This window comes from Nycticebus coucang, chromosome 11 (genome assembly GCF_027406575.1).
Source record: "Nycticebus coucang isolate mNycCou1 chromosome 11, mNycCou1.pri, whole genome shotgun sequence".
Classification (NCBI taxonomy): Eukaryota; Metazoa; Chordata; class Mammalia; order Primates; family Lorisidae; genus Nycticebus; species Nycticebus coucang.
This window is the reverse complement of record NC_069790.1, coordinates 545,418-617,506: the sequence shown is the minus strand read 5'-3', so window position 1 is coordinate 617,506 and position 72,089 is coordinate 545,418.

The following is a 72,089-nucleotide window of genomic DNA, read 5'->3' as shown; positions in this document are numbered from 1 at the left end:
GGACAGGTATTCTGGTGGCTGTCTTCCTGCAGCCCCAAAGAAGGAGAGCAATGCTCAAGAACTTGAAGGGAAACTGTCTCTAACAGAGGAAAATTTCAAAATATATATGTTAACTACATGTGTTCCATATACTTAAAAAGGAAAACAAAATTGAGAAGAGATTGTATGGGAACCAAAATCACAAGAGCCAAATTAAATTGTCTGTTTGGCAATGCAGACGGCCATATTGTTGATGTAAGGGAGAAATTTGAAAAATAACCCTGGAATACGGAATGAAAGAATGAGAATGGTGGCAGACGAAGATATTAGAGAAGGAATAGTGTACGCAGCCCAAATGGTCAAAAGGAGGAAGCAGATCCAAAGGCACAGAATAAATAATTCAAGGGAAATAAGGAAAATAAAATAAATATTAAAAGAGAATCTCTCTTGGTGGCGCCTGTGGCTCAAGGAGTAGGGCACTGGCCCCATATACCAGAAGTGGCGGGTTCAAACCTGGCCCCAGCCAAAAAATGCAAAATAATAATAATAATAATAAGAGAGAGCAAGACTCTCTCTTCAATATGAATAACAAATCTGAGCCTGGGCATTTAAAACCTTAATTTCTGTGTGATTCGTGAACGAGAGAAGACATAAACCTGGAAGGATTCTCTTTCCCACCCCTTGGGCCGCCTCCTCCTGCCACACCAGTATCACAAAACCTGGCTCAAAACCGCCTCCACCATGAAGCAGCTTCCAGATTTTCTTAACCAATTGTTTTCTCCCTCTTTTAAACTCCCACATTCTGGGAGTTTAATAACAAAAGCTCCTTGTATTACTCAGGTCATCTGAGACACAGATGCCAAGAAACTGGGGAAGGGGTTGGGGTGGGGGTGCAGGGAGTGTGGCCAGACTGAGATGCAAGTCTCGCCCCAAGTGAAGACAGGGAAAGCAGGAAGGAACATCCTTGAGGCCTGTGCAGCGCTTGGAAGTTTATGAGGCTGCTGGAGAGTCTGAGGGCCAGAGTGGGTTGGAGGGAGAGCCCTGTATCTGTCAGCAACAGTCCTTCCTTCTTGTGTATATAAAAACACTGCTGTCAGGGCCAGGGACTGGCCAGATTTCGGGCCTGGCTTAACTAGGTTCCGGACGCAGACTGCTAAGTTACCTTGCTCAGGTCTCTTAGGTGCCTGAGGGCTATCTACTTTAGCTGGAAAGAGAGAGAGAGTGTGTCTTAGAGAGAGTAAAGCAGTCTTCTTAGAAAGATAGAGCTTAGTCTTTAGCAGAGTTTAGTAATCTTCAGCAGAGATGCCATGCTGAGGTTCTGCAAGCAGGTGAGGAAACAGCCAGAGTAAGCCCGTCAGTGATAGAATGCCATGCTCCCGACCACAGGGGTAGAGACTGCCAATTCACCGCTGCTCTCATCTCGCGAGCTCTCATGCTTGTTAGGAGAGCTAAATCCCTCTCCATGCCCTTTTCACCAAGGTGTTCCATTATTGAGCTATACAGGTGTTTCTCATAACTCTCACTCCTCCTAGCCATATAGGCTGCTACACATGGCTATTAATCCAGTGCTGTCAGGTGGTTTTTAGGGGTCCCGTTGTGAGCCTGTCACTCCTGTATCTGGGTGTGCACTTTTACAGAGATGACTGAGGTGAGACGAAAGGAGGGATTTTCTGCTGGGGACCACAGCTTGGAGTCTTTGGCGTCATTCTTTACAAATGAGCCAGCCAGCCTAAGCAGACTCCATCGCAGGGGCCATCCAAAGTGGCCAGTTGATTTCCAGGTGAGCAGCGAGGCTCCCACAAAGCGAGGTTATTTCCCAGCATTTCTATTCCCTCTTCACAGACCAAGAATCAGACATCCACATTGATTCTTAGTTCATGGCTCCAGCCTTCCACAGGGCTTCCTTCCGCAACAGAGCAGATGAAGGATCAAGTGGTAAATTCTGAGATACATCTGAAGTCAAGTGTGCTGTTCATTTTGTTTCTTTTTTTTCTCATTCTTTTACTTCTCCAAGAAAATAGAATGACTCCCAAGACAGTTATTGAAATACCACTGATGAATAATTGAACTGAATATTATAAAAATAACGTATAAATTCACAGTATATATTAGCTTTTATAATAATCACACACAGTAATTTTGAAAACAAGAATCTTAAAGTTGTCTATGGAAATGCATTTACCTTCTGTGCCCTTTTTAACTAAATTGTTTCAAGAATGTGAATTATACACTTAAGTTGTCATTAAGCTTTTTTGTCAATGTCTTACTATGTTCTTAGTTTTCTGCTTTTCTTTGGCATATAGGACATAAAAGTTCTTTTCTAAGAAGAAAAGAACTGAAATGGGTGGCTGGAAATGCAATACCTTCTTCAAGTAACTCATCAAACATGAGTTAAGACTTTACTTCCCACTTGAGCCCAAGAGTTTGAGGTTGCTGTGAGCTATGACAGTACTGCACTCTACAGAGGGCCACAAAGTGAGACTCGGTCTCAAAAAAAAAAACTTTACTTCCAATTACAAGTTGGAATTTCTTCTCTTGCTTACTGACAACTTTAGTCATCTTTGGTTTCAGCATTCATTTGGGGTTATTTAAAAATAAGGTGGATTTCAAGGTCTACTGCAAATATTTTGAGGACAGCAAAGCTGTGACAGCAGGGAAGAGACTAAATTAGAAGCTGCAGGGACGTAAGTGCTCTACTGTTGACAAATGACTGGTTGATTCTGTACACACAGCTGCTAGAACCAAAGCACAGACGCAAGGCTGGCCGTGTTAACACAAACCACGTAGCATTAACATTACTGTGTGGTTTCCTTTAAATAATGAGGCTATTCCTGGATGACAGAGATATTCGTGAAATGCTTGTTGCAAGAGAAAAGAGAGAATGTTATCATACTGCTTTCTATTAAGGAAAACATTACAAGAAATAACAGTGCATCGGGATAATATGTACAGTGGATCCATAAGTTGATGAGTTTCAGCGCTGTAGATCCAGGCCCACTTATACACAGGTTTTTTTCAATGAAATGACACTCACAAATACAGCATCCACGGAATATAAGGCTAACCTTGGGGGAGTTAATAACCCACACAATTAGGTTACACTGGTTGTGTCTGTAAGACCAAGTCCAAAGTCCAATTGCAATAGAGTCCTCACCCAGGAGCTGTACCACATGCCCCTATATTGTGCCCGTTAGGTGGGGGCTTGCTGTGTCCCCTGTCCTCCCCCCTTGTTGTTTTAATTGTTTATCCCTTGTATAGGCCTAAGTAGGCCTATAGTTGTTCATCTACTGGTTTCAGCTGGGACTAAGTCCAGGGGATGCTTGCTTTTGTTTTCTTGGGATACGATGTATGCCATGGAATACTCTTCAGTCATAACAAGAGGGCTAACATTTCCAATAGACAAGTTCCATGGGGCCCACTTCAGGCCCTGAGCACACATGGGTTGGGTATCAGCAGGGTCCTGGGACCAGAGCCCTAAGTGGCTGAGAGAGGACTCCATTGTGCCCTTAGTTTATGTGCTAAAGCTCAACAACGTTATCAGCAAGCATATCGTTTTGATTTCATTTTAGTGTTGTTTGTGTTTTAAGTGTTTCTCGCGGTGTGGTAACATGATTCTTCTGAACGTTATTAGAACTCACCAGTGCCACCCATGGGCCACATGGCTGCCTATGGCTTGGGCAGAGAAATCGTGGTCTTGATCTCACATGCGTACACCCAGAAGGTCAGTCTCGAGGGCTCTGTGTAAGTGGCACGGGGGAGCCAGGACTCTGCCCCACCCCCTGGCCCTGAGGTGATGGGCCTCCCATTTGTGCATTCCTGCAGCACCTGCCCACAGTGACTCCAGAGACAAGATGTGCAGGAAGCAAGCCCCCTGGAGGAAAATGAGGAAAAAGGAGTCTTGATCTTGAAGAATCTTCCCTCATAGGCAGACAAGTGTTGAAGCAACTAGCTTGAAATCAGGGCATTACACTCTCTTCGTTCAAGTTCAGGGCTAGAGAGCAGGCTGAAAATTCCCAGCCCAAAAGCCATCAGGTAAGAAAAGTCTGCAAATCTGAAACCTGATATTAAAGAAGTGGCAAAATCTTTGTATCAACATTTTTATTATTTATAAAGTAATAAATAATAAGCATTAATAATAAATAAGCATTATGTGTAAAAATGAATAATTAGAAACAACTTAAATATTCAACCATATTGTTCATTAAAATAATATTTTAAGATGCTCTATAAGCTGTTGTTTTTAAATACAAAAAATAAAATAAAGAAATATTTATGTTGAACAAAGGAAAATATTTCAATGCAATACTTCATCTAACTAATGTTTCTAGTTACATAGCAGATTCAATACATCACACATTTTATATCGGGGATTAAGTGATGGTCATGTTCATGCTATATGTATGTATGCATATAAGTATGTAAAAATATTCCCAGGAGAAAATATCTAGACTTTCACATTATCTAGTTGCAAATTTATGGCCTATTTAAATTTGTTTCTCTACATAAAGTTCTAAAATTCAAGGCTGACTAAAATTGGCATGTATTACTTTTAGAACCAGGAGAAAAGATGTTTAAACAATAACTTAATTACATCCTTTGCTGCTGGAGGGGAATAGGGCAGGTGAGGTCCAGTAAATGGGTTTCTATGTTTAAGCAACATGCAGTTTTGCTGGAAAAGCCACGGTAAACCAGGTTCCATAAAACCTGGCCACTGCTCAATCCAATCATTACAACTAATAAACCAAAATAACATGTTTAATGAGCCTCAAAACTGGCTTATATAGGATTTTAGGCCCAGGTACAGGTATGAATGGAGACCCACATAACATGTGTCTAATACTTTACAGTTTCAAATCAAGCTAATTCTTAAATAAAATGTGCTTTATTCTTCTGCCAGCTTAATTCCTTCACCTGAAAGCCACCTCTACAATCTAGAGATTGAAGAGGCTTCAGAATTCTGGGGCCGCCTGGAAATTGGCAGCACAAAGCGGACCCTGGGCTGTGGCCAACTTCCCTCCTCTCCTGCTCCAGCCCACACACTCACAGTCAGGCCCAGAGGAGGCCACACAGCCTCCCATTCCGAGCTATGTTCCCAGCCCCTCCACAAACCCTAAAATGCTCACACTAGTGGGACAGGGGTTGTGATGGGTCTGTCCAGGCCCTGGACGCCCAGAGTGCCGTCCAGAATGAGGCCATGTTTCCTTCTCCTAGGCATAGAAATGCTGGGACGGGCCAGATCAAGGGCCAGTGTGGCCCAGCATTCCATCACCTACCATGAACACACGATCTATTATGGAGAAGGATGTTTCCTTATGTCGATTTGGTCAAATTGGTTCGTGGGTTTGTTCAAGTCTTTGCTGCCCTTCCTTGTATTTCTGTCTACTTGCTGTAGTGATTACCAAAAGAGGAGTCTCCAGAGATAATTATAGATTTTGTTATCTCTCCTTTCAGCTCCATCAGTTTTTGCTTTATATATTTTGTTGTTAGGAGGCTACATATTTAAGATTGATATATCTTCTTGGCGAATTAACCCTTTTATCATTATTATCCATCTTTATTCCCATTAAAGGCTTTGCTGTGAAATCCACTTTGTCTGACGTTTATCACGTGGGTAGTTTGCATTTCACCCTTTACTGTTACTCTAACTTCGCATTACATTTAGAATGGCTCTTGTATAGAGCATATAGTGGGGTCGAATTTTTTTTTTTTTTGCAGTTTTTTGGCCAGGGCTGGGTTTGAACCCGCCACCTCCGGCATATGGGGCCAGCACCCTACTCCTTTGAGCCACAGGCACCGCCCAGGTTGCATTTTTTTCAACCAAATCTGACAACATGATTTTAATGATTATGTTTATACTATGTAATTATTCATATGTTTGAATTTAAGTGTGGCATTTGTTTTTTCTATTTTTTGTCTTTTGCTTCTTTGTTCATTTTTCTCATTATTTAAATATTTATTATATTTCATTTTAATTTGTATATTGATTTGTGGCTATCTGTCATTATATTTTAGTTGTTCTAGGAATTATAATACAATTGTTCCATTCTACAGAGTGCTGGGCATGATGGTCTTGGCCTTCTTCTCCTGGCGGTTAGCTGGACTTCTTGAGCCTATAAATTTATGTATTTCCTTAATTTTCTGACGTTTTTATTCATACTCATTTAAATATTTTCTTGCAACAGTCTCTTTCTCCTGTTGTTTGGGACCTCAAAGATATAAATGTTAGGTTTTTTGCTATTTTAGGTAAAGTTCATTTTTAAATTCATTTAAAAAATATTTTCTCTCTGTATTCTTTGTATTGATCAAGCTCAGTGAATTTTTCTTTTTAAAATGCCATTCTTATGAAAGAACCCAGTCATTTTTTTACTTCAGATATTATATTTGTTTGCTTCAAAAATTTTCATTTTGTTGCTTTTCATAATTTTATTTCCTGTTCAAATACAAATATACTTTGTATCCTAAGCATATCCAATATTATGTTGTTTAGACTCTGGGTACTGTTAATATCCTCTGGAGAATATTGATTTGTTTTTACAGACCATTGACTAGGTCGTGTTCAGATGGAGAGCTCTCTTTCACCTCCCATGTGATCATTCCCATGTCAGTCCCATTTTCAAAGTCATTGCTACACTTCTTGGCTCTCTCTGGCACATGTAAGTTTGGGGTTAAGTCTGGGCTTTGCCCCATTCGATACCTGGAATTAGAGGATTCCTCTCCAGCTCTCCTGATCTGCGCACAAGGGTACCTCTTCTTCTGGTCCTCTACACAGAAAGCTGGGGTTCCCTCAGAGTTTTTGTTGCTAAACACAGTAGAGAAGGCGATGTAAAAGCAAGACCACAAATCACATTACAAAGCCCCCAGTAGGTAAGCTGCTGTGGTTTGAATGTGACTCCCTCAAAGCACATGCTGTAAATTAATCCCCAATGCCACAGTGTGAAGGGTGTTTACACAGAGGTGATGGGGCCATGAGGGCACCACTTCAAAGATGTATTAATGCCTCGTTATAAAGTGACATGTCTCGTCCCTTTGCTGCCACCTGCACATGGTCCCTTGTCCTTCCATCACAGGAGGGCGCAGTGAGAAGGCCTCACTCAATGCCCGCTCCCTGTTCTCCTACCTTCCAAAACCATGTGAAAAAAATTTCTCTGTATTATAATTACACTGTCTCAGGTATTCTGTTCTAGCAGCCCCAGAGGAACTAAGACATGGGTCTTAGAAAAAGTGCTTTCCTCTCCCTAATTCACAGAACTCTTCTTCCTGGACAAGACTGTCCAGTTGTTTAAATCTATTTTTCTTCCTCCTATAACCCAAATATTATCTTTTACTTCTGTTTTAGGCGCATCAAGTATAACCTTCCACAGAGTAATCATTTTCAGGACAAATCTCCTCTGGAGCATCTTCCCCAACCACCTGGTGTGATGCCTGGTGCCCTTACCAATGCCACACATTCCATTGTTTTGACTGAATCACAACCTCCTGGGGTTTCAATATGCTCCATTTGATGGCTTTATGGATATTTAAATCCAGTTTGAACTCAATTAACTCTCACAAAGTGGACCAGTGACCTATAAAAATTACTGAAAAGAAAATGAATATTGAAGAAAATACTAATAAAGAACACAGAGAGTAAGCACTATGGGTTATCAGAGCAGACAGAGGTGAGATGTGGAATGTAGAGATTGAGAAATAAGGTGATCGGGGATTCTGGGAAGATGGTCAACTAGTAGCTACCCTCTGCAGAGGCTCCTGACCAGAGGATTGGACAGAATCAGACTCTATGAAGCCAAAGGTAGGGAGCTGAACCAAGAAAGAAGTTCAGCAAGCTGCAACTACAAGGAAGAGCACACAAGAAAACAAAGTACAAAGTGTATTGATTAGAGGACAGGAGACCCCTCCCCCAAGCAGGGGGCCTGCTGCGGGCTGTCTGTGAATGAGCAGGGAACAAAAGACCTCTCTCTCACTTTACCTTGCTGGAGAGAGCCACTAAACACCAGGTCTCTCTCTCCAAAGAGGTCTCACTTATGACTTAGACACCACCCCACCAGGCATAAAATTGAACGAATATTTTCCCCTACAATTTCAAACTCCCAGTCCACCTTTCCCCCCTCATGTGGTGGTCTGAAGTTCTGCCCCCTGCAGAATGCAGACTGTTTGGTCTTTTCCTGAGAGACCTGAGAATAGTGTGCATCACAGACCATCAGGATGGAATCTGTGATTAGTGGGGAAGAAAGAGAGTGTGGAAAGAAAGGGACACTCAGCAGGAAGAGGAACAGTCCCCTGTTTATGACTTTGCCTGGCCAGTGGTGGTATTAACCCTTGGTTATGGCTGTGTCTGGAGGGAAGGGGTACAGACCCCCAGCTCTGATGGCACCCACAAGCAGGAGAGTCGTTGCCTAGTGTGGACTGAGCTCAACCAGCAGGGCTGGTCCCCAGCCACAGCTGGGCCTGCAAGCAAAGGCTTGCCAGGTGTGGACCCAGACCTGAAGGCAAAGTTGTGGTCCCTTGACTCCAAAAGAACCCTAGAGCAGAGGCTTGTTGGGTGTGGACTGAGACCTGAGGGAAAGGGTGTGGCCCCTGACTCCAACAAAGCTGGCAAGCCTCTGGGTGTGGACTGAGACCTGAGGGTGGAGCATGGTCCCCTTACTCCAACAGAGCCTGCAAACAGAGGCTTGCTGGGTGTGGACTGAGACTGGCAGGCAGGGATATGGTCCCCAGCTTCAACTGGGTCTGCAAGCAGACAAGTGGACACCAGTGGGTACTGAGTCTGGCAGGTGGGGACGTGGACCCCTGGCTCCAATTGTGTTGTTGGAGACCCTGGATCCCTCTCTGTTAAAAAGGGTTTGGACTGCCTGAGACAATTTGATTGGAACTTGTGTCTGGGGCTGTCCACCTACAGATACTCTGAGCTTGACCTTTGAACTTTTGTAGCAGAAAGGAACTGAAGCCTAAGGGCTTGGTACTGCAGCTGTCTGTATCTCTTCACAGCCAAGATTTAAACCTAAAACCATGGCTTCTTAGGATAGGGTAGAGGTTGGCTGATATCAAAACAGATCCAGCTTGTGCTATCTCACCCAGTAGGTCCTCAGAGTCTCTAGCCAAAACTCTGAAAGGGGCTTTTGGAAGATTGTAGGAGATAAGCCATAATTATAAAGCTTAGCACTTTGGTAAGAGGCTGATTATCTCTACTACCTGGAACCCCAATTCAATCTCACCTTACCAATTCTAATAAACAAATGGTGGAAAATAAACACATGCGAAACCAATGGAAGAACTCTGGCAACATGAATCACCAGAGTAGATCAACCCCCTTCCAAGGAATGACAAAGGAGGTACAAATGAAGATGCCATGCACAGACAAATGGCTGAAATGTCAGAAACGGAATTCAGAATATGATGGCAAATAAGATAAATAGAATGGAAGAAAATTTAGAAATTGAAATCCAAAGAGAGGTTCTAAAGTTGTCTCAAAAAATTAATGAATTCAAAGACAAAGTCACCAAAGATACAGACATGAGAAAAGAAATATCAGAGCTCAAGTAAATGAAAAAGATAGTCAAGGAGCTCTGAAATAGTAGAATCCCTCAGTAATAGAGTTGATCTCTGAAACTGAAGACAAAGCTTTTGAACATTCTCAAACACTCAAAGAGGCAGACAAATGGAAAGCAAAAATGGTCATTCCCTGAGAGAGTTGTGGGATCACTTCAAAAGATCAAACATTCATCTTATTAGAACTCCTGAAAGGGAAGAGGATGGTCATAAAGGTACTATGCTCTACTCCAAGAGATTATGGAGGAGAATTTCCCAAGCTTTGCAAGGGCTACAGAAATTCAGATAGTAGACATTTCAGAACCCCAACAAGACTCAATCTAAATAAAGTATCTCCTAGACACATTGTGATTAACTTTGCCAAAGTTAAAACGAAGAAGAAAATTTTGTAAGCAACCAGATGTAAGAAAAGCATCATCTACAAAGAGAAAAATATCAGAATGACTGCAGATCACTCAGCCAAAACTTTTCAAGCCAGAAAGGATAGTCATCAACCTTCAATGTACTACAACAAAACAATTTTTAGCCCAGGATCCTGTATCCAGCTAAACTGAGTTTCATTTGTGATGAAGAAATCAAATACTTTAATGACATAGACATGTTGAAGAAATTTGCCATAACTAAACCAGCTCTCCAGGATATTCTCAGACCCATTCTCCAAAACGACCAGCACAATGCCCTACCACAAAAATAAACTCACTCAGAAATTTTTGAACAAAACCCGACTTGCACAGTGGTGAAAGGATTAAAAATGTCCCCTGGACATCCAAAAAAAAAAACCATGACATCCAAAACACTACTAGGTTTAAGCTTATCAATTCTCTCAATTAATCTGAATGGTTTAAATTGTCCTCTAAAGAGGCAGACACTGGCTGACTAAATACATAAACTCAAACCAGATGTCTGCTGCATATAAGAATCTCATCTTACCTTAAAGGACAAAAATAGACTCAGGGTGAAGGGATGGACATCTATAATACAGACAAATGGAAATCAGAAAAAAAAAGCAGGGGTTGCAATTTTATTTGCAGATACAATTGACTTTAAAACAACAAAGCTAAAGCAAAATGAGGATGGTCACTAAATATTTGTCAAGGGAAATACCCAATATGAAGAAATTTCAATAATTAACATTTATGCACCCTACCAGAATGTTCCTCAATTTATAAAGCAGACCTTAATGGATACAAACAACTTGATATCTTCCTGCACTATAATAATTGGAGATTTTAACACTCCTTGATAGTTTTGGATAGATCCTCCAATAAGAAACCAAACAAAGAAATATTAGACTTAAACCTGACCCTAGAACAAATGGACTTAACAGACCTCTACAGAACATTTCATCCTAATAAAACTGAATACACATTCTTCTCATCAGCCCATGGATCATCCTCCAAAATTGATTATATCTTAGGACACAAGTCTAACCTCAACAAATTTAAAAGAATAGAAATTATTCCTTGTATCTTCTCAGACCACCATGGAAGTAAAGTTGAATTCAACAGCAACGGGAATCTTCATACTCAAACAAAGTCATGGAACCTAAATAATCTTAACCTGGGTTAAAGACAAGATTAAGAAGGAAATCACCAAATTTTGGGAACAAAATGATAATGAAGACACAAATTATCAAAACCTGGGGGATACTCCAAAGGCAGTCCTAAGAGGGAAATTTATATTATCAGAAGCCTTCATCAAGAAAACAGAAAGAGAGGAATCCAACAACTTAATAGATCTTCTCAAGCAACTGGAAAAGGAAGAACATTCCAACCTCAAACACAGCAGAAGAAAATGAATAACCAAAATTAGGGCAGGGCAGCACCTCTGGTTCAGTGAGTAGGGCACTTGGCCCCATATACCAAGGGTGGCAGGTTCAAACCCGGCTCCAGCCAAACTGCAACAGAAAGATAGCCAAGCCTTGTGGTGGGTGCCTGTAGTCCCAGCTACTCGGGAGGCTGAGGCAAGAGAATCACCTAAGCCCAAGAGCTGGAGGTTGCTGTGAGCTGTGACCTCTACCAAGGGTGACAAAATGAGACTCTGTCTCTAAAAAAAAAAAAATTAGGCAAAATTAAATGAAATTGAAAACAAAAGAATCATTGAGAAGATCAATGAAACAAAAAGTTGTGTTTTTTTTAAGATTAATAAAATTGATAAACTTTTGGGCAACCTAACCAGAAACAGAAAAGTAAAATCTCTAATATTGTCTATCAGAAGCGATAAAGGAGAAATAATGACAGACACCTCAGAAATTGAAACACTCCTCAATGATTACTTCAAAAAACTCTATTCCCATAAATATGAAAATCTGAAGGAAATAGACCAATACCTGGAAGCACGTCACCTTCCTGGACTCAACCAGAAAGAATTAGAAACCTTGAATAGACTTATATCAATCACTGAAATAGCAACAACAATACAAAATCTCCCAAAAAAGAAAAGTCCAGGTCCAGCTGGCTTCACACCCAAATTCTATCAAACCTTCCAAGAGAAACTAGTACCTATATTATACAAACTTTTCCAAAGCATATAAAAAGAAGGAATACTTCCCAACACATTCTATGAAGCAAATATCACCTTGATCCCCATACCAGGAAAGGATTTGACAAAGAAAGAAAATTATAGACCAATATCATTAATGAATACCTATGCAAAAATATTCAATAAGATCTTAGCAAACAGAATTCAACAACACATCAAAAAAATTATACAACACGATCAAGTTGGTTTTATTCCAGGGTTACAGGGATGGTTCAACATATGCAAATCTGTAAACATAATACACCGCATAAATAAAATAAAAAACAAAGACCATATGATTCTCTCAATTGACACAGAAAAAGCTTTTGATAATATCCAGCATCATTTCATGATAAAAACGCTGAAGAAAATTGGCATAGAAGGGACAGACATTTCTTAAACTGACAGAGGCCATCTACAGCAAACCCACGCCAATATCATATTGTTTGAAGTAAAACTGAAAACATTTCCACTCAGATCAGGAACTAGGCAAGGATGCCCATTGTCTCCACTGCTATTCAGCATAGTAATGGGAGTCCTAGCCATGGCAATCAAGCAAGAGAAGGCGATCAAAAGTATCCAATAGGGTCAGAGGAGATCAAACTCTCACTCTTTGCTGACGATATGATCCTATACCTGGAAAATCCCAGAGACTCAACTATAAAACTCTTAGAAGAGATTGAGAAATACAGCAGTGTCTCAGGATACAAAATCAATACTACAAGTCAGTAGCTTTTCTATATGCCAACAATAATCAAGCTGAAAATGTAGTCAAGGACTCTATTCCTTTTACAGTAGTGCCAAAGAAAATGAAATATCTGGGAATTTACCTAACAAAGAATGTGAAAGATCTCTATAAAGAGAAGTATGAAACTCTGAGAAAAGAAATAGCTGAAGATGTGAACAAATGGAAAAACTTGATGCTTGTGCCTGGGAATAATCAACATTGTTAAAATGTCCATACTCAAAGCAATTTACAGATTTAATGCAATTTCTATCAAAGCACCATCATACTTTAAAGAGCTTGAAAAAATAATGCTTTGTTTTATATTGAATCTCATATTAAAAACTTCATATAGCCAATACAGTACTCAGAAATAAAAACCAAGCAGGAGGTATCACATTACCAGACTTCAGGCTACTATAAATCTATAGTGATTAAAATAGCATAGTACTGGCACAAAAACAGAGCGGTAGATTTATGGAACAGAATAGATTTGAAAGAGATGAACCCAGCTACTTATTGTCATTTGATCTTTGATAAGTCTATCAAAAATATTCAATGAGGGAAAGACTCCTTATTTAACAAATGGTGCTGGGTGAACTGGCTGGTGACCTGTACAAAACTGAAATTGGACCCCCACCTTTCACCATTAACAAAAATTGATTCTCACTGGATTAAAGATTTAAACTTAAGACATGAAACTATAAAAATACTAGAGAGTGTAGGTAAAACACTTGAAGAAATTGACCTGGGACAATATTTTATGAGGAGGACCCTCTGGGCAATTGAAGCAACACCAAAAATATATTACTGGGATCTGATCAAACTAAAAAGCTTTTGCACAGCCAAGAGCACAGTAAGTAAAGCAAACAGACAACCTTCAGAATGGGAGATTTTTGCAGATTATGCTTCTGACTAAGGTCTGATACCTAGAATCCACAGAGAACTCAAACTAATCAATAAGAAAAGAACAAATAATCCCATTTCTATGTAGGTAAGAGACTTGAACAGAAAATTCTCTGACGAAGACAGGCGCCTGGCCTACAAACACATAAAAAAATGTTCATCATCCTTAATCATCAGAGAAATGTGAATCAAAACCACTCTGAGATATCATCTAACTCCAGTAAGATTAGCGCACTTCACAAAAATCCAAACCTATAGATGTTGGCGTGGATGCAGAGATAAGGGAACACTTCTGCATTGGGGCTGATGGGAATGCAAGCTAATACAACCTTTTTGGAAAGAAGTTTGGAGAATACTCAAGGAACTAAAAGTAGACCTACCCTTCAATCCTGCAATTCCTCTACTAGGAAGACAACAAAGGCATTTGCACCAGAATGTTTATTGCAGCCCAATTCATAATAGCCAAGACATGGAAACAGCCCAAGTGCCCATTGACCCATGAATGGATTAACAAATTGTGATATATGTACACCATGGAAAACTATGCAGCCATAAAAAAATGGAGATTTCCATCTTTTATGTTTACCTGGATGGAGTGGGAACATATTCTTCTTAGTAAAGTACCTCAAGAATGGGGGAAAATTATCCAATGTACTCAATACTACTATGAAATCAATATACAATCACCTACACATTTATAGGAATGGTAAAACATAACTATAGTCCAGAAAGTAGAAGGGAAGAGGAGAGAGAGGGTAGAGGAGGGAGGGTATTTGAGGGACCTCACCTAATAGGCACGATGCAACGGTACATTTCAAAACCACTAAGAAAAGAGCATAATTGTGATGGATGTGTTACTTAGTTCAATGTAAGCATTTCGTATTGTACATCAAATCAGTACACTGAATCCCATAAATGCATCAATGTACACAGTTATGATTTAATAAAAACAAACAAACAAAAAAATAAAGAACACAGATATCTGCAGAATGACAAGGCTGCTTTCCCAGGACAGACTGTGAGCAAGCACATTAACAGAACAACACACCCGCCAGGGTTCACCCTCAGTGATTCCAAGGTATTCCAAGACACTTTAAAAACAAGACATACAGAATGAAGATAAATTTCTTCTGTTTGTTTTCAACCAAGTTTAATTCAAAGGTATTTCCATCTAGTAGTTTGAAAACTTTTATTGAACTCTGATAATTCCTTAGAAGTCTTTTTAAGGTTTTTTTATTCAATAACGAAAGACAAAAATGCTACATATTTCTAGGTTAATATTTATTTTTGCTACTGCAATAAAAAGATCATTAATAAATGGCAGTAATTATTGCAAGGGTACATGTCAAATCTATTAAGAGTAGAGTATAAATGTCTTAACACAATAATTAGTAAGTGAGGTGAAGGCTATGTTAACCGGTTTGATGTAAGCATTCCAAATTGTATATAAAATCAGCACATTGTACCCTATAAATGCATTAATGTACACAGCTATGATTTAATAAAAAAAAGTGGTAAATAAAAAAATAAATTACTGAAAATACAATTAAGATATATTAATAAAACTAAGCGCCTCATTGCAGGTGCTTAAAGGCTCCATTGGCTAGCAGCTCCCATAACAAATAGCATATGTACATACAACGTCATCATCATAGTTTACACATATTAATAGTTTTTGTAGTTTTACAATCATTTTGAAGTTCGTATTTTTATTTGTTCAAAACTAGGATGGTTTGCTTTTGATATATCATGGGGTTTTTTGTTTGTTTGTTTTGTTTCGTTTGCAGTTTTGGCCGGGGCTGGGTTTGAACCCACCACCTCCGGCATATGGGGCCAGTACCCTACTCCTTTGAGTCAAAGGCGCCACCCAATATATCATGTTGTTAATAACAACATCCATCCTTTATTCTCCTTTACATACTATGAATCATAAAGTCCTTTGCGCCAACATGGCCATGGCCTTTCTAAATGACTGTCATTATACCTTGTATTAATGATGATTGTATAATCCTGTTGAAGACTTACTCTTGGGAATAAAATAACTTGAAAAATTAAAAACATAAAAAATGAAAAGTTAAGTGTGTTTTGGGCATTATATACATTATGCATGTAATAGTAATAATATGTTGTCAGATAAATGTACAACTAAAGTATTCTCCCACATCATGATTTGTCTTTTCATGATTTTAATAGTACATTTTAATAAGTAAAAATCATTAATCAAAAAAAATAAATGGCAGTAATAAAACAAGTAAAAATCTTACCTTTGTCAGCAAGTATATGTAAAAGACTGAAAATATGAAGTAACAAGAATTAGAACAAATGGATTGTGAGAGTTTGCTGTGCAACTAGATGACAGTGCCAATGTTTGAATTTTTATTTGATTATGGGGTTAGCTGGATTTTTAAAATATTACAATATATTACAAAGTATTTTTTGTGAGTCATAAAGAAAGATTACTAGAAAAAAGATATATTCCTAATAGTAATTATTTTTTTAATAAAAGCAATATTTCATGGAAAAGCTGGATAAAAACCATTATTAATGGATGATTTTACTAGAAACAAGTAAATATAATAGAATAAGTTTACCAAAACAATATCACTCATGAATTTCATTGATTACATGTCCTGGAAGGAAAGTATCACAGCCAAATATACTGAGTCCAGAAGTGCACAAAGTGTGCCGTGATGTCAACAAGGTAGTTTCTGCTACAAAAAGGTCCTTTAAGATATGGGAGAATCTTTAAAAGAATTTTAATGACATGAAGAGAGACAATAGAAATATTTATGTGGCACATGTAGGAGCTGTCCCACACGTATCTCATGTCAAAGTACTTTTAAAACTTCTAAAATTTGAGTGGTGCCTGTGGCTCAAAGGACTAGGGCACTGGCCCCATATGCCAGAGGTGGTGGGTTCAAACCCAGCCCTGGCCAAAAACTGCAAAAAAAAGAAAAAAAAATGTCTAAAATTCAATATCAGCTGTCCACTTGCTGACATTTAAAAATATAAGTTTCCAGAATAGCTTTTGGGGGGAAAATAAAAATAAAAAAATAAAGAAGTGCTTGTATCATGCTTTGAACCTGATAATTTAAAAAATACATATACATAACCAGCTCATTCAAAATGAAAGTGATATTGTCAATTGTTACAATGCCATGATTTTATAACATCATGTTTTAATTGTAATTCATTATTATAATTTTTCTGAAAACACACACTTTTAAAATAAATCATGCACACTTGTAACCTTTTTTTTTTTTTTTTTTGCAGTTTTTGGCTGGGGCTGGGTTTGAATCCACCACCTGTGGCATATGGGGCCGGCACCCTATTCCTTTGAGCCACAGGTGCCAACCAAAGTTGTAACCTTTTTAAAACCTAAAAGTATCAAAATCAAGAGATGCGGGCCACTACCTGGAAGGAGGAAGCATAGACTCTGGGACAAACTTAGCAGAGCCCGGGGAGAAGGGGAGGGTGTGTGAAGAGGCCAGGGTGTATTTGGCATCCGGGAGAAGGACCTCGAAATGTGTTCCTCATATACTTCTCGTTGATTATATATTTTTTTTCTTTTCCAATAACAGATTCTGGAAACACCCAGCGTGTCAGTTTTCAAGTTTCTGTCATCTCTTGTCAATAGCGTGAAGTGAGTGAAAGCTTTTTAGTTTAATCACTGAATTAAAATAGATGCATGGTTGTAGAGGCTATGACTCTGATTTTAGTGATGATCTGTGGGGAATCTAGCAAAAGGGAAAAAAGGACAAGTGAAGATGATTTATTGCTCAAAAAACCATTTCAGAGGGCAGCACTTGTAGCTCAGTGGGTAGGGCACTGGCCACGTACAGCGTGTTCGAATACAGCCTGGGCTTGCTAAACAACAATGACAACTGTGACAAAAAGCCTGGTGTTGTGATGGGCACCTGTAGTCCCAGGTACTCGGGAGGGTGAGGCAGAAGAATTGCTTAAGCCCAAGAGTTTGAGGTTGCTGTGAGCTGTGATGCCACAGCACTCTATCAAAGGCAACATAGTGAGACTCTTGTCTCAAAAAAAAAAAAAAAAGAGGTAATTTCAGGAAAAGGTCAGTTTTTCTGTGAAAATAAATGTGATGAAAAAGAGGACTCAAAGAGTTAATTTTGGAAGTTAATTTTGGTTATATTGAGCATGGCAAAAAGAGAAATGCACTTGTTAAATTAAGATTATGCCAGGAATGTTCTTTTAAATTAAATTTTCAGAGGAAAAGAAATCAAGTCAAAAAAAAAGAATGGACAAAAGCAAAAGAGATTGTGAAGAGTCATCCCATAAAAAATCTAGATTATCTTCTACAGAAGAGGCCGCCAAGAAAAAGGATAAAGAACATTCATCCTCAAAGAAATCAGAAAATTCTGATGAGGAAGAAAGTGCTTCTGAAGGGTCCACTGCTAGAGACAGATGAAGAAATCACAGGAAGAAGAATTTGAGGAGTATTTTCAGGATTCGTTCCTGTGAGATGGAAGACACATCAACATTCCTTAATGTGAAAGTACTTTTTTTGAAACTTTATTAAAGTTTTACCTATGAGGTGCAAAAAAAAGAGAGAGGGAGAGAAATGCCTGCGACAAGTGAATGACGTATGGTAGCCCATGTGAGATTCTGGAGCAGAAAGGGCATTAGATGAAAACTAAGTCATCTGACAACAGTGGGCTTTGTTTGATAACGATGTATCTATATCAGCTCATCCTCTGTAACAATATTCATATTCATATTCATATTAATAATAGGAAAACCGGATGAGGGAGATACGGGAACTCCACCATCTCCACAACTTTTCTGTAAATTTAAATTGTCTAAAAGTAAAGTTTGTTCAAAATTGCTTCTACATGAAAGTGTTAGTTATATGATCCAGGTATAGCACATATCCATTGCATCTGAGTCCTCCCTCATCCCTTCTGGGCCCTCAATCCTCAGCCCTGGAACAAATGATTTGATTTCTGTCCCTGCCTCCTTCAGAATGTCATATGAACCTCATGACACAGGACGAGCCACAGAATATGCAGGCTTTATGTCGGTCGTCTTTTCATCCACATGATGTTTATGAAATGTTCCAGGAGTTCCTTCTTTTTTTGTTTGTTTGTTTGTTTTGTTGTTGTTGTTGTTGCATTTATGGCTGTGGCCGGGTTTGAACCCACCACCCTCAGTATATGGGACGGGCCTCCTACTCGCTGAGCCACAGGCACCGCCCAGTTCCTTCATTTTCATTACCGAGCGTGTTGTGGCTGTAACTCACATCAGGTGCACATCTCCGCTTGACAGACGTTGGGGCTGCTCCCATTTGGGAGTATCATGACTAAAGCTAAAGCGAGCATGTGTGCATATGGATTTGTGTAGACATATGTTTTCATTTTTCTTGAGTAAATATCTAGAATAGAGATTGGTGGATCACGTGTTAACTACATGTGTAACTTTATAAGAAAATGCCCAATTGTTTTCCAAACGTACTATCTTCTTTTGACTCCCAAAAAACAATATGGAAGAGTTCCAGTACCCCACATTCTTGTCAGCAAATAGTATTAAAAATATTTTTCATTTTGGCCAAACTAACAGGTTCGTGGTAGATGTGACTTGACTTGTCTTTCCCATATGACAAGTGATGTGAGCCCCTTTCTGGATGTTTACTTGCTTTCATGACACGTGTCCCTTTGTGAAGGGCTCCAGTCTTTTACCCGTTTTTTAGGTTGGGATTGCTTGTCTTTTACTATTGGGTTATAAATATTCTCTATATATCATAGCTTTAATTCCTTTACCATATATGTGAATTAAAAAAACCTTCCAGTCTGTGGCTTGTATTATAATTTTATTAACAATTTAAAAAATCGGACGGCACCTGTGGCTCAGTCAGTAGGGCGCCGGCCCCATATACCAAGGGTGGCGGGTTCAAACCTGGCCCTGGCCAAAACTGCAACCAAAAAATAGCCGGGCACTGTGGCGGGTGCCTGTAGTCCCAGCTGCTCGGGAGGCTGAGGCAGGAGAATCGCTTAAGCCCAGGAGTTGGAGGTTGCTGTGAGCTGTGTGAGGCCACGGCACTCTACGGAGGGCCATAAAGTTAGACTCTGTCTCTACAAAAAAAAAAAAAAAAAATTTAAAAAATCATAAGTTAAATTTTGTTGACCTCTGATTTATTGTTGTTTTTCTTTTTACAATTTGTGCTTATGCTCTAAGAAATATTTGCCTAAAATTCCAATATTTTCTCATATATTTAATTCTTGAAGTTTTAAGATTTTAGCTTTTACATTTAGGTTTATGATTTATTTGGCAGTTAATCTTTTTTTTGAGACAGAGTCTCACTCTGTCACCCTGTGAAGAGTGCTGTGGTATCACAGCTCACAGCAACCTAAGACTCATTGAGACAATCCTCTTGCCTCAGCCTCAGAAGTAGCTGAGACTATAGGTGCCTGTCACAACACGCAGCTAATTTTTCTATTTTTAGTAGAGAGTGTCTTGCTCTTGCTCAGGCTGGTCTTGAACTTCTGAGCTCAAGAGATCCACCCACCTCGGCTTCCCAGAGTTCTAGGTGAGGGTTAATTTTTTTTTGTGGAACAAGGTTTTTGGGCGGCACCTGTGGCTCAGTGAGTAGGGCGCCGGCCCCATATACCGAGGGTGGTGGGTTCAAACCCAGCCCCGGCTGAAGTGCAACAAAAAAAAATAGCTGGGCGTTGTGGCGGGCGCCTGTAGTCCCAGCTGCTCGGGAGGCTGAGGCAAGAGAATCACATAAGCCCAAGAGCTGGAGGTTGCTGTGAGCCGTGTGACGCCACGGCACTCTACTGAGGGCAGTAAAGTGAGACTCTGTCTCTACAAAAAAAAAAAAAAGAATAACATTTTTTCTTTCTCCTGTTTTCTTTTTTTTTATTTTTGTAAATTGATGTGTAATTACTCCAATGCCTTTTTTTTTTTTTTTTTTTGCAGTTTTTGGCTGGGGCCGGGTTTGAACCTGCCACCTCCAGTATATGGGGCCTGCGCCCTACTCCTTGAGCCACAGGTGCTGCCCTACTCCAATGCCATTTTTAATGATATAGTTTTCCCATTGTTTTACACCTTATAGAAGGTTAAATATCATAGGTATATGGGTAGAGTGGCTTAAAGAATAGGTAGGCACATTTGAGGAGGAAATACTATTTATTTTTGTGTTTACTGTCCTACATACAATCTTATACCTCCACTCAAAAATTATGAGGAACATGGCTCGGCACCTGTAGCTCAGCGCACCAACCCCATACACCAGAGCTGACAGGTTCAAACCCAGCCTGAGCCTGCCAAACAATGACAACTACTACCAAAAAAATAGCCAAGCATTGTGGTGGGAGCCTGTAGTCCCAGCTACTTGGGAGGCTGAGGCAAGAGAATCACGTAAGCCCAAGTGTTTGAGGTTGCTATGAGCTGCGATGTCACAGCACTCTCCTGAGGGTGACATAGTGATACTTTGCCTCAAAAAAAAAAAAAAATCACAGATGTGATAGTTGTGCCTTTTTTAGAATTCGTATCATCTAAATTACCTAATTCTTTTTGTTTCCATAGAGCTTGTAGCAATGTCCCCTTTCTTATTCCTAATTTTTGTAAATTGAATCTTCACTCTTGTTTGTTTTTTTTTGTGTGTGTGGCCATTATAAACTAAAGGTTTGTCAATATTTTTGATCTTATCAATGAACTTATTTTGGTTTTATTGATTTCCTCAGTTGTTTATCTAGTCTCTAATTAATTTCAGCCTTAATCTTTGCTCTTTTCTTTCCTTCTGCTTGCCTTGGCTTTAAATTGCTCTTTCTTTTCCAGTATCTAAGGTAGAAATTAAGTCACTGAATTAAGATACTTCTTTTTAATATATGCATTTACAGCCATGAACTTTGCTTTACATACTGCCATAGCTACATCCCATAATTTAGGTATGTTATGTCTTCACTTTCAATCATTTCAAAGTATTTTTTAATTAACTTTGTACATTTTTGTCTAATTGATTATTTAGGGCTATGTTGTTTGATGTGCACATATTTGTAAAACTTTCCAAATTTCTTTCTGTTTGTGGTTTCTAATTTCGTTTCTTTGTTGTCAGAAAATATACTTTGATTTACTTCAGTTTTTTTTAACTTTACTAAAGCTTGTTTTAAGGCCTAACACGTGCTCTATTCTGAATACACTTGAAAAAAGAGTGTATTCTGCTATGAATACCTATCTGCTCAGCTTAGTTCACTAGACTAGAAGTCTTCTATGTCCTTGTCAATCTTTTGTTTACTCCATTTGTTAACTATTAAAAGTGGGTGTAAAGATCTCCAAGTACTGTTCTTTGATTTATTCCTCCTATCAATTTTGTCATTTTGTTGTATATATTTCGGGACTCTACTGTTAGGTGCGTGTGTATTTATAATGCTGTGTCTATCTCTTGACTCAGCTCTTTTCTCACCATGAAATGGCCCTTCTATCTCCAGTAATGCTTTTTTGTTTTAAGGCAGTCTTCCTGATGTTAGTACAGCAGCTCCAATTTTCTCATGGCTGCTTTTTCTGTCTTATGTCTTTTCTGATTCTTTTACTTTCAAACTAGTTGCATCTTTGAATCTAAAGTGTGATTCCTATGAGGAGCATAAAGTCAGATTTTGCTATGATCTGCATGTTGTGTTGTGTGTCCCCAAAATTCATTTGCTGAAATCCTACCCCCAAGGTGATAGTATTAGAAGGTGGGGCCTTCAGGCAGTGATTATGTAGGTGGAGCCCTCATAAATGGGATTAGTGCCCTTAGAAGAGAAACCCAACAGAGAGCCTTCATGTCTTCTGCCATGTAAAGTCATGATGAGAAGATGCCTGTCCATGAAGAAGCTCTCACCAGAAACCGAATCTGATGGCGCCTTGATCCTGAACTTTCAAGCAACCAAAACTACAATAAATTTTTGTTGTTTATAATCCTCCAAATCTACAGAATTGTGTTATAGCATCCCAAATAGACTACTACAGATCTGCTTCCTTTATCAGACTGTCAGTCTCGGATTTTTGATTAGATTGATTAATCATTAATATTTAATATTATTATTGATATAGTTGCATTATATCTGACTTTTTCCTTGCTTTCTATATATCTCTTTTTGTTCTGTTTTCCCCAATTTATTGATTTTTTGCATTAAGTAAATGTTTTCTAGTGTAACTTTTAATTTCTTTACTGAACCATTGCATCTTTTATTTTATTTATTTATTTATTTATTTTTATTTTTTTTTTTTTTGAGACAGAGCCTCAAGCTGTCCCCCTGGGTAGAGTGCTGTGGCATCACAGCTCACAGCAACCTCCAACTCCTGGGCTTAAATGATTCTCCTATCTCCACCTCCCAAGTAGATGGGATTACAGGTGCCCGGCACAACACCCGGCTATTTTTTGGTTGCAGCCATCATTGTTGTTTGGCGGGGCCTGGGCTGGATTCAAACCCACCAGCTCAGGTGTATATGGCTGGCACCTTAGCCACTTGAGCCACAGGCACCAAGCCATTGCATCTTTTATTAATAGTTTCTTTTTATTATACATTTAGTTATTTATGTATGCTGAGCTTACCACATACATACTAACTCATCACAATGCCTTTGGATTTAAACTACATTTATTCTAGTGAGATATAGAAATGCTATTTCTATATACCTCTTTCTCTCTTCTCTTTTTTTTGGCCATTATGTTACTAATTTTACCTTCATATATACTAGAAATTGTGCAATATATTATTATGGTCATTCATTTATATAATTGTTATCTTTTTTTTTTTTTTGCAGTTTTTGTCTGGGGCTGGGCTTGAACCCGCCACCTCTGGCATATGGGGCCAGTGCCCCACTCCATTGAGCCACAGGCGCTGTCCCAATGATTGTTATCTTTTAAGAAAATTTATAATAAAGGGGAAGGAAATATGTGTGTCCAGAGTTTGTCATAGCCACCTTCTTGCTCACCATTTCTGGTTAGTCGTTTCTAGGATGGAGCTTCCCTCTGGCGTCCTTCCTTCCTCCAGCGCAGCTTTGCTAACACCCTTCTCTTCTGCGCTGGTTTTGTCCAACACATGACACATCTGTACATTACAGGTCTGATTATACCTATGCATATTGTTTTATACAGTTGATCTTTATATCAGTTAAGAAAAGAAAGGGGAAGAAACAAGCATTTATACTGTTTTTCATTATAGTCTGGTTGCATTAGGGTCCTTTGCTTCTTTGGCTGGGTTTTGAGTTTCTCTCTGGGTTCACTTGGTTTAGGTGTGAAGAACTTCATTATACCTTCCTTTACCTTTTTAAACATTTACTTTAGTTCTTCAAATATATTTACAATGCCTTCTTTGAACTTTTTATCTGCTAAATTTGAAAATAAAACTCTTTCAAAGGCAATTTACATTCCCTGCTTTGTTTTTCCTTATGTGTGGGTCATGTTTTTCTTTTTCTTTGTTTTTTGTTTGTTTGTTTGTTTGTTTATTAAGTCTTTTGCACATAGTTCATAAATACATTTATGCCAATTTCAGTGTGTTGATTATGTGCACAAATTGGAGTGTTTACATCATACTAATCAATATAGCTTTCACCTCATTTACCCAATTATAATATAACATTCCCCAATTATAACATAACATGTTATTAGGACATGTGTGCTCTACCCATGATAGATCCAACTTGTACTTGCAATGTACTCCATAGTTGTGGTCCCCCTACTATCCCTTGAAGCAACATCAAAAATACATTACTGGGATCTGATCAAATTAAAAAGCTTCTGCACTGCCAAGAACACACTAAGTAAAGCAAGTAGACAGTCCTCAAAATGGGAGAGGATTTTTGCAAGTTATACTATCCACAAAGATCTAATAACCAGAATCCACAGAGAACTCAAACTTATTACTAAGCAAAAAACGAGTGATCCCATTTCATTGTGGGCAAGAGACTTGAAGAGAAACTTCTCTGAAGAAGATAGGCACACGGCCTACAGACCCATGAAAAAATGCTCATCATCTTTAATCATCAAAGAAATGCAAACCCAAACTACTCTGAGATACCATCTAACTCCAGTAAGAGTAGCCCACATCCCAAATCCCACAAATACAGATGTTGGTGTGGATGTGGAAAAAAGGGAACACTTCTGCACTGATGGTGGGAATGCAAGTTAGTACGTTTCTTTACTTTTTCTTTGAAAATCATATTTTTTGTTATTGTTGTTGTTAAAAACTAGTTATTCTATTGCTATTGATAGTGTCCTTGAGCATAAATTGTTCCTTAATCCAGTTCAAATCTTTGAGACCACTCGGAGGTTGCTCTGACCACAGGAGGTTTTTTCAGCTGTTCCTGCCCATGGCCCTCTCTGAAGGGCTTCCACCCTGCTTGGAGTGTGGCTGGCTCCTCTCTAATTATCTATCTTTGCTCACCTTCATTGTTTTCCAGAGCACCCTTAGCATTGAATTTCTGCATGCTCTGTTCCAAATAAAATGCAACCACGATTGCATTAATGTACACAGCTATGATTTAATAATAAAAAATCGGTTCCCTTAGAGCTTTAAAGCTCTCTGTTCTTATGACCTATGTGTTCTGCTGGGCACAATAGCTGTGTGCCTGCTGTGGAGCTGGGATCAGGACAGGCGCCAACTCAGAGTGACACTTTGGCTTCAAAAGCAGACCTGGGCCAGGGCAGCACCCTCTGGTCTTCTCAGCTTGCCTCCCTTAGTGCACAACTGTTGACCTATAAGCTAAAGGTGAAGGGAGTTGGGGCTCCAGTATTCCTGCCCTGCCATAGTGGGGTATGAGAAGTTGGGTGGAGAAAGAAAGCCACAAACTTGTCATCATTCTTGTCTCAAATAGAGTCTGCAGCACTGAGCTGGTGGCTTGCCCATCTCAGAGAGATGCCACAGCCCTTGACTGACAGCTGACAGAAAGGGTCCCCAATGTTCTTAGCTGCATCTATGCAAAGGAACAATTTTGTTTTGCTGAGCTCAAATGAGGAAAGAAACAATAGGAAATAATTCAAATGCCAGAGGCTGTCACTGTTCTTACCAAGATTTAGTAGATTTTCTTAAATAAATACTTCTTACTATGCTATATTCCCTTAGAACAAGTTCCAAAATTTAAAATTTGGGGCTCCTTTTCTCATTTTCACTAATTAGGCCATTTCCGTGAGGAGAGGGTCCATGTAGGTTGTTGGGTCACCATTCTGGAAATTGTCTTCAAGTATTATACAATTTTAAATCAAGAATTTTAAAATTAATGAAGCATATTCAATGCTATTAAGTGAAAAAACACATATATGCAATAAAAATTTTGAAGGGTCATATTAGTTGCCTACTGATGCATCAAAATCACAATAAACTTAGAGTTCTATAACAATGTTTATTCTGCTCATAAATCTGAATTTTGGCAGGACTCCAAAGGGATGGTTCATTTTTGCTCCACATCAGCTGAGATTACTCAAAGGTTAGAACTGGAGTCACTTAGGTCTCATCCACTTGTATTTTCAATGACTAACACGGGGAAAATTCAGGCCTCTGGTGGCCGCAGTGGCTGGAGCCCGTGGATCTCTCGGTCTTTATGTGGCTTCTTCACATGGTCTCTCTAGTATGTTTCACAGCAACGGACATTTTACACGTTACCTACGAGTCTCCAAGGTAGGTATCCTCAGAGAGAGAGCAAGGCGGAGCTCTATGACCTTTATGACGTAGCCTTGGAGGTCACACAGGGTCATTTCTGCTCTAGACCCAGACCCCACCAGATTCATCCATTTAACTATTGATTATTTAGGTGTCTATATTTTTAGAAACAAGCATGATACAAAGAATAATAAAGGCATCTGCCTACATTACAAATTATGTGACAGAACAATGGTTGAATAACTCTGGTAATGTTTAATAAATGCTGTTAAGGTAGCTGACCTGAATTCTTACATAAAACCATATTTACACCTGTGAACAAGAAACAAAATTTCCTTCTAGGAGACAGACAAATCATGATGGAGACCACTTGCAACTTTCAATAACACCACATAATGTATGCAGTTCACTCAGAGGACATGTAAAGTTTCAGGGAGCCCAAGAGACAGAGCCATCTGCTCTTCCTGGGGGTGAAGTGTGAACTGGCCCTAATGGGTCTTCAGGGATGGTTTGCAGCTGAAGACAGAGATGAGAGTGTCCAGGGCCCCAGGGCCAAGCCACAGAGGGCTGGATTTGGTGAGAGCAGCCAGGAGAGCTGGAGGGCCTAGGCGTGCATGTGGAAGTGGGTGGAGCACAGCAGGGGTGGGGAGAGGTGGTATCAGGAGATGAGGCTGAAAATAGGTCAGTTTGGAATGACATCATTAGTCACTGCATTTTATAAGTAGAGAAGAAATATAACAAGTTCTGCATTCAGAAGGACCACTTCAGTGATTGTGTAGAGAAAAATTGAAGGGATTTAACACTGCGGAATAAGACACCTTCTAGGAGAGCCATATAATTGACAGTGCTCTGGGGTTGAGAGTGACATATTGAGGGCATAGGCTTTGTGTTTTCATTCAAATTCTGTTGTACATTTCTCAGGCTTGAAGACTGATTTAGGAAGTCCAACACAGCAAAAAATACCTCAATGTAAGTGGAGGCATCCGCTGTAATTAAATGAAACTTTAGTAAAATCTTAACGGTGACTTCTAGCATTAGGAAAAAAGAATACACCAAATTTAAATAATTTACTTGGCTTTCATTCAATTCTCTTTGCTTTTTTGCTTTTCTTCTTTACCTATTTTTTTTTTTTTTTTTTTTACTTTGTGAAGTTTGCTCCTGAGGTCAAACAAGTTTTTGATGGGCCTTGTGCATCCCCAATCTATGTTATCACCCATACATGAAGGCCAGCGCACTTGTAATAGGACAGTATTTATATTCACAACTTTTTTTGCAAAATGGTTATCTTTCCAGAACCAACAGCAATAACCATCAGCCAGTTCAAACAGCCTTTATACTACGCTATCACATTCCAAACGAGAACCCACAGGAAGAACTCATGCTATATAGTAGGTGTGTATGATGGAATTCTAGTAGAGTTTATTCTCTGCTTGAAATCTGCAAATGTACCTTACTTTTAATGTGGTCAATGTATGAGTTACAAGTAGAGATAGGAGATTGTGAACACAATGTTTCCTATAGAAAATCTTCTCCTTTTCCCTCTAAAAATTAAAACAGTCTGTTGGTGGGACTGCAATTAGTACCACTTCTATGGAAAACAGTACAGATAGTTCTCAAAGAAATAAAAGTAGACCTACCAGTATTCAACCTTGCAATCCCACTACGGGGTACCTACTCAAAGGAAAAGAAGTCATTAAAAAGACCCCTGTGTGTGAATGTGCATTGCAACATAATTCCCAGTCACAAAGACGTGGCATCAACTTAAGTGCCCATCAGTTCACGAGTAGATTATGTGCACCCTGGAATATTACTTAGCCATAAGAAGGAATGAAATAACGTTGACAACAACTTGGATGGAACTGCAGACCTAAGTGAAGCATCTCAGGAGCAGGAATAGAAAAACAAATGCCGCATGTTCTCTAACAACTGGGAGCTAGTTGATGGGCACCCACAGGCAAAAAGAGATGTAAAGGTCATTGGAAATCAAGGGGACGGGGGAATGGAGGGGAAACGGGGGGGCACGGGGAGGGGGGAGCCTACCTATCAGAAACAAAACACATTCTTTGGGTGATGGGCACACCAACATGCTGATGTCAGCATTATAAAAGGTTTTCATGTAACAAAAACACTTCCACACTTTACATATTTTGAAACTAACACAAGAATAGTTTCATAGTCACTGAGAAGTTACAATAAGAACCATAAAAATCATTCATTGGAACTTGAGATAAACAAAATACACACAGACTCTTTCAAGTGGAAAAGCATTCCCTGTGTGTGTCATTGTCAGTCATTAAGGACAACGTTCCGAAGGCCGAGCACTACACTGGCTGTTCAGCTTCAAGAAGAGCTGACACACCATCTATCCTGCACAGGCCCAAATGTCCGTCACTGGAACACAGCAGGCCACAAAGGAGGAGCATGTTTGGTGTGGTCCCACCAAAAGCCCCAGGTTCTCCGGAGGGACTCAAGCCGAGATGTCCACCAGACACTTGAATGGATGGTCGCAAATGTCAGAAGAGAAGTCTGAATTGGAAATGCAGATATGACTGGAAAATGTGTCCAAAAATGAATGGGTTTCTTTCCTCCCCACACAAGTACATAAAATTCTTCAAGCGCACCTAGGGCCTCGCAGCTCTGCCACTCAACTTCAGGCCCAAGAAGGGAGTGTGTTGTGTGAAAACAGAAACAGAAGTTGGAGTGGAACACACACAAAAAGTAAAGTTTCTTCCCAGTGTCAGAAGTTAGAGGAAAATCTGGGGAGAAAGGTAAAAAGGAGAAACAGTAAGCTCAGAGACTGTGATGATTACGGGGAGGAAGCAGTGGGGACGCTTTGCTCTTCACTGGTGGAGACTGATCAAGAACATTTCTCAGCAGGGCCTGGGGGAGAACTCTGGGTGGGGCATCTGTTCTTCCCGCCGTTTCTGGCAGGCCATCCACACAGCACTAACCATTAGTCAGCCACCAGCTAATTGTCACTATGGACCAGGCATCAGCCAAAGAATATCTCCTCTGTAGTTTTACGGGAAATAACAAAAATTATTTCCCATAAAAGTGAAAATGTCACCCTTGACTAGATAGGACTAGAAAAAGCCTTGTGTCTGCTACATAGACTTGAACTGTGGGCTTGGACGGGATTACCAGGAGCATAAATAAAGGTGAGAGAAAGGAAGGCCAGGCTGGGAGACCAGCTGAATAACTGTAAGGCATGTTTAGCCAAACCCTGGGCGTGCATCTTAACTCTGTGTTCAATAGTACACGTGTAAGAAAGATTGCTTGGTAACAAGATCTGACTGAGCTTAAAGCTAGTTCTACCCCCAAATGCTTCCCTTTGATAAACCAGTAGATAAAGATTATTTCTTTTTTTTTTATGTTCTAGGAGCAACTTTACTGAAGAACAAGAAACATCCAGAAGAGTATATTACATACGTGCCCAGCACAAATTGTCACCTAGGACACATGGTGGAGTCAGAGCACAGATCAAGAGGTAAGACGCGCCTTTGACCTCCTGGCATCAGTCCCCCACGTTCCCCCCTCCCCCCTCCCCGTCTCCAACGCTCCGCCATCCTGGCCTGTGACACAGACAGGTCTGTTTCATTTGGACGCCAGGGAATGGAATCATGTGGTTTGCATGTCTTACATCTACCTTCCCTCTCTCAATATCATGTCTGCAAGATTCATAGTGCTGTACTGTGTGCAGCCATAACCAGTTCATTCTAATTACTGAATAGTCTTCTACCATGGAAATACGTCACAACTTCTTCATTCATTATAATGTTGATGGATATTTGGTTTGTTGCTATTAAAGATAATGTTGCTATAAACATTCTTCTATGTCTCTTTGGACGTATGTATGCACTTCCGTTGGGTTAAAACCTAGAAGTAGAATTACAGGGACATAGGTTCTGGATACATTCAGCTTTAATAGATACCAGAAAACAGTTTTCCAGAATGACCAGCAGTCTGTGCTCCCACAGCAGTGTCAGAGAGCTTTGCCTTCTTACATGACTGCAGTTGTCACCCTATTTAATTACAGCCATTCTGATTGTGCAACAGAATCTCATGTGGCTCTCCTTTGCATTTCCCTGACGACTAATGACTGTGATGACCTTTTCATATGTGTACTGAGCATTTGTATATCCTCTGGGTGAATTTCCCATTAGAATCTCTTGCTGATTTTTCAGTTGGGTTGCTGGTCATTCTCTTACTGGTCTTAGGCATTTGACTCTGGTTGAGACCAGGTACCTTGTCAGTTCTACTGGGGGTGCCAAAAACGTGTACACATTTTGAAAGCTCTTGTTGGAGGTAAAATCGATTGTTCCTGAGAAGTGTACAAAGGGCTGGTAAACGGATGTGCATAGCATGTCCAGGGACACCCGACCAGTCATGGTACCTTCAATTCAACTTCGAAACGTAATACATCAATACTATGTCCAACAATGTGCACACATTTTTGGCACCCTCTGTATGTGCTGCAGGTAACTCCTCTGATTCAGTGGTTTGCATTTGACTGTCATATTAAATGTCTTAATTTTCACGAAGTCTTTCCACAATCATTTTATTCTCAGTGGCTAACACTTTGACATTTGCGAAAACTTCCCTACTCCTGAGGACACCACATTTTCCTGTTACGTCCTTAGAGATTTTAGTGACTTGCTTACAGCACTTAGATCTGTAATCCTCCTGGACTTTATTATCCTGTAGCATCTGGGTTATGACTGAACCTGCTTCCCAGGGCCACACGGTTAATCCGGCACCTTTCGTGAACTGTCCTTTGGAGACTCTCCAGTCCTGTGACTGCGCACGTGTGGTTTATTTCTGCCCTCTCTGTTCTGCTCCCTCACTCTGATTATCTGCCCTTGCACCAAGGACATAGTCTTTTAATTATTCCAGTTCAATAATAAATCTTGATATCCAGAATATAAGTCTTCCAATTTTAAATTCTTTTTCCAGTATGTCTTAAGACTAAGTCTCTACCGATTTTGAATTGCTTACATGTATGTACACGGCTGCTAATGTACATAAATCAATGCACAGAAAATTGGCGTTTTAATAACATACAATCACCTAATCCAAGAACAAGATATTTTGCTTTACTTGTCTTCTTCATCTTCTTTCATGCTATTTTCAAGTTCCTAGTATGGAAAGCTTATGTATTTTGTCGGATTTATTCCTAGATACTTAATGTTTCATAATGTCACTTTGAAGATTATCCCTTTTATTTTTATTTTCTGATTTTGGAGACATATAAGATAAAATTGTGTTTTGAATGTTCAGTAGTTCTATCCAACAGTCTTGCTAAATTTACTCATTAATTCTAGTAGTTCACCTGTAGATTTTGTATATTTTCTACATAGTCGTGTCTGCAAATAATAGTTTTACTTCTTCCCTTCCCATCTGTATATATTTCATTTCTTTATCTTGCCTTATTTCACTAGTTAGGGACCTCCAATAGTAGTCATCACATTTAAAAGGATAAACTTTTAATGTTTCACTAATAATTATTTTCATTGCGATGGGCCGTAGCTTGTTTCTAGTTTGCTAAAGAAGGTTAAATTTTATTACATGATTTTTCCGCATTTGTTGAAATGACCATATGATTTTCTCCTTTATTTTGTCAGAGTTTACAGCTGCTCATTTTTAAACTTTGCACACATGTAATCATTTAACATGCATTCTTCATGTCTAACTTTTTTTGTTCAATATTAAGTTTGTGAAAGGAGTAGGGTGCCAGCCCCATATGCCGGAGGTGGTAGGTTCAAACCTAGCCCTGGCAAAAAACTGCAAAAAAAAAAAAAAAAAAATATATATATATATCTATCTATTAAGTTTGTGAGACTCATTCATGTTTGCATGTAGGTAGAGTTGCTCGTTTTCATTGCTGAGGAGAACTCTATCATATGATTATACTGCAAATTATTTATCAAATGTCAAATGACTTACTTATCACATTTAGATCTATCACCTGGTAGCACGCACTGCCATCATTCCCAGCACATCGCACAGTCATCACTGAACTTCCCAGACACTCCTGGGCTGTGAACATCCCCAGGACACTCCTGAGAAGTGCTCTGATTTACATGATAAATACATTTCATCATTTCTCCCTTCCTGAATCTTCTGATCCCTCCCTCAAGGCTGTGCTAACACAGTGCAGTCTTTCTCTCACCTGCCATAGCTGAGCTTTGAGCAGCCATCCCGGGTGTCCATGGAAGATGGCTGTACACACGTCACAGATGAGCGCCGCTGTGCGAGTGATGAATCTGACATTCCACCAAACCCTCTGAGTGCAATTATAGGAGACAGTGGAGGGTGGTGGGAGCCGATCTAAAAAAAGGCACATGTCATCTTGTGAGGGACCTCTGAGGTGAGGGCTTTGCACAAGGGACCTCTACAAAGGGGACGTTGCTTTTGCTGGTCTTGCAGAGTCAGGGGGATCTAACGGCCATGTTTCTGAGCTCATTTACATAAATATCCCCATCCCAGTTCTCGGATTTCATTATTTTCCTACGGGGTCTTCACTGTGTGAGAATTTCTAAGGCTGTGTATTTGTTTATTCACCTTGGAAGCTCTGCAACCTTAGCAGTTAACCCCTTGACCTGTAGAAAATAAAGACTGCACAAACCCAGCCTTAGAGATCCTCTGAATTTCAGTGCCCTTAGAATTGATACATGGCCGACTTAAGCATGTCTCTTTATTGTTTTCATGGTTCTCAAGGCAACTGACAATAGCCAGATCTGAACTCCACTGTTCTCCACGCTGTCCAAGTGCCTGTGCAGAGCCAGTGGCCCCTTTCCACCTGTTCCTCATCGCTGTCTTCCAGACAACATTCATACTAATTGAGATGTTACTACATACCAAGGGGAATCAGCACCTGTTTGCAGCCAGAAACTGCTCTATTTCCACCTGACTGGTGGGAGATTCAGTTGTAAAATCCCACTTTGAGGGGTTGTTTTCTAAGGTTCTTTTGGGTATCAATCTAATCATGTGGGTTTTCTCTAAACCAGGCTCCCTGCTGATGCTTTGTTTGGAAAGTGATCCCAAGAAGCAGGAATGAGGAACTGGAGGAGTGAGGCAGGAACAGAGGTAAACCAGATGGAAGGGAGCTGAGCCACTCTGGTGCCACAAGTCCACCAGCTGTGGACTTGGGGCTGAGCCCCTCGGGTCTCCCAGAGGAGAACCAAAGCGTCTTTGGGGAGGGAAGGGGCAGCAGCATCCATGTCCCGTCCCCCCACCCTGTGCTGAATGGTGGCTCCATGGGTGTTAACTGCCCTGTACTTTGGGATTGTGCTGAGTGCAGTGAGTTGCCCTGGGCGTCCACCGGAGATGTCCCTGCAAGAAGTGCAGGGGGTCTGTTGGGCACAGCCCAAAGTGAGGCACCTGCACAGACCTGATGGAAGCCCTGGGGAGCCCATCACTCCAGAAGTGACTAAAGCAAGAGGGGATGGGGGCAATCTGAAAGGGACATAAGAGAAGTATCTGGAACAAACACTGTATTTGGAAAATCGCTTGTAAAAGTAAGGTCAGATCTAGGAGGAAATCCTGGTCCCTCAGAGAGGATTTCTATTTGTTCTTGCTGAATGCCTAGGGGCACGGTCACTTGACCATGACCTTAATCAGCAGAACTGCAGGCCGTGGTCAGGCTGCAGCCATGGAACTCACCTACTGGGGCAGCATTTCAGGGCCTCAATCAACAGTGAGGACCAGATTCATCTTCCCTCTGGATGGGTCTTGGGCCTCTGTCCGCAGTGGCTGCCCAAACTGCATCTGGGCCTCTTCCTGCTCTCTCTGAAACCAGAAAATGATTGCTGAGGTCCTGGGTCACCAGGCCTCACTGCTCCGGCACCTGGCTCAGGGCATTACGGAGTTATTAGCTCTCTGATGTCACCTACCAAACAGTTCGCTGTATTTTCCAGTTGCTTTTCGTGGAAGTGTTTGTCCAAATTCCTCACTCATCTATTTCACATAAACAAAGTCATCTTTCAAACAAAAGTCCCGAATCAATAAAGCACAATACAAAAGGATTTGTAAATGCTTAGTACACATTTGAAAGATGTCAGTTTCCTAGTTATTAAAGAAAATTCCAATTAAGATGTTTTCAAATATTAAAAGAATAAGGATATCAAAGCTTCCTGGGCACTCTCAGGTACTGCCAGCAAGACTCAAACAGAAACTTGTCTGAAAGGAATTTTGACAATATTAACAAGAATAGCATTACTTTTTCATACACATTGATACTGTAATTCCACTTCCAGTAAATCTATTCTAAGGGAATCATCTGAAATGTGGGAAAATATTTAAGTCAAGTATTTTCAAGCTAGGATTATTTCTAACAAGGAAAATACTTAAAAGTTCATATAATATGGTATGATAATTAAATCGTAATACATCAGTAAAATAGAATATTATGCAAATTTAAAAATTACATTTGTAAAGCATCCCACCTACTGTTTTAAACAACATAAAGTGTCAAAAGTGAACTTCAAAGGATGTATAATATGAATTCAATTACTCTAAAAAATGCATAGAGGACGCTCTTGAAAAATATTCCAGATGTTAATAGTGGTTTCCTGAATGGATAAATGACAGCTATCTTCTCTCCACATTTTTATAGTTTCAGCTTCTTCACAAATTGTCTACTGAGAACACAATTCTTTTATGATCATAAATAAAGGATGTGGCTTTTTAATTAAATTAATAGTGAATTATTTATCTAGAATAAGAATCCTGGTTATTTTCAGATAATTAAATATTTACAACATGATGTGCACTCCATATAGAGTGCCTTCCAGGAACCCCACTGTAAGGAACTGGAAACTGTACAAATTAGCTTTTCTCTCACATTGTAATTCATGGGTGCGATTATAAACATCAATTATCATCCTGTTGAAAAGTTTTAATCTCTGCATTAATTTTGTCTTTGTCTTGTTCCTTCGGAGAGAAAGTGTGCTCCTTACATCTCTGGTACTTCACGTAATTTTTCTCGAATTTCTTCACACTCCATTTAAGGCATGGATGTCTAACAGGGCAGGCTGATTTTGTGAGCCTGTGGTGTGGAACTTCACAGAAAAGCACCCTCCAAACTTTGTTTTTGGTAATCTTGATGCTGGCTCAAGACAACTCTTATTCGTCCAAGAGGCGAAAGGTGGGGGGGGGAGGGGACTTTGGACGCCTCGATTTAAGGCAAACATTTCCCATCTATTTTACAAACGTGCCACGATTCACAGCACAGGGTGCGCGGGTGCCAGATTCCGCCTGCAAAGCCCCGGTGGGAGCGCAGGTCCTGGCCCCCTGCGCCTCCGCAGCGTGCTGCAATAACAGGGGAGTGGGAGTTCTTTGCTGGTTTAATGTGACTTGTGTAGTCACTCAAGGATGACTAATGCGCATTCTCTCTCTCTCTCTTTTCACACTGGCCGCAGCGCACACTGTTCCCATCTAATGGACATTTGGGCGGTCACTCGCTAGTGTCACTTTCCTGTCCTTTGAGGCAGGGTTTTCACCCCCGGGTTCCCTGGCAGCCACCTCCCATCACTATGGTGTCCCAGCTTCAGTTCTGACACGACATCCTCGGCAGCTGCAGCCCGGGCTCAATAGGCGAGCACAAGGGACTTGGCAGGGAGAGGAACCCGAGGGACCCACCGAAGCCGCTGGGAGGGACCTGCTGTGCCCGCACCGACCGCAGAGCTGGGGCTGCAGAAACCAAGCGAGGGACGCCTCGCTGCCCCCAGTCTCTTATTTGCCTGAGAGAGAAAGAAAAAACAAACAAATCAGCCCTCAGCACACACAGCGTCTCCCGGCTCCTGGTCCCTTCCCGGGCGCAGGCACCTGCAGGACGCGCCTCCAGCCCCGCAGGACCCGACCAGCCGAGCGCAGCAGCTCAGCCTTGAAAATCGCTCAGAGCAGCTTCGCAACGAACACGTGGGGGTCACGTCACGCTCTGAATACCACTAGCAAAATATTCATATGTCAAAAATAAATAAATAAAGCCAAAATACACACCAACAGGATTCACAGTTAGTATGTATGTTAGTGGTAGAAAGTGATTGATGCTTTTGAGGCCATGTTTACACATAAGCCGAATGTAATTTTTAAATCGGTATTACATTTTAGCAAATAGCAGCGGCCGTGCTACCACAAAAAAGAACAGCTCTTTGCTTTCTTTTTTCTTTTTAGTAATTAAGTTCAATGCAAAGAACTTTGAAGGCAACAAACGAGAAAAAAATCCCATTATTTATTATACAGCGTAAAATTGTATTTGAAAACAAAGATTTTTTTTTATTATTTATTTCTTCCTTTGTACAAGAAAAGCATAAACAGGTTTCTTTAAAGAAAGACCTGCAGGAAGATGGGCCGCGCGTTGGGGGTGGGGAGGGCCAAGGCCCCTAGCCGCTCCTGCGCACTCGGGATGCCCAGCCCGCCCCAAGACAAGTTGGTGCCCTTCGTTCTCATTATATGAAACACTTTCTATTCATTTATTTTTATTTGTAAAAGTAATACATCTTATATTCTTCTTAGCAAAGTATCTCAAGAATGGAAGAAAAAGTATCCAATGTACTCAGCCCTACTATGAAACAAATTTATAGCTTTTCATATGAAAGCTATAACCCAATTATAACCTAAGAATATGGGGGAGGGGAAGGAGGGAGGATGGGCTGAGGGAGGGTAATTGGTGGGACCACACCTATGGCAAGGGTACATGTGAAATTTGCTAAATGTAGAATATATATGTCTTAACACAATAACTAAGAAAATGCCAGGAAGGCTATGTTAATCAGTTTGATGAAAATATTTCAAATTGTATATAAAACCAGCACATTGTACCCCATGATTGCATTAATGTACACAGCTATGATTTAATTAAAAAATAAATAAAGAGTAAAAAAATAATAATAATAAAACTGCAGCACTCCTCTGTCCTTGCTTGTTTTTGCTCACTTTCACTCCTCTTATTCAAATAGAATCTATAATTTTCTTATATTTTGGCTACTGTCTGTCTGTGGCCTCAAAGGAAGCTGCACTGTTACATTCCTTGAGCCTGGAGCAACGGCTCAGCTTGGTGCCCAGTAAGTTAATACATCACACTTCGGTGAAAGTGTGCGGATCCACATGCAGCTGTGTCTGTGATGTCCACACTGAGACGCGGACCTCTGGCGCGACAGCTGTCACTGGTCTATGTAAGGCCTCATTTATCCATCTCTTCTCCGAGTCTTGATCATTTAGGTTATTTCTAATCATCCCTGTTGCAGTATTGGCAAAACCATCCGTACACACAGATCTACCTTTGCGCACCTCAGTGAGAGTTGTTCCAGGATGTAGGTAACTGCTGATCTTACAGGCTGGGCATTTTGAACTTCACAAGCGGCTGCCCCTCGAAGGACTGTACCAATTTCCCCTCTCACTAGGGGAGTGATATAAGTCGTTTTGTTTTTGTTTTTGTTTTTTTGCTCTCAGAAAGAACCCTTAATACTTTCAGACTTTCAGTTCTTGCCAGATCTGATTCTGAAGCATGCCTCATTTGTGTTTAGTTTGCATTTCCCTGATTACCAGAAAGGTTAGGCAGGTCAGCTCATTTTTTTTTTTTTTTGCAGTTTTTGGCCAGGGCTGGGTTTGAACCTGCCACCTCCAGCATATGGGGCCAGTGCCCTACTCTGTTGAGCCACAGGCGCCGCCCATGGGCAGCTCATTTTTATCTCCTCTTATTGCTATATGAGCTCTACGTGGAACATATGTGTCTTTTTTCCTTCGTTTCCGTTTTAAGAGATTACATATTCGTTCTTCGAGACTCTGGAGAATTTTTCCTCTGCCATCGGGCAATTTTTCCTGCACCGTGTGATCTTTGCCTGTCCTTTGCTGATGACTTTGGCTCTTTCTCCTGCCCAGCATGTCTGCATAGGTCTGATGTTCACTTCTTCATAAGCCTGCAGCTCACGTTCATCCTTAGCTAAGACAGGAAACAGGGCAAGATGAGCTGAGACAACCCAGAGCTCCTTCTGTTCCTCCCCTCAAACTCACTCTCATCAAGTCTGTTATGTCCCCTCCCTTTGCAGCCCCTCTCCTTCAACTTTGGTGCTGACTGGGAGGTGTGTTCTAACGGAGCCCCGCTGCTGTTCTGCCCTCCTCTCTCACCTCCTGTCTCTCCGTGTCTTGATGGGACATCAGTCATACACACATGTGAGATGCCGGTGTGGCTGGCAGTGGACCTCAGCGATTTCCACAGGACAGCTGTGGCTCTCCACTTTCTGGGGTCTGCACATGCCTCAAATTGCTAATCAAAAGATGGTTGGATGAGCCTTTCTAGATGATTCAAGATTAAGGCTCTTTCTGCTTCAAATCTGAATAATTGGTGTAGACTTTAAGCTTTCTCTTGATTTCTGGATCTTGATTTCACATCCTTTGCCCTCATAATTTGAGCTGAAGATCATACACACAGCTGCTTCCTCAGTTTAGTAAAAATGATGGTTTTCTTCCCTGTGTTTTAATTCTTTTCATTCTCTGTGATTTTAATTGGATTTTCAGGAATGAAATCGTCTAAACACCTAATTGTATCATATGGGCACTTGAATAGTTTTTAAATTGATTTTTTTTTAAGCTAGGTGACAATAAAAATAAAATGCAGGGTAATAGTCACCTTCAGTCACCTCCACGTGGTGTTGGGAGCGTGGGGGCTGCAGGATGGTGTAACAGTCCAGGCTCCATGTTAGTAGCTCAGCCCCCAAGTTTCTGTCTTACCTCTGTGCCCCATGCTTACTTTATTTCACATGTGGTTATTTGTACTCATCAACTATTACGCAATAAAGTTACTCACACATGACCTATCCCTTCCATAGAAAAGGATTAGACAGAGATTCACTGCTTTTGAAGAGGAAGAGCCATCGCAGCCAAGGACAGATGATGGTGTGGTGTTACCAGGATGAGAAAAGAGAGAACGGAAGATGGGGGGAAGACCCCGGGGGGAAGGAAGGCCGTGGCTGTTCTCCCTTTGCTGGGATGATCTTTATGGAACACTCTTAGAAATTTACACAGGCACAAGGACACACCAAACTAAGTGCAATTGAAGAACTGGAAAACGAGACCTGCGGGGTGGCTCACGCCTGTGCTCCCAGCACTCTGGGAGGCCGACTTGGCTGGAGGGCGTCAGCCCAGGAGTGAAGACCAGACTGAGCAAGAGCAAGTCCCTGTCTCTAAAATCAGCCGGGCGTCGTGGCAGGCGCCTGCAGTCCCACCTACTTGGGAGGCTGAGGCAAGAGGATCCCTTGAGCCCAAGAGTTTGAGGTTGCTGTGAGCTATCATTCCATCTCACTGTACTGGGGCAAGAAAGTGAGAGCCTGTCTCAGAAAAAAAAAAGAAGAAGAAGAAAAACAACTTAAAAAATCAAGCACATACTGAGAAATGGGAATGATAAGTTCAAGTATTATTGTTGAAACTAAAATTAAGTCTTACATTTTTGTGACTAATCATCTGTTAAGAGCTAAAAAAAAATGTTCATTTTTTCTCTTTTTGTGGAACTGATTTTTCTCCCTATGGCTTTTTGTTTTCTTTAGTCATTTTTGTTGTTGTTGTTGACAGAGTCTCACTGTGTCGCCCTGGGTAGAGTGCCGCGGCATCACAGCTCATAGCAACCTCCACCTCCACCTGGCTATTTTTTTGTTGCAGTTGTCATTGTTGTTTAGCAGTCCCGGTTGCACCAAGCCATCCCTTTTGTGATTTTTGTCTTCATAAATCCTATTTCTCTTTTTCTAACAATCAACCTCTTTTAATCAATGTTGGGAAACTACCAATAGCTCGTCAACCCCACAAGCCAGGGGAGAAACTTCTGCGGTTTTACTCTCTAGGGTCTCTCCCTGTCAACCATAACTTGCTAAAATCATGTGGGATTTTAGTTTCACTTTTTTTTATGCTGTATTGTTTTCATTTGTAATAATATATTCTTAGGTGGTGCCTGTGGCTCAAAGGAGTGGGGCGCTGGCCCCACATACCAGAGGTGATGGGTTCAAACCCAGCCCTGGCCAAAAAACAAAACAACAACAACAACAACAACAAAAAAAAAATATATTCTCAACCAGCACAGGCAAAGTTTCAGTGTAATTACCAGCAACGACTTGTGTTTTTCACCCGTTTTGTGTTTCCCCTAGAATAGCAACTTTCAGGTGGTGTGCGTGAGAGGATCTCAGTGGGCTGAGAGAATTTTTAAAAATCATTGATTAAATCATTTTGAACCCAAACACAGTATGCATATTCTCTTTCTTACCCTTTACTTTTTGACCAACATAATTTAAGTGTGCTGTGGAAATTTAACTATAGGCTCAAGGATGCCGTGAGATAAAAAAAAAAAAGGTTGAAAAACACTGCTCCATAATAATGCTCTCTTCCTCCCTTTCTGTATTTATCATATACATTCACATATTTTTATTTTTTGTTATTATTTTTTTTTCTCAGTTTTTGGCCAGGGCTGGGTTTGAACCCGCCGCCTCTGGTATACGGGGCTGGCGCCCGACTCCTTTGAGCCACAGGCACTGCCCACATTCACATATTTTAAAGAGCTAAATACTTACACCAGGCTTGTTAGGAAAGATGGCACAGTCCAATATTAATAGATTATTTTGGTTTTTACTCTTTCGTTGCTACATAACATACTTAGATTATGGCTTTCTGTTTTTTTCCCCTGTTCCAAATGCTTTTTTTTTAATCTGTCCCAAAATGCTTTGGGGCATTTTATATGGAAGATTAAGATGTGGCTCTTTCACACACCTGCCTGTGCCACTCTCTAACTCACCTCCTGGGCTTTTTTGCCCCAATTTATTTAGTCTGTAATTTTGATTAAGTTGGTGTTCAGGGTGATTATTTTTCCTTTGATACTCACTTCCATTTTCTCTGGAATCAATGTATCTTTCTCAGTTTTCCTCAGTTTTCTGTAGGCCTCTACCTTCCACCGATCTGCCATCCATCTGTCTGCAAATCTATGAATTCTTCTATTTTTTCAGTAACATACATGCTGTGCTTCCTCTGTGTCCAGAGCTCTTCCAAGCACTTACAGATTTATGGAAAGTCACAACAGATTAACATGCAGGCATCCTATCAGCCTTGTACTTCACAGGAGATATAAAGAGAAGAAACTCACAGTGACTTACATCTTCCAAGGTATCAACATGCACACACCAAGGCTCACAGCAAAGATGGCAGTAGGGTGAAAGTCAGAGAAATAAATAAGTATGGCTTGTATACACGGTAGGAAATATGTTATCTGAGACAAAACTAAACATGGGTTTTATGTAGAGAGAGAATATACATGGCTGTGAAGACAGAGTGGGAAGGATAAGCTGTTGCTTTTCTCTCTCTTTCTATTTGAATTTTGACCCAGTGAGAAATGTTACCAACCTATATATATAAACACAGAATTGGTATTTGGCCAGGCTGGTAAATCAAGAGAGTGAAGAGTAATTGATTACATTTTTAAAAAGGGCTTTTGTACTATTTTGCGTCCTTTGGCATAGAATTACCAAACATAATTGTTTGCTTTAAGCAATTTAAATCAGTCAAATTTTAAACAATTAACCAAGCTGTAGTTCTATTTCTTATAATACACATATGGCTTACTTATATTTTACATGTTAATTATAAAAATCGAAATTGATCAAACTCAAAGACTCTAAAAATTGGATTGTAGGATGAAAAACTGTCATCGTCTGGAGAATTCTGGCTTTTAGCAGTTTGGTTGCAAGCTAATTGGCAACATCTCCTGACCAAGTCAACACCAGAGCCCAACCTGCTTCCCCAGGGAAATAAGGCCAGTGCAGAAGTCAGAGTCGATCCTTCATCCTCAGAGCATAAATAATGTGCTGGAGAGGAAGCAGGCAAAGGCCTGAAAAGCCTCCGAGGAAATTGCAACATTGTCCCCTATTTGAGGTCATTCTGGCCTTGGAGCTCAAGGACATTTTTTTTACTGGGCTGAAATCTTGCCATCCCAAGAAGATAGTTGAGCAAGAAATCATAGAAATTAAACATGGTTTCATTCAATTTTCTCATTTTATGGCTGAAAAAGAAAAACAATGCTCCTGGAGGGTAGATAAATAGCCTAAACCAGTCGTGAAGCTGGATACAGCTCTCTCTGGAGTAGACTCTGCTTTTACGGAATTGCCATTAGACAGACTAGGACCATGCCCGGCCCTGATTCAAGTCTTCACACACTGCAGTTCCCGAGAGAGTGGCTCAGGGGAACATTAAGGCCACAGCTGCAAGACAGCCCTTGTGAGAAGGTTTCCACGGTCAGAGAATTGGTGGAATTAACCACAAGTAAACTGAGGGTTTCCCCACGTGATTGATTGGAAAGCTAGTTTTACTGCAGAGTATCATTTGCATGAAACGCCTATCATCATTTTAACTCCATCTTAATTTTTAATATCCATTTACGGAATAAAGTTCAAACTGCTTCAAGACAGGTCTAAAGTCTCTCTGCACTCAGTACAAGCTACTTTATAAATGTCAGTACTTCAGTTACCAGCTTCCTCTGTTTTTAGACTTTACATAAAATTCATAACTTCTGATATTTGTCTGAGACTGAAATAACCATTTTTCTATCTCTACTATGCAGAACTTCATAACCAACCTTTCTTTATGGAATTATCTCTAATCCTTTTTGTTAGAATTTGTTTATGGCTCCTCTTTCTTTTATCTGTCAACTATTTGCAGAGTGCCTACTATGTGGCAGATACTATTCTGGGCACTGGAGATACAGTTACAAGCAAACCCAAACCTCACACTCTGTGGAGCTCACATTCTCACAAGTATGTAGACATAGGAAGAGGGAAACTTTTCTAAAGTTTCATAACGTCAGTGAGTACCCCGATTATACACCGAGGGCCATGGAGGCAGGACCGCTGCCTGTCTCTTGCTCAGGGATACTGCTGGCGCCCTGGAAGAGGCGTGTCGGTCATGAGGACAATCAGTGAAGTGACAAGCCAGTGAAGTCAGGGCTGGCCCAGGGCAAATCTGGCTCAGACTCCTCTCCTCACAAGCACTGGCTGTGCTGACATTGACCAGCTCACTTGTCAGGGCCTGGAACTGGCCAGGTCTCAGGCCGGCTTAACTCGGTTCTGGACACGGACCGCTAAGCTACCTTGCACAGGAACAATTTCTCTTAGGTGCCTGAGGGCTATCTACTTTAGCTGATGGGAGAGAGTGAGAGAGACAGTCTTTGAGAGAATAAAGCAGTCTTAGAATAAATAGATCTTAGTCTTTAGCAGAGCTTGGTAATCTTCAGCAGAGAGACGCATGCTGGTGTTCTATAGGCAGGAGAGGAGACAGACTCAGAGTAAGTGAGTCCATGATAGAATGCACATGCTCCCGACTGCCTTCTCCTCCAGCCTCATACAAGGCCGAGCTCGTGCCTCTCAACACCACAGGTGTAGAGACGGCCAATTCGCCACTTGTCTGATCTCACGAGCTCTCATGCTTGTTAGGAGAGCTAAATCCCTCTCCATGCCCTTTTCACCAAGGTGTTCCATTGTTGAGCTATACAGGTGTTTCTCATAACTCTCACTCCTCCTTGCCATGGGCTATACAGGCTGCTACAATCACTCACCTGTGTGGGTTGCAATTTCCTCATCTATCAAGCAGGGAGAACAGAACTTTCCTCGCTGGATCACTGCAAGCACTGGACACCGTTCATAATGGATTCTCAGTCGAGTTTTGCCTCACCCTACATCTGTGTTGCATGTGGGATCAGAAATAACATCATGTCAAAAGGAAGAACATTAAAATGGAATGTTCATTCAGTTAAACAATATCAACGCCATGTTCTGACACAGCCATTCCCAAAAGGAATCCTGCTACAGGAAGCTTTTTGAAAAAACCACCTCCCATCAAATGAATCTAAATCCCACTTAGAGATTTATACCATATATAGGCCTATGAAATGTATTTCTAGGTCACACAGTAAAGTGACCTAATTTGCTTAATCCGGCAACTTCCGATTCTCCAAATTGCTTTAATTATGAAATGAGGGGATAAGGTTGTTTTGTTAATTTTTAAATTCCCCGTAACTATTTTTCTGTAGAATATATATCCAGACTTGCCACACTGCAGCGATTCCAGCTCAGCCCTTGACAAAAAACATAACATTATTATGACAAATTTATTTTATTTTATTTATTTATATCTTATTCATTCATATAGATACAGAGACCACCATCGTAATAGATACACAGTTGACCATCTCCCTGCACTGACCACCTCTTTAAACTGACCTAATTTTCCTAGACCAGAGGTGCCACCTCTGATACGTGCTGTGTCAGTGCCACAAGCCTCGCTGCTGATGGTGACCACCTCTGTGTGCGGACCAGTCTGTTACAGCCCCTTCAGCGATCACCTTACAGAGTCTCTACTGTGTTGGGGGCATTTGCTAGTGATTGGGAATTAGGGATATGGGAGCCAGGCCCTGCCTTCACGGAAATCATAGCCTCTGCAGAGAAGGCAGACAGTTGTCAGAAGACCGACCAAAACACCACACCCTGAAAGAGGCTGCTCAAAGCACAGGAGGCAAGTGTCCATACTGAGAAACTAAAAAATTACCAAGCTCATTGACTGAAAATGACATATGCTACAGAGTTTTAAAACATATATGTTCCTTGTACCAGAGCACAAACACTCTATTTATCCAAATTCCATTGCATCATAACAGCTCTCACCATGACAGAGACACAGGGGAGGTTCTGATGAATTTCTTTTCAGAGGTATCATTCAAATATTTTTCTTTTTCTTGTAACATTTGAATTTTCGTGATACCTTAACCCCACCAATTAGGCTGGGCCTCCCCAGCGCAGCAAAGTGGTGACCATGAAGAGAGACAGGACGCTGTCTTGAGCAAGAAGTGATGAAAATTGCGGGAAATCTAGTGCAAGTCCACCCATCAACCTCCCCAGCAAATAAGATTGCTGTAAAGCTTAACTCAGCCCCTTTATCAACAAAGATGTCCTATTCTAGCTCTCAAGGGACTGATTTTCAGAATTAAAGGGATACTCCTGAATGCATTTCACTTCTGGGGGATGGAATATTGTTTCCTTACTCAGCAACATCAGATAGGACACCAGACCAGAAGCCGCACACGGGCAGTAACTCGGGAAATAGAAGATGCACAGGGCACAGTCTTGCCTTCTACAGAACTAAAATTAGTTTCATATGCAACAAAAAAACAAAAATGTCTCATAAGAATTGAGTTCCAGGAAGAACATTAGAAAAGACGAGACAGAGTATTTCACAATGTCAGTGAATAGCCATTCCTCCTCCCAGGCATAAATTGGAACTTCCTAATAATTAATTCAGCGTGTAGAATCATCTGTGGTGGGCTTCTTCCTATAGACAGATCCTTTAATTAGGTCAAGTTTTCAACACAATAGATAACCAGCACTATCATTTATATAATTTTTTTAATTGCTCCTTTGCCTTCATTTACTAGGAGAAAAAAATGGGCTTTGACCAAATGGAGGCAAATTTTTCTGTGGAGAAAACTGCCACAGAATGATGCAAACAGCCATAAAACCAGCAGAAAGTGGGAAAGGAAATATATAGAACAGGTCCCTGGTGGGAAGTGACGCCGTAAGTGTTCACAGCTGAGACCAATGACCTGATTTATCATGAAGCTAAGAGCCCGTATTCAAATTCTGACCTGATTTTTTTCTACATTATGTGAACATATTTAATGTTTGCATAAAGCTTTTATATTTAATAATAAGAGATCCATGTCAATGAAAAAATACTACAATGACAGATGAATAAAATTTTCACTGGTGAAGCCAGAAAATACTAACTATAAACAAAGATGTTTGGTGATTTTAAAAAGACTGTAACTTTTTAAAATGTGCTTTAAAAATATAATACACGGATAAAAGAGTATATGTGTTTACTTGTATGTAGGTGTGTGCTTGCATGTAAAGAATAACAAAAAATACTGTGTACACCTCGCCTAGTGTAAGGAACGAACCCAGCCCTGTCTTCCTGATGGCAGACCCCCCTCTCTGCGCCTCTAAAGGTAGCCTGACCCCAGCGCTTCATTCATCCTCCCGTATTTTTATGAGTGGTTTCCCCATTTATACATTATAAACACATTATTTTGGTATATTTTAAGGTGAGCTTGCAGGAAAGGGTCATTTTGCCATTAGTAGGTCCAGGCCCCAGACAAGCGCAGCCGATGTGTGTCTCTCTCAGGACGGCCCTGGTGCTCCTGAGACTCTGCAGAAGTCTATCTGGAAAGGTCAGTGGTCAAGATTGGAAATGGAAATCTTTGAAGAAGCTGCAGCTGTGGAAAGGCCGCGTTCCTCTATTTTCTAGCTTTCAGTGTTGTTAATTAGGTGTCTAAACATTACTAGCTCTTATTCTTTAATTATGACTATATTTCACTCTGAAATAGAACATTTCTTTGGCCTAAGTATTCTGAAATGTCCCTACAATAGGCTTGCTTTACTTCTTTTTTTTTTTTTTTATTGTTGTGGAAACTTGGTGGGATGTCTCAGTTTGACTATATAAGCTAATTATAGAAAATGTTAACGGTTTATTTAATTGATACGTTAGTCCCCTTTGTTCTGTGTTCTCTTTTTGAAATGCTTACCATCAGGTGTTGGACATTTTTCTTTGATTCTCAATTGCTTTATCTTTTATGCCTTATTCTCCAGGACGCTGCCTCAGGAAAACTTCTCACCCCCATGTCCTGTATCCTGGAACAAGGTCTGGGAGTTCCTGAATTCTTTTCCAATGACTGGGAAAGGCCTTTTTTCCCTGAGCCAGTGGGTGACTCTCCAGGGCTCACTGGCTCTTCAGAAAGAAAACCTCAAGGTGAGACTTCAAAGAACAAAAAGAAAATTAAGAAAACAGGATACGTCTAGGGGAACACAGTAATTGCCTACCACCCATAAAGACCGCCCTCTCTTTGCTATGAAAATATACCACTGAGGAACCTCGTAATGTAAGATCCCTGCTTGAAATCCTGGCTTGATATTTACAGAGCTCCCAGTTGCAGTGGCGAGATGTACAGCTTTCACTGTTGTGTGCTGATGGTGAAGCTCAACACAGGACGAAGCCCTGGAGCAGAGTCCAGGCCAGTGCACTGAGGGGGGTTTCCAGCTCTAAATGAGCAAAGGGCAGAGAGCGGAGTCAGCCTCAGAGCACCTCAGGATGCCTGCCAAGGGAGGGACTGCTCCATAATGATGCAAAATTTATTCATATTTGTGGCAGCTTGGAACATATTCTTAACAGTAGGGATACTAGTTAATAAGCAAGGAATAGTTTCTATAAAAGTGAGGGGTTTTTTTTATTTCAGATTAATATGAAGATACAATTAGGTTACAATGTTTACCTTTGTTAGGTGAAGTCTCAGGGGTGTGCACGTACCCCTAAACTGTGCTTAGGGTATTAGGTGGGAGCATGCAGATCCCCTGCCTCCTCTCCTCGCCCCTCCTCCCTTCACCCCTGCTCCCCTCACCCCTCTTCCCCCACCCCTCCTCCCAACTTGAACTGAATGAGTTTCTCTCTTGTGTGAGCTTATATTAGGTCCTCTACTGCCTTCACATTAGAATCGAGTACATTGCATTCTTGCTTCTCCATTCTTGTGACACTTTACTAAGAAGAATGTGTTTCAACTCCATCCAGGTTAATACAAAAGATGTAAAGTCTCCATCTTTTTGTGGCTGAATAGTATTCCATGGTGTACATAGACCACAGCTTGTTAATCCACCATGAATTTTGAGGCACTTGCGTTGTTTCCACAACTTGGTGAATGTAAATTGAGCTGCAATAAACAGTCTAATGCAAATGTCCTTACGATAAAATGATTTTGTTTTCTTCTGGGTAGATGACTTAGTAATAGGAGTGCCGGATCAAACGGAAGGTCTCATTTGAGCTCTTTGAGGATTCTCCATACTTCCTTCCGAAGAGGCTGCCTCAGTTGGCAGTCCCACCAGCAGAGTGCAAGTGTTCTCCTGTCTCCAGATCCACACCAGCACCTGCAGCTTTGAGGTTCTGTGATGTGGGCCATTCTTACTGGGGTTATGTGATGTCTCAGGGTGGTTTTGATTTGCATTTCTCTGATGATTAGGGATGATGAGCATCTTTTTCTTTTGTTTGTTAGTCATTCGTCTGTCTTTTTCAGAGAAGGTTCTGTTCATGTCTCTTGCCCAGTGATGGGATGGTTTGCTCTTTTTTTGGTGATTAATTTGAGTTCTCTGTAGATTCTAGTTATCAACCCTTTGTCAGATTCATAACATGCAAATGTCTTTTCCCATTCTGAAGGTTGTCTATTTCCTTTGGTTGCTGTTTTTTTTAGCTGTACTTTTCAGTTTAATTAAGTCCCATTTGCTTATTTTTGTTGTTGTTGCAATTGCCACTGAAGTCTTCATAAAATCTTTCCCTAGGCTGACATCCTCAAGAGCTTTTCCAGGAGGTGCCTGTTGGCTCAAAGGAGTAGGGCGCCAGCCCCATATGCTGGAGGTGGCAGGTTCAAACTCAGCCCCGGCCAAATACTGCAAAATAAATAAATAAATAAAATAAAATAAAAATTTTTTTAAAAAGAGTTTTTCCAACACTTTCCTCTAGGATTTTTATTATTTCAAGTCTTAGAGTTAAATCTTTTATCCATCTTGAATCAATTTTTGTAAGTGGTTAAAGGTGCGGGTCTTTTACATGTGGTTATCCAGTTCTCCCAGCACCATTTATTGAATAGGGATTCTTTTCCCTGGGCATGCTTCTATTTGGTTTATTGAAGATCAGATGGTGATAAGAGGTGGGTTTCATCTCTAGGCTTTCTATATTGTTCTATATGTCTGTGTCTATCTATGTTTGGGTTTTTGGTTTTGTTTTGTTTTGTTTTGTTTTTGCAGTTTTTGCAGTTTTTGGACGGGGCTGGGATTGAACTCACCACCTCCCGCATATGGGGCTGGCGCCCTACACCTCTGAGGCACAGGCGCCACCCTGTGTCTCTATTTTTGTGCCGATACCACGCTGTTTGGACCACTGTGGACTTGTATATAAAAGGGGCTTTTAAAAACTGATAATGCACTTTGACGTGTGCTGGTAAGTTGATGATCACATCTAAATAATGTTAACAGTGGCTAAAATGGCAAAGAAGGTGACTTGTGTGATGTTCCTGCAGACTCCACAGTTAAGAAAGTAAAATATAAAACAAAATATAATTTTCCAACACTGAATTCTAACAACAATGTTTTAGCATCAGCAAAACATCAATCACTATTGACACAATGATTTCCCGGAAAGTGCTGTGGTATTTACTTATTAAATGTATTTGTTTTCATGGATGTATGATAAGGAATTTATATATATGAAAGTGACAATGAAAAATACATAATAATTATGATGAACACTAATAATAATAGATACATTGATTTTTTTTTTCCCTTTTTTATTGTCATTTGAGCAACACACCAGCATCAACTCTAGAGCTTTGTTAAAAATAAGGAATAGGGCAGCTCCTGTGGCTCAAAGGAGTAGGGCACTGGCCCCATATACCGGAGGTGGTGGGTTCAAACTGGCCTCAGCCAAAAACTGCAAAAAAACAAAAATATATTTAAAATTAAAACCTTTCTATAACCATTCTGAGATAATAAAGATATCATAAATAAAAAAAATAAGGAATACTTCAGCTTCAACCACGTAGTCAGGATTTTCTGGAGTGGGGGACTGGAGATGTGTCATTTAAAGGATTGTGGGTCAGTTTGTGATCTATGCATTTGATGACCTCTCATCCGGGCCCAAAGTTTATGAATTCTATTTACTTCATTCCATTTTTCCACTTTCCCTTTAAAATTAATTACTTTCTGTTTTACAATTTTAATTCTTAAAGTTCAGGAAATCCCACTTAATTTAATATGGTTGATTTTATTTTTCTCACTTCTTGAGATGAATACTCACTTGATTTCTAGTTATTCCTTTAAAGAAACAAAAAAAAGTTGCCAAAACACGCCTCTTGTATCCAAATCTGTTGGATAGTATTTTCACAGTGGTTATTTCCTAAATAGTCTAGAAAGAGAATTTTAATGTTGTTTTGGATTTAGAACTTATGATGGTAGGGGAGTTTTTCGTTTGTTCGTTTTTAAATTCCTGATGGTTTGGATTCTGCTTTAGACGGGCTAGATTTCTGTTACTACCGTCAAGATTGTTTGGGCTATTAAAAAATCACTGGTAATACGTCTATATTTTAAAGTTCATTAATAATTCTGGTTTGTTTTTATAATATAAATATTTCATACATATTTACAAAATAAGTGCACTTCTACTCATTCTGAGTATGGCTATTAAAGCAATTTTGTTGGCTCTAGTTTTCAAATTCTATCTTGATTTATTGTTACTTACGTATCTAGATATAAGGAAGTAAGAGCAAAGTTAGCATAGCAAATTGCAATTGAGGTTTTGTCAACTTCTTCTTCTAAAAGGGCTTTTTGATGCCAAATTGTTTCACATAAAAATCTCTGATGCCATTATCATCTCTCTCTTATATAATCCTTTTATTACCATAACCGTCATCTGTGTGTTATTTATATTGACATTTCTGAGCTTTGTTCATTGAGTTCTATTCTGTCTGCTCCTAAAATTAACCCTCAAACCTATCTCCTTTGCATTTCTGAGTATAGTATTGGATGTTTCTTTAATTTTTAACAAGCTTTCTCCATTACTTTGCTTAGGTGCTTCTCTCCGGCACAAATTTTGTTGCTTTTCAGGATGTGGCTTTAATGTGGACTTAATTGGTTGTGTATGTTAATGTGCACATTACTGTGTGTCATAGGTGTGCTGTTATGTTTAGTTTTACTTCTGACTTATGTTTATGGCTTTTTATGACTTTTTCTCACCTTACTTTTCTTTATCTATTGCTATGCTGTTAATGCGTTCTTTATACTTCCACATTATTTGGGGGATTTAAAAGTTAAAAATTATTGTCTTTATTCTAGTGGTAATTCACTTTAAATGTAAAATAATAAATTTGGGAAATGATATCAATGTAAAGAACATAGTAACATCTACTATCTCCAGCTAGGAAAGACAGGAAATTTAGGGTGCTTGTGTTTCCCAGCACATCTTCCAATATTTTACAGGTGTTTTCTGTGATTTCATGTACAGAATTTCTTTTTTATATCAAGGACCTATACTTTTAACAACTATGTTTAATGTGTGCATTGCTTTATAAAGACTGACAATTATTGGGCTGCAAAGTTTTAATTGTTAACATTCTTTCTTTTAGATGTCTCCTTTCTCCTCTTTTGATTAATTGCTGTTTTTAATTTTTCTCTTTGCAGATGTTTCCAGTATGCTTTTTCAAAGACAGTATTTTAGGTTGAGTTTCATGCCTCTCCCCCCAGATTCTAATCCTCAGAACCTCAGAATATGACCTTGTTGGGAAATAGGTTGAACATCTAGTGAGTTGAGATGAGTTAAGTGAGTTAAGATGAATTCATATTGGAGTAGGGTGGGCGTCTACCCCGGATGCCTGTGTCCTTACAGAAGAGGAGAGGGATGTGCGAGGGGGAACGCCCCAGGACCACAGAGGCAGAGAGACTGAAGTGCACTTAAGAACCACCAGAAGCTGGAGGCAAGTGAGGGAGGTTCTGCCCCAAGACTTAGGACACATGGCCCTGCCCACACTTTGGTTTTGAAGTTACAGCCTCCAGATTTCTGAGTCAATAAACTTCTGATGTTTTAATCAACCCTATTTTTGTTATTTGTTTGGCAGCTGAAGAAACTAACAGGCTAGGGTGACATCACTTGAGATTCTGGGCCGCTCAGTGGTTATAGTACCAGCCACATACACGGAGGCAGGTGGGTTTGAACCTGGCCCAGGCCAGCTAAACAACAATGCCGACTGCAACAACAACAAAAAAAAAGCCGAGCATTGTGGCACCTGTAGTCCCAGCTACTCGGGAGTCTGAGGGAAGAGAATCACCTTAGCCCAAGTGCTAGAGGTTGCTGTGGGCTGGATGCCACAGCACTCTACCGAGGGCGACATAGTAAAACTCTGTCTCAAAAAAAAAAAAAAGATTCTGATGCTCCTGGACACGCGTTGCAGTTAATTAACACGTGAATTTAGGGCCGGCCTCCAAGTGGAAGTCCTGCTTCCTGGAAAATTTTTCTCAATCTTTGAATCATTGTTTCCTTGTCTCTTTGTAGATTCTTTGTTCTAATTGGTCTGTAGGCCCTGAAGCCCTTTTCAAAAGCTTTGATATGATCAGGATGTCCAATGCAAAAATTGATTTGTCACTCCTCGGGGCTCCTGTTTCTGAAGGGTATTATATGAGTGTTTCCCAGTATTGACTAAGCAATATTTTAAAATTGTTACTGAGATCTTTCCTCAATTTGCATAAATTGCTCTATGTTGAAAGAGTTTCCTTCTATTTCCAGAGTTTCCTGTACTGATGTAGCCTCAGTCCACAAGATATTTGGTGAGGGTGGGCTTTTCTCAGGGTGGCTATGTCAGGAAAGTGCTTGGAGAGGATTTTAAATGATGTGAGGCTCTTGTCTTGTTTCTTTACCGAGCAGGCGGTCGTTTACATCACCAGCCACTTCAGCTGGGCAGGAGCTTCCCTCATAGCAGGACAGTGTCATTTCTTACACTAAAATTACTTCATTCTGGAGGCAAAAGTTCTTATTCTAAGTTTCTCAAAACCCCCCTTCCTTGGACCAGTTTTAATGACAGTAGCTGAGCTGCATGGCAGCAGCCCTCTGAGTGTCAGGCATGTGGAAAACAAGGTTCATCTGAGGCCGAAGAACAGCAGCCCGCAGCCTGGCGGAGGGCCATCTCCGCACCAAGTCCAGTGAGTGTGGACTGCAAGCAGCACCAGCCCCTCGGTCAGGTCACTGTGGAAATCTGGGGGAGGATCTTCAAATGCATCTCTATTTCCAGGGAGGTTTCTTTATGATCAGACAAATGAAGAGAGTTCTGGGTCATTTTAACATGTGCCAACCCACTCAATGGGAAGACCTACCATCTCCTACATCCTGCAGACCTTCCAGTGATATGAGCTGGAAGGGACAGATCTTCGGTACCAACTGTGGCCAGAAGGTCCAAGAAGCCTTGGAGGTCGACAGCATCACACCCGCAGGCCCTTCAGACACCACTGAAACCAGCAGCACTCTAAGTGAAGTCTCACGCCACTGTCGGTGAGGAAGGGGCAAGATGAACTGTGCAACACTACTATCAAATCATAATCTGTAGAAAAAATAAAGTGAGTTAAATCTGGGGTGACTGATGCAGAAAGGGTTCATGGTAATGGAAGGATGTTGAAATGAGTGATTCTCAGGGATGGAAGGTAAGTATCTGCGTAATCTTTTGATGTTACTGTTTCGTGATGACAAAAGAGGGCCTGCACCTGACAGGTAACGTTGAAAAGGTCCTTCTTGTGTCCATAGTCAGTTACATTTTTGTCATTTTGAAGTGTTATTTTTGATAGTTTTAATTGATAAGAAAATTATCTTTCCATTGAAAATTTAAAATCTATTAGCATGCATTTGTCCTTGGTATTTTTCACATGACAGAGATCATGTTCACCTGCTCTTTTGTAATTTTCATGTGTTCTCTTTATTCTGAATTATAGGACCTGATTGACATGCTTTACTTCTATACTGATTTTCCAGAGAAATTGTTTATCACATACATTTTAGATACCATTAGTGTTTATGGTTTTGTTTGTTCTAATTGTCTATTTATAATTTTATCATTTATATATCAATTATCTGTTTTACAGGACTATTGCTTTTATTACACTATGATATTTAATGAAATAGGTTCATTTATTTTTTTATTTTTTGCAGTTTCTGGACAGGGCTGGGTTTGAACCTGCCACCCCGGTATATAGGGCTGGCACCCTATTCCTTGAGCCACAGGCACCACCTGGTTCGTTTACTTTTTAATAAGTTACTTCTGGCTGTACAATTATCTGGGTTTTGAGCAGATATTTCAAAAAGGAAGATATACAAATGAGGAATAAGGACAAGACAGTGTTCAAAATCAGTGGAAACCACAGTCAGATATACCTGCCCACCAGGACGGCTGAGATGAAAAGACTGATTCTGAAACTCTTGAGCATTGATGGCATCTGTGAACCTGAACATCCACTGTGGAAAAGGCTCTCAGCATCTTAATAAACCAAACACACATCCACCTTGTGGCCCAGCAGTTCTCGTTCTAGAAATGAAAACATATAATCACAAAAAGACGTGCATGTTCGCAGCAACTTTATTCATAATAGGCAAAAAACAAGTGTCTATCAGCAAGAACAGATAAACTTTGGGATATTCATAGATTGGAACGCTCACTACTCAGCATTAGAAGGGAAATGAAAGGATCAGACGCAGTAACGTGGATGAGCCTGAAAACCATGTTGCTGAGTGAAAGTGACCTTACACTGAAGAGATAGCATGCTTTTATTTACACAAAGTTCTGCAACAGTCACATCCATCTCTGGTTAAAAGAAGAATCACAGAGGGCGGTGCCTGTGGCTCAAATGAGTAGGGCGCCGGCCCCATATGCCTGAGGTGGTGGGTTCAAACCCAGCCCCCGCCAAAAACTGCAGAAAAAGAAAAAGAAGAAGAAGAATCAGAGCTGTGATTACCTTTGGAGTGGTGAAGCAGGTGGGATGGAAATTGGGACATGGCCTAAAGGAATTTCCTGAGGTTCTTTCTATTATTTTATATATTGATAGTAGTTTATCACAATTGCAAATCATATTAATACCCTTAAGATTTCTGCATTCCACTGTATGTAAATTTTGCCTAAAAAGTTAACAATCATAAACAAATATTGAGAAGACAGTTGAAATGTTTAAGAGTAAAGTGTACTGATATTTGAAAGTTACTTTGAATTGCATTGAGAATAATATTTATAGATAACAGGACTGATGGAAAGATTTAGATACATGGTATGCACAGGAGAAAACAAATGTAACAACATGTTATCAATTCCGGAACCTACATGGTGACTATATGGGTGTTCACCGCTCAGTTCTTTCAGCTTTTCTGTATACTTAAATTTTTCTAAAATAAAATATTGAGAAACGCTTTTGGTCGTCTCCTGTGAGGGGTAATACCCCAGTGGGGTTTCTTTCCAGAGGGCTATTTCCATCATCTTAATTTCCTTTCAGAGGCACCTGTTGTCGCTTGGTGTCCCCAGTTGGCCAGGCATAGAATTTACAGTCCAATAGTAAATGTGATTTGACTTCTGCAAATCACAAAGAGCAACTGAAGCTTGAGGAGATACACGTGATGTGTGTGCATGTGTTCACAGCATCTAAATAAACGGGTAATAATAACTGTACTGTTGAAAGCTCCCCCGGGGAAAGGTTTGCTCCTTATGGGCATCGGTGGTGTCTAAACACTGATGCTTCAGCAGAGTTAACTGCTCTTCTCTACGCACAGCAGCCTGAGTTCAATATAGTCGCAACGCCCCTGACACTTTCCAGTGCTTTCTGTCACACTTGCAATAAAATCCAAAGTGCTCATCTTGACCTGCTTTCCCTGACCTGCGGCGACGGCACTGGCCTCACTCACGTGTTCTACTGGGCTCCCTGAGCCTCAGCCACAGGGTCTTCTTGCCAACTTGACCCCACCCAAGACGGCCTCATCTCGGAGCGTTTCACCCCCTGTTCCTCTCCCTGGCAGTCTGTTCTCACAGACATTTCTATCACTGACTCACTCGTGGCCTCTGTCTCTCCACTCCCCTGAAAACTACCTAAACAGCCACCTAACTCTCTGTGCCTTTCTCTGACCTATTTTTAAGGCACGGTACTTAATATTATAAATGTTTCTCTCTTACTGCCTTGGCCACTCTGGGGCCTTGACTGTCCTGTTCAGCACTGTGTCCCAGCTCCTGGGAGTGTAGTCCGCTAAGTGAGAGCTCAGCGTGCACACTCAGTTGAGGAACCACTGCTGGGCTGCCTTTTTTCTGTGATTGCTCTCCACTGTGATGACTCCTGAGCTAGGCTGAATCGTGGCGCCCCTGGAGGCCGCTCACCATGCAGAAGTTGAAAGAGCTTGTCCTCAGCTGGAACTTTAAACTCCCCTGAGATGATTTAGAAGCAGGTTGTTGGGCCAGGCTCAATGGCTCACACCTGTAATCCCAGCACTCTGGGAGGCCAAGGCAAAGGGATCTCTTAAGCTCAGGAGTTCAAGACCAGCCTGAGCAAGAGTGAGAATTTGTCTATACTAAAAATAGAAAAACTAGCCAGGGGTGGTGCATGTGGCTCAAGGAGTAGGGCGCCAGTCCCATATGCCGGAGGTGGCAGGTTCAAACCCAGCCCTGGCCAAAAAAAAACCACAAATAAAAAAGAGAAAAAAAAAAAAAAAGAAAAACTAGCCAGGCATTGTGGGGGGCCCTGTAGTCTCCGCTACTCAGGAGGCTGAGGCAGGAAGATTGCTCAAGCCCAAGAGTTTGAGGTTGCTGTGAGCTATGACACCATGGCACTCTACCCAGAGGTGACAGAATGATACTTGATCTCAAACAAACAAACAAGACAAAGGAGGCTATACGTACTTCACTTTGGAGAATTTGGAAGGACGCTCACGTAATACCCTAGTCACATGTAAGCACTCACTCCACAGCATTCATGTCACCATCCATGTGTCGCTGGGCAAATTCACAAAACTGTACTGTCTTATGATGTGGCTATGAGGAAAAAATCATGAGCTAGCAACTGTAGTTTGGCTGTTTGTCCCCCACAACTGTGTTGAGCTTAGCTCCCTGCCTAACGGGAGAGTCTGGCTCATGCCCTGCTTGGCGCTGTCCCTGCAGTGATGAGTTCCCGTCAGAGCCTGCTGTTAAAAAGAGCCCATGCCTCCTCTGTGGCCTCCTCCCACCTTGTAGTCTCTGCACACACCTGCTCCCCTTCACCCTCTGCCGGCAGAGGCTTCAGCTCAAGGTCCTCACCAGATGCCGACGCCGGCACCGTGCTTCTCGTACAGCCTGCAGACCTGTGAGCTGAATAAGCCTGTCCTCTGTAAGTGTTCCTTTATAACACAGACAGACCCAGACAGTAGCCTTTAAAAACCTTATTGTCAGAAGAGAATGGAAAACAATGACTTAGCTGTTCAGGACCTCCTGCTTTCAGGGTGGCAAGGCGGAACTCAGAACTTGTCGCTCGGTCTGAACAAACTGGAAAGTCCCCAACTCTTACCAGATCCATCAGAGAGAGGAGGTCACAGGGCAAATCACTGCCCTCAACCTCTCAGAGGCAGACAGGGAGGGCAGAGAGTCGGGATTTCCAGAGCAGAAGGCCCTGAGCACACCCTCCCCGGAAAGCAGAGCTGAGGAGGGAAACCTAGTGGGGCTCAGCAACCACAAGTCTGCGAGAGAAAACCCCATGGCGGCCCAGCCTGGAGAGCCCACCCTCCTGTGGGCTTTACCTCTAGCAGTTACACCAGGTCTCAGAGTCAACCGTGGAGAAAAATCCCCCAGGCTGCTGGCGGGGAAGGGACCCAGAAGACATTTGACACAAAGCAAGTCATTTTTCCTAGCAAAATCTGTCCTCAGGAAAACTACTTTACAACAGACTCTATCAGGACCTAATTGCCCCTGGGGAAGGGAAGTCCCAATCCTGTGTCACCTCAGGGGGAGAAAGCTGAGCAGCACTTGTGAAGCTCGAAGATACTGAAAAGACCTCAGACCCTGAACTAAATGTGGGGGTGTTAGAATGATCAGATCAGGAATTTAAAACAACTGTGATTAGGGCAGTGCCTGTGGCTCAAAGAACTAGGGTGGTGCTGACCCCATATGCTGGAGGTAGCAGGTTCAAACCCAGCCCCGGCCAGAAACTGCCAAAAAAAAAAAAAAAACTGTGATTACTACACTAAAGGCTCTATTGGATAAAGTATACAACATGCAAAAATAGATGGGCATCGTAAGCAGAGAGATGGGAATTCTGAGAAAGAACAAACAAGAGGCTCAGCGCCTGTGGCTCAAGTGGCTAAGGTGCCAGCCACATACACCTGAGCTGGCGGGCTCGAATCCAGCCCAGGCCCGCCAAACAACAATGACAGCTGCAACCAAAAAATAGTTGGGCGTTGTGGTGAGCGCCTGTAATCCGAGCTACTTGGGAGGCGGAGGCAGGAGAATCACTGAGCCCAGGAGTTGGAAGTTGCTGTGAGCTGTGATGCCATAGCACTCTATCCAGGGCGACAGCTTGAGGCTCTGTGTCAAAAAAAAAAAAAGAACAAACAAGAAATGCTAAAGGCCAAATACACATAACAGAACCGTAGGGTGCCTTAACTGGGCATACTGGTAAATTGGACATGGCCGAGGAAAGAATCTCTGAGCTTGAGGAGATCTCAATAGAAACTTCCAAACTGAAAATCAAAGATAAAAAACATGGAAAAAAATATGAGAACAGAACACCCAAGAACTGTGGAACAGCTCTGAAAGGAGCAACCTTGTGAAGGAGACTAGAGAGAGGAAGGAACAGAAGCAATACCATTACAGTATGACCAAGAATTCCTCCAAGTTAGTGTTAGACACCAAACACAGAGAGCAAGTTCAGAAAACACCATGCATCTTGGACAAATACCCACCCCCCCCCAAAAAAAACCCAAAACACGAAAAAAAAACTCTTATACCTATGTATATCATTTTTAAACTACAGAAAATAAAAAATAAAAAATAGGAAATTAGGGGCGGCGCCTGTGGCTCAGTGAGTAGGGCGCCGGCCCCATATGCAGAGGGTGGCGGGTTCAAACCCAGCCCCCGCCAAACTGCAACAACAACAACAAAAAAAATAGCCGGGTGCTGTGGTGGGCGCCTGTAGTCCCAGCTACTCGGGAGGCTGAGGCAAGAGAATTGCTTAAGCCCAGGAGCTGGAGGTTGCTGTGAGCTGTGTGATGCCACGGCACTCTACCAAGGGCCATAACGTGAGACTCTGTCTCTAAAAAAAAAAAAAAAAAAAAAAAAGAAATAGGAAATTAGGTGAAATTTAACTAATTTCACTAAAATTAAGTGAAATTAAGAAATAAGTGAAAGTAAAATAAAATCTTTGCTTTTTCTTATTCTGAATCGATCTAGATGATAATGGTTTGTTAATAATAGCAACGATGTGTTTTTATGCATGTTTATATATATATACACATATGTGTCTATGTACATATATGCACTTCTAAGTAAAATGACTGACAGCAACAATGCAAGGGCCAGAAGGGGGACTGGGGTCATTTTTATTATCAGGCACTTGCACTACCAGTAACGCGTATAATAAGCAGAAGCAATATTGTTTGAAAGTGGACTGGGATTTGCTATAAATGTATATTGCAAACTCTAGAGCAGTGATCTTCAAACTTTTTTATCTCACGGCATGCTTGAACCTATAGCAAAACTTCTGCAGCACATTTAAATTATGTTGATCAAAAAAAAGAGTAAAAAATATATACTTACTGTGCTTTGAACTTCTTTGGAAAATAATTTAATTAATGATCTTTTAAAATTTTTCATGGCACACCTAAGATCCACTTACCACACACTGGGTGAAAATCACTGCTCTGGGGTAACACTAAAAATAATAAAACAAGAAGTATAACTAACATACGAGTGAAGAAGAGGTAAAGGGACCACACAAGGACGGTTTCATTGGTTATTTTGCATAATGTGCAAAGGTTCTAAACATGCCTCATAATATTCTAAATATTCAAAAGACAAAATTTGTCAATCACAGTATTATAAATTTTGTTAATACTTATTTAGAAAGAGTCAAAATTGTTTTAAAAGGGTGATTTAATGCACTGTTTTTCTGAAAATTCTAGAACAGTGGATCTCAACCTTCCTAATGCTGCAATGTATTTTCATTGTTACAAAGGAGTCACAAAGCACAGGTTGAGAACCACCATTCCAGAAGCTTCATTACTACACTAAATATTCTTCTTAGTAAGGATCATACTAATGTACACAGCTATGATTTAATTAAAAAAATAAATAAATAAAAAATATTCTTCTTAGTAAAGCATCACAAGAATGAAGAAGCAAGAATCCAACGTACTCAGCTCTCATATGAAGGCAGCAGATGACTTAATACATGGTGGGGGGGGGCAGGGCAATGAGGGAGCAAAACAGAGAAGGAGGGAGGGGATGTGGGTCACAGTGCATGACACACCTCTTGGAGGCGGGACACAATTATAAGAGGGACTTTACCTAACAAAAGCAATCAGTGTAACCTAATTCTTTGTACCCTCCATGAATCCCAAACAATAAAAAAAAAAAATGCAAAGGTCCAGCATGGTGGCTCATACCTAATCCTAGCACTGTAGGAGGCCGAGGCTGAGGCCCATGGACCACCTGAGCTCACGGGTTCAAGACCAACCTGAGCCAGAGTGAGACCTCAGCTCTAAAACTAGCCAGGCTTTGTGGCGGGCACCTGTAGTCCCAGCTACTCAAGAGGCCGAGGCAAGAGACTTGCTTGACCCCAAATTCTGAGGTTGCTGTCAGCTATGATGCCATAGCACTCTACCAGAGGTGACAAGTGAGACTCTGTCTCAAAAAAAAAAGCAAAAATATTCTTGAATGACTAAACCAAGTTTATAATGTGACAGCAATCAAAAGCATGTTCATTAATTCTTTTTATCTAAAGCATAGGTGGCAATACCCAGAGAAAACTGGCTGAAATATCTTTGAAATGTTCAGAGATTAGAAAAATATAAAAAGGCGTATTGTAAAAAACTTTCAAAGGGACTAAAACAATTCTGTTACATAGAAATAAGAACAGGTTTTACATACAGGCAAGGAATAAATATAAAGTTTAAATAAATACGTTAGCCTAAAAGCAAGTTACTTTTAGATGACCAAGTTTTCAATTAATTGGTTTGCTCCTAATGTGGACACAATATGAAATCAATAAAGGTGTACAGAATTCTAGTAAATTTCAGAGAGAGATTTAGGCTGAGTCATTGTTGTTATTCATATATTGAGAAAATCGACCATGATTCAAAATCCTTTATATCATAATTTGAGAGTTATAGAACCTAAAATTGTGGGATTTTTATCCGATTATGTTCATTGAATGAGATTTTGCTGACATGAAAATTAGAACAGTGAAAATTACTATTGCTACAGAGTAGAATTTGGCATTAGCCTAAAAATAGCTTCACAACAAACAGAGAAATAAGCTCAATGTAAGAAACATATCTGCTGAGCACTGTAGGAAGTAAAGATTTTAAGAAGTAACTTTTTTACCTTGGTGAGGTTATAATCGGGTGAGGGAAATGGGATGGGGTGAAAGATGATGTGCAAAAATGAAGGAATGCAGCTTAGATGAAACTAACCCTAACTCATACAATAATATATAACACATAAAAAATGCAATGGGAGCCCAAGGGAGGTGTGAAAACATTCTGATATGGATTTCGTGGTGTCCCAAAGGTCACCGTCCATACATGGGGAAGGGAGAAATTGTAGCTAAGTGTACCTTTACTTACCAAATATTCATTACAAAAATTTTATGAAATATTTACAAAATATTTCTCTGTGTCTTGATACATAAATATAAAATATATAAAATACAATACAATACAAAATGTAATATGAGTTTGTTGATTTTTCCTACATATGGCAACCTTTGGGATACCCAGTATGGCCAAATAGTGAAAATGTCTTGAACTGCACAGTGAAGCATCTGGACATTTTAATGAAGTAGGATAACTTGAAATGGGAAGTATTTTGAGGAGTCAAAACATAAGATTTAATCCACATTCTGGTGCTACATAAAAAAGAAAGGGAGCATAGAAATTAGAGGTCAATTGATTAAAAATGTGTAATAGTTTACCTAAACTTATGGGGAAAGAGGAAGAAAATTTGGGGGGGTTATTAATATGTATAACATATGTCCAGACCCACCGTCTCATGCCTATAATGCTACACTCTGAGAGGTGGAGGAGGGTAGATTGTTTGAGCTCAGGAGTCTGAGCAAGACCCCCATCTCTGCTGAAAATAGGGCACCTATAGTCTCAGCACCTATAGTCTCAGGAGGATGAGGCAAGAGTTTGAGGTTACTGTGAGCTATGACACCATGGCACTCTACCCAGGGCAAAGGAGTGAGACTCTGTCTTACAAAAATATATGTATGTGTGTGTGTGTATATTTTGTATATACATATATATACACACACCATTAATCTATGATAACATTTTAAGCATACTTTGTCATACTTGGTACGTGTATATTTTATGTGTGTATACACACACACACATATATATACACACACACGCACAAAGTATGATGAAGTATGCTTAAAATGTTATCAAAGATTAAAAAGTCTTCATGAGAGAGAAAAGATAAATAAATGTTAAGTAAAAATATAATAAACCACATCTCAGAAGCATAACTAAGTCCTTAAGAAAAAAATTAAAATCCTCAGCATTCCAAAAGCATAAAGAAAGCTGAAAATGTAACAATGAATTGTGCTGAAGCTACAGCTGTGCTGGGCCTCTGTTGATGGTTGAACCCTGAGGGTTGGCTTAATAGCTTCAGAGGTCAGGAGACAAATTTCGACTCTGCAAATTAAATATTAACCCTTAGAATCTCCTGAAAATTTGGACCTTTACTCCCAGGCAGGGTCCCACACTCCCTCAGTGAAACAGTGAACCTAAAAATATCTTCCCAAGAGGCACACAGATGTCCGGGGATTTGTCTGCTGTGTGTGAAAAATAAAAACCCTTCTCTAAAACTTTCTCACCACAGACTTGCCCCGTATGGATTTGAAATTGAAATTATATATTACCTATGTGTTCTAGGAATCCCAAAGGTGTGAAATTAGCCTGTAGTGATGCTGGATTCTAAATGCCTAGAGCATCCAGCAGAAACAAAAGCAAATCTTTTTTGCAGTGTATGATTTCCCATTGCAATGCAATACTCAGATCATAGCAGATAAAATCCTGCTCATTATAAGTCCACGACCTATAATTACCACCTACAGGACAATGGCATCTCCAGAGTGCAGAGAATAACTATCTGACACCCCAGGATTTCACAGAGAGCCGTGCTATGAGCCAAGAAAGGGAGCACAGTAAATGCCAGTCCCCAGACACACCACTGTCACAAGGAAGGCAGGCAGTGCCGGCGAGCCACAAGTGAGCCTCTCTGCCTGAGGAGAGCTCCCTGGGACCCCACTGGAAGTACCCGTGGGGTCCCGCTAACACCGCTAGAAGAGTTTATTCTGAGGAGGGGGAAAAATGGTGGATCAGAAGACAGCCCACCCTCCGAAGGAAAGAAGAGCAGGGAGGAAACAGGTCCCTATCTGCAGATAGTTATTCTCGGAAGAAACATTGTGAGAACACAGGGCAGCAGTGTGGGACCCTGCCTGGGAGAAAAACAAACGGGGGTGGTTGACATCAAACCACATATGGGGCAGACTAGCAGGACAGAGTGCTAGCTGCTCACTCTGCTGGGCTGGGGCATGGCAGGGCTCTCTCCACTGCCACAAATCGGGGACCTGCCTGGCATCTGTGCAGAGTCATTGCCCAGAAAACAGGTGTGATGGGGTCCAGGCAGCAGCCCAAGCCATCCTGAGCTCTTGGGTGCACGGCTCGGGGTCAGCATGGAACTCATCTTTGCAGCTGCAGCTGCCCCATTGCCTCCGTCAGAGGGGACAGAGCAGACCAATGGGAGGCTCATCTAAGCTGAGCCCATTGACTGGAAGCCAAGTGTCCCTCCCCAACAACACAACGGGATCTGAGTACATGGACTCCCTCCTGGGAGGCTTTGAACCACTGCTTCAGTGGGCCCTGTGAGTTGCAGGGAGAATGCCCTGGTCCCTGAGCCCCTAGAAATGACTTCCACACATGCACTTGGCACCCACTCCCCAAGCCTCTGGAACAGCACTCCACCTACTTGAACCCTGCTCTGGCCTCCAGGTTCGGATGTCTACTTAGCCCTTCCCTGCCCTACAGGTCAGATCTGGCCCACTGCCTTCTGGCCCCACTCCAGGCTCTGAGACCCTGCTCAGAGGTCTGCTTTTGATTCCTCCCCAGTCTCAGATCTGAGGCTCTCAAACCAGGGCCTGAAGCTCCTCTTTTGTGTCCTCAGGGCTGCTGCCAGGCCCAGCGCACCAGTGGGAGATTCTAGTACTGCCCCTGGGCCCCAAAACCCCACCCCGGATCCTACACCACTGCCAAGGAACTGGTCCAATGCCCCACCAGGGCCCTCCCCTCAGCCTTGAGCTGCCAGTACCCCAGGATCCAGTTTAAGCAAATAATACCCCACATCCCAGGAACTCTCAACCACAGCCTGGACAGCCTCAACCAGTGCAGGGGGACACCCTGGGCATAGCCATCCCTACAACATCAACCTCGGTGGAGAGGGTCTTGCCCAGCTCCCAGCTCAGACTTCCTCAAGACTTCCTTCTTCATCTGTTGAAGAACATGCAGCACAGACAGCAGCAGCAGGCAGCACAGAGGCGGCCACAGGTGCACACAGGCTCAGTGGAAAAGCGGGGAGAGAAATTCCTCACAGACCAATACCAACAGCAGGCAGGTATGGCCATTCACTCATCATACCAATCAGTAAAATTTTTTTTTTTTACCAGCAATGGTAAAAAAAAAAAAAAGACAAAGACAGCCAGTTTATAGTGGTGATTGAAGCAATTCACAAGAAGACATAACAATCCTAATACACATGCACCTAACACCGGGGCTCCCAGATACAAAAAAAGAATTCCTCCAGGGCTAAGCACGTAAATAAGTAGTAGCATTGTGGGATGTTGACACCCACTGTCAAAGCAAGACAAATCATCAAAGCCTAAAATAAAGATTTACTGGACCTAAACGGGAACATAGAACAAATGGGACTAAAGACATTCACAGAACATTTACCCCCAAATTACAGAATATACATTCTTCTCATAGTAGATGGAACATTTGCCAAGAATGATTGTATCGTAGGCCATAAAACATGTCTCAACAAATTCATAAAAACAGAAATCATGCCGTGTACCTTCTCAGACCACAGTGAAATAAACTAGAAATCAAATCGTGAAACACTCAACTTTACAGAAAGTCTCGGCAGTTAAGCAACTTGCTGCTGAACAATTACTAAGTTAAAAATGAAATTAATTTCTTTTTTTTAAGTTTTTTTATTAAGTCATTTGTACATAGATTATGAATACATTTATGACATTATGGGATTCAATGTGTTGATTATTTGTGCAAATTGGAGTGCTTACATCCTACTAATTAACATAGCCTTCACCTCATTTACCCAATTACAGTGTTAAGACAGAAATTAATTTCTTGAACTGAATGACAAAGGGGACAAAAGCCATCAACATCTATGGCATTCTGCAAAACAAGCCCTGAGGGGCAGAGTCATAACCTTAAATGCTTACATCAAAATGACAGAAAGGGGCAGTGCCTGTAGTTCAGTGGATAGGGTGCCAGCCCCACATACAGAGGTTGGTGGGTTCAAACCTGGCCCCATCCAAACTGCAACAAAAAAATAGCCGGGCATTGTGGTGGGCGCCTGTAGTCTCAGCTACTCCAGAGGCTAAGGCAAGAGAATCGCCTAAGCCCAGGAGTTGGAGGTTGCTGTGAGCAGTGTGACACCATGGCACCTACCAAGGGTGATAAAGTGAAACTCTATCTCTAAAAAAAGAAAAAAGACAGAAAGATCTCCAATCAATAATCTAATGACGTCTCTAGGAACAAGAAAAAGAAGAGCAAATCAAATCCAAAGCCAGCAGAAGAAATAACTAAGGTCAGCACAGAACTAAACAAAATGGAAAACAAGAAAACAATGCAAAAGCTCAATGAAACAGAAAATTGGCTCTTTGAAAAGATAAACAAAATTGATAGACCTCTCTGCTGATCAGTCAGAAATGTAAGAGAAAGGAGCCAAGTAAGCTCAATCAGAAATGAAAAAGGATCTATTATAATGAGTACCATAGAAATAAAAAATATCATCTGTGACTGCTAGGAAAATAAACTCTAAAACATACAGGAAATGAAGAAAATCCTGGAAACACACAACCTCTCAAGACTCAATCAAGAAGAAATAGAGGGCGGTGCCTGTGGCTCAAGGAGTAGGGCGCCGGTCCCATATGCCGGAGGTGGTGGGTTCAAACCCAGCCCCGGCCAAAAAAAAAAAAAAAAGAAGAAATAGAGCTCCTGAACAGACCAAGAATGAGCAATGAGAGTGAAGCAGTAATAAAAAACCTTCCAAGAACAAACCCTGGACCAGATGGATTGATGGCTGAATTTTATCAGACCTGCAAAGAAGAATGGGTACCCACATTGCAAGAACTATTTCATAACTTTGAGAAGGAGAGAATCTAGTGTCACCTTGACACCGAAGTCAAGAGAGGACACAACATCAAAAAAAGAAAACCACAGACAAATACCCCCTATGAATATAGTTATAAAAATCCTCGATAAAATACCAGCAAACCAAATTCAACAGCATATCAAAAAAATAATCCATCATGACCATGTGGGCAGCATTCCAGGGTTGCAAGGATGATTTAACATATATAAGTTAATAAATGTGATTCATCACCCAAACAGAAGCAAAAACAAAGACCATATGACCATCTCAATAGATGCAGAAAAGCATTCAGCAAAATTCCACATCTTTTCATGATAAAAACCCTCAACAAACCAGGCACAAAAGAAACATATCTCAAGATTATAAAAGTCATACATGACATACCACAGCCAACATCATACTGAATGAGGAAAAGTTTAAAGCATTTCCACAAAGAATTAGAAGAAGACAAGTGTGCCCACTGTCACCACTTCTGTTCAACAAAGTACTTCAAAGTACTTCCTGGCCAGAGTAATCAGGCAAGAGAAAGAAATAAAATACATCCAATTGCTAAGGAGGAGGCCAAATTATTACTCTTTGCTGTCAATATGATCTTATATCTACAAAATCCCAAAGACTCCACCAGAAACTCCCAGAACTGGTAAATAAACTCAGCAAAATCTCAGGTTACAAAATCAATGTACACAAATCAATAGCGTTACTATACATGAGTAACAGTTATGCTGAGAGCCAAATCAAATACTCAATATATGTTGGTAGGCCATGCGCCTGTCATCTTCAGAGAAGTTTCTGTTCAAGCATCTTTAATCATCAGAGAAATGCAAATTAAAACCACTTTCAGATATCACCTAACCCCAGTAAGATTAGCCCACATCACAAAATCCCAAAACTGCAGATGCTGGCATGGATGTGGAGAGAAAGGAACACTTCTTACACTGCTGGTGGGACTGCAAACTAACACAGCCCTTTTGGAAAGCAGTTTGGAGAATTCTCCAGGAACTAAAAGTTGACCTCCCATTTGATCCTGCAATATCATTACTAGGTATCTACCCAGATGAACAAAAATAATTTTACAACCAAGATATTTGCACCAGAATGTTTATTGCAGCCCAATTCCAACAGTTAAGTTATGGAAGCCACCTAAATGGCCATCAACCCATGAAGATTAACAAATTGTGGTGTGTGTATACCGTGGAATACTATGCAGCCATAAAAAGAGGGAGACTTTACATCTTTTATGTTTACCTGGATGGAGCTAGAACATATTCTTCATAGTAAAGCATCTCAAGAATGGGGGAAAAAAGTATCCAATGCACTCAATACTATTATGAAACCAATATAGATACACTTAAATATTTAAATGAATGATAAAACACAAAAATAGTCCAGAAAGGAGAGGAGAAGAGGGAGATGGGACGGGTGGGGAGAAGACAAGTGGAGGGAGGGTATTTGGTGGGATCTCACCTAATGTGCACAATGCAAGGGTACATTCAAAACAACTATGAGTATATTATAAATGTCTTAACACAAAAATGTAAGTGAGGTGATGGCTATGTTTAAATGAAACTAATTTTAATTAGTCTATCAAATCATCACATAGTACCCCATAAATCTATACAGTGATGATTTAATAAAAATTAAGTTAAAAAATACTAATCCACAATAACTACAAAGAAAATAAAACACCCAGGAATATACTTACCTAAGGAGATAAAAGATCTCTACAAAGAAAACTATCATTGAGCAAAGAAATCACAAATGACACAAACAAATGGAAAAACTTATCAGGCTTGAGGATCAGCAGAATCAACATTGTTAAAACGTCCACATTACCCAAAGCAATTTACACATTCAATGCAATCCACATAAAATATCAATGTCATATTTCACAGATCTAGAAAAAATAACTCTATCCTTTTTTGAAATCAAAAAAGAGCCTGAATTGCCAAAGCAATCTTAAACAAAAAGAACAAATCTGGAAACATTACATTACCAGACTTCAAACTACACTACAAGGCTATAGTAGCACAAATAGCACAATATTGTCACAAAAATAGGAACATAGACCAATGGAACAAAAGCGTGAACTCAGGTATAAAACTATGCACATACAGACAGCCTATCTTTGAGAAAGCAAACAAAACTACCCTGGGGAAAAGAAATCCTGTTCAATAAATGGTTCAGAGAAAAAGGGACAATCACATGCAGAAGAATGAAACAGGGTCTCTATCTCTCACCACTCATAAAAATTAAGATGGATAAAGTATTTAAATCTAAGGCATGAAACCATGAGAATACGAAAAGAAAATATTGGGGAAACTCTACTATATATCAACCTAGGCAAACAATTCATGAAGAAGACCCCAATGGCAATCACGATAACAACAAAAATAAATGAATTGGACTTGATTAAATTCAAAAGCTTCTGCACAGCTAAGGAAATAATCAACAAAGCAAATAGACAACCCTCAGAATGGGAGAGAATATTCACAAGTCATATAACCAATAAAGGACAATGACCAGAATCTACAAAGAACACAAGCAAATTAGGTAGGCGCTTGTGGCTCAAGGTGTAGGATGCTGGCCCCATATACCAGGGGTGGTGGGTTCAAGCCCAGACCCAACCGAAACTGCCAAAAAAAAATAAGAAAGAAAAAGAAAAAAACCAGAACACAAGCAAATCAATAAGGGAAAAAAAACCAAACAACCCCATTGAAAAAATGGGCAAAAGACATGAACAGAAGCTTTTTTTTTTTTTATTTTTTTGCAGTTTTTGGCTGGGGCTGGGTTTGAGCCCACCACCTCTGGCATATGGGGCCAGCACCCTACTTCTTTGAGCTACAGGCACCGCCCTGTGAACAGAAGCTTTTCAAAAGAAGGTAAGACAAATGGCCACTAAAAAGCATATGAAAAAATGCTCAACAAGACTAATTATCAGAGAAATGCAAATTAAAACATTTAATCACCTTACCTCACTTAGAATGGCTTTTATAAAAAAAGTGCAAAAATAATAAATCTTGGTGTGATTGAAAAGAGAAAGGAATTCATATATACTGTCGATGGGGCTGCAAATTAATATAATCTCTATGGAAAACGTATGGCAATTCCTCAGATAACTAAAAGTTGACCTACTGTTCGATTCAGCAATCATAAGGAAATACCAGACAAACTCGAACTGTGGTGCACTCTAAATAAACCTGGCCTGTTTCCTTCAAAAGTATGACTGGCATGAAAAACAAAATATTCCCAGTTAAAATTATACTAAAGAGCTATTGCAACTAGATATAACACATGGTTTTGAACTGGAAAAAATATTGCTATAAAGGAAAAATTATTGATACAAGCGTAAGATTGAAACATATTCTATAATTTACAGTTTTTGGCCGGGGCTGGGTTTGAACCTGCCACCTCCAGCATATGGGGCCGGCGCCCTACTCCTTTGAGCCACAGGCACTGCCCTTATATTCTATAATTTAAATGAAAGTGTTATATAAATATTATTTCCTGAATTTTGTAACTATCCTATAAGTATTTAAAAGGATTTTATTGTTCTTTGGAGATACACATTGAATTTTTATTGAATAAAGGTACACAAAATATGCAGGAAAGAACATAGCTAGGAAACTAAAACTGAACACTCACTGGAGCTTGGACAGAGCAAAGAAATGCTCAACACCTGACCCGCAAAAGCATAGAGAGCTCATAGGACACCAGAGTCATTCAAGAAAGAGCCTAGAAAGGTCAGGACTTAACACTCAGTCCTGAAGTATCTTGAGTGTAGGGTTTCTGTAAACCGGCCCTGACAGAGCTTTTTAAAAGCTTTAAAGGAACCCGCTGATCCAGGAGAAGCTTAACTGCCTGTCAAAACAAAACTCAATACTCTCAGAAACACAAAAAAAATCCAGATATTAACAATGTGACATTCCTGTTGGACAGTGTTTAATTTTAAAAAATACCTAATTTGAAAAAGCAGAAAACTAGTACTGACAACCAGAAAAATAAATCAGTGAATAAAAACAGACCCAGAAATGACAGAGATAATGCGCTTGATAGATAAGGACGTTAAAACAACTATTATATAAGGGCTTTAAAGGAAAACATAAACATAATAAAGAGCAAACTAGAACAAAAATTACCCTCATGGAACCCAAAGAAGATGATGTGTGTAAGAACTGAAGTACTAAGACCCTGAGGAGACGTGTGTACCTTGGGACACAGGGTTCACATCGCAAATGAGAAACATTTCTTTCTCTAAATTACAAGGAAAGGAGATGTAATGAATGATACAAAAAATGGTATTGTAGATAAGAAATAGCAAGGGATTTTATGTCAGATGGCTTTGTTCTGAGTATTAGAAATTTTGTGGGAAAAATCAGAAAAAATCGATTGGAATTAAGAGAAATAAAGTTATACAAGGACTTGGAAGCAAATTATAGGACAAAACTTTAAAAAAATAAGTATAGGATGGTTTTGGGAAGCCAAACTATGTTAAACTGTTACTTTCTAGCAACAAAAGCAATATATTATGTCTTTTTGTGTCATAGCCTTAAGATTGGAAGGTCAAGGTGATGCAAGATTAGTCCATAGACCAAAAAAAAACAAGGTACACAGAAAGAACTCAGGATGTAAATGATATAATTGAATAACAGAAAGAGATCAAGTTTCTAGAGATTATAAAAATGGCAGAGTTGGGGCGGCACCTGTGGCTCAGTGGGTAGGGCACTGGCCCCATATACCGAGGGTGGCGGGTTCAAACCCAGCCCCAGCCAAATTGCAACAAAAAATAGCCTAGCGTTGTGGCAGGCACCTGTGGTCCCAGCTACTTGGGAAACTGAAGCAAGGGAATTACCTAAGCCTAGGAGTTGGAGGTTGCTGTGAGCTGTGATGCCACAGCACTCTACCAAGGGTGACAAAGTGAGACTCTGTCTCTAAAAAAAGAAAAAAGAAAAGAAATGGCAGAATTGATTCAAGGGAATTGGGGTGATGGTGACAATGCGGAGTTGACTGCTCCGGAGGAAAACAGCTGAGAAGAGGCAATGCCTCGACTCTTGCGTGTTGATTATTGAATTAGAACTGAAATAAAGTTTAATGAAAGTAATAAAATAATAAAGCTGATCAAAAAAAAGTCATATGTATGCACATACCCTGAGACAAAGTCGAGGCTGCTGGGCAGTCTGGAGGCCTTTCTGCTGGTTGAGGAGAGAGCATGGTGAGCACTATCACACCATTTGCTCGCTTGGAAGCAGGTGTGGGAAGAGGCCCTTACAGAGGCAGAAGACACACAAGCTCTGAGTCTGCCCTCGGGAGGCATGTGGGCATCAGGGTAATAGAAGGGTGACTCCCCCAGCCCTCACTTCTCCAGCCTGCCCTGCTTGTACAGAATGTCCTTTAGGAGACATTTTTCCAGGTGGCACCTATGGCTCAAGGAGTAAGAGTGCCGGCCCTATACATTGGGGGTGGAGGGTTCGAGCCTGGCCCAAAACAGCAAAAAAAAAGGGAGACATTTTTCTCTTAGCACAAGGTTTAATTTCCTGTCACAGTTTAAAATATT